The following is a 71,301-nucleotide window of genomic DNA, read 5'->3' as shown; positions in this document are numbered from 1 at the left end:
CTGCTATCAGGAATCATGATAAATCACCAAGTAATGAGGGGCCATCTGTGACATGGACTGAGATGAAAAAAATCAGAAAAAGGTCTAAATTTGAGGGTGAGAGCTTAGATAAAACTAAAGGAAAGACAAAAGTCCTGAAAAAATCTGTGGCTGTGGAGGTTTCCAACCCTAATGAGGGTGAGAGCAAGATCATCCCCTGGCCAGGTTGTTCATCTCTATGTGAACCAGACTGTGTTCAAGCCTCCGTGCCATCCACTTTGTCTGCAGGCATACCTTCCACCCTTTCAGACGGCATGCCTAAAGAGAGGTCATCTCATCTGTCATCTCCTACTCACCAACCTTTCCAGTGCTCTCTATGTGATCGTTCCTTTAGCCAGCGAGGCTCTCTGAACAGACACATGCGCAGCCACCTTGGCGTCCGGCCCTTCCCCTGCCCGTGCTGCCCTATGACCTTCTCACGCCAGTACCGTGTCACAGAGCACATGCGAGTTCATCAGCGCGGTGCTCTTGGGAATGACTTTCAAAAGCCTACTGACTCTTCTCTCAGAGACGAGAATTAGCCACATAGCTGAAATTTGTAACTGAAAAATGGCATTAATAATTAATTAATTAATTAATGTCTGGTTTGTGGATGCAGTCCTTTGTAATGATAAACACTGAGTATTATTCACGATTCCTACAGTTTTTAAAAGTTTGGAATGATCTTTTAACTTTTTTTTTCTTTGATTTAAACTTTTAAAGGTAGCATCACTAGACACAATGACACGGTTTGCAGTTTCTTGCGAACTTTCTGAAATCTGAAATTTCTTTTTTATAGTTGGTGTAAAATTTAGATCAGATAAATGCCTTGATTGTTGAAACGTTTACTACACCAATGACTATTGGCAGCTTTTATCAGTGATTAAAAAAAATGCTGTAATGTATTTGGAAATGCAACTCTTGCCCTGCACATACAACAGACAAAAGCAGTTAGTCGACAACATGGGAACTCATGAGCTGTTTAGCAGCTCCAGAAGCTTGTATTTCCTACCAGAAATATATTTAGATCAAGACCAACATGAAATATCTTTCATGAAAAGTTCTCAGTTTACAAGATCATGAATGATTTGACAATACGATCATTACAGCATATTTTTTTTGGCCAGTAGCTACCATAAAACCTGTATAAAAATGGTGCGGTCTCTCCTTATACATCTTTTTACCTGCTGATTGTAAACCCCAGCAGAAGTGGTATATTATAACAGTGATTGTGATAATAATGTCCATCATCTTTTATTGTTTTTGTTTTATTTTTTGTCATTAATCTGCATACAGATACATCTTCTCGTTTTACTTTAAAGATTATTTTTGCTTGTTAGCTTAAAGTTGTTAGCCTTTTTTTTTGTTGTATTTACATGCTGACTTCATTCCATTTAGCACAGTAGTGTACCTGTATTCAGTTGACGCTTCTACAGTACTTTGCGTATCAGTACTTGTGCTCTTAGCTGAAGTTCATGTTCGGCCTCGTCTATACCAAAGTACTTTTAGGAAGTTTATGGGACATTTTCATGTTTCATGAAGCTCCCGCTATGTTGCCTGAATTGCTGTCCTAAAATGAACATAGATCCATTTGTTGATGTTGCATTATATTTGTACATTTTGGTAAAGTACTAATAAATAATTGAACAAATGAGCTATCATTAATACAGTCATACATATGAACAGGGTTTATTACATATATCAAGCCTGCAGTGCTTTCAGTTTTTCATAATCTGTTATTATAAAGGTAAGTTGTCAGGCAGTAGCATCAGTATTATCAGTCTGCATTACCAGTATCTATATTTAGAATTTGTTTTGCTGTAGAGATGTTAGCTGTGATTTAGTGATCTGGAACCAAGCTGATCAAAACAATCCATCAGAGTTCTTGCAAATGAAATAGAGCTGGGAGATGTTAAACAAATTCAAGAAAGGTTTTAATTGATAAACCACTATGACTAGTAAATTATCTGTAGAGTATTAATGCAGAAGTAACTAGATGTAAACAGTCAACAAAGGTTGCCTTATATGATCCTGAATTCTATGTACTCTATGCAGAGAAATGTTCCCCTTATCTCAGTTTGACCCTTCCTCTGATAAATGTGCCTGGTGTAGATGTAGTGCAAACATCATGTGGAGATAGGACAGCCAACACTGCAGCTCACCAGTCAAGTTCCTGTGCTGTGGGGAAAGTTCAAAGTTCTGTTGAATCTGAAAAATGTCAAAGGAGGTAAGTATAGAGCTAACGTTACTGGGGGAAGGAAGTAATCACAGAATCACCACCAGACTGTGCACATTATCATATAGTGTACTGAATTATATACAAGAACCACAACATACTAGAAAGAGGTGGTTCATATTTTAAATCAAGTATATTCAGATCCCCACAATGAGAGATAAATGCATGTTTTTAAATGCTCCATTTTTCTTCTCTCTGCTCGATGCGGCACACATCAGATCTTCCTCTGGCACTTGCTATTCAGCTGGTGTTGTAGTTGACGTTGTGGTCATCACAACAACGGCCTAAAGACGGGAGAAAGAATGCATGAGTTAACTGGTCCCAATATTGCAGCTATGATCTCTTTTTAGTTGAACATGCTTTCTGTGACACTTTTTTTTTACCTGACTTTTCGTGGAACGGAGGGCAGCCCCAGCCAGCACTGACATTACAATGAAAATGATAGCACCAACAAAACTGTAGAACAGAAAGAGTGCCTCCACAGTCACTCCCATTGCCTGAATGAACACAACCAGTACAGACTCAAAAACTCATTCCAAGATGTTTGATATGAATTATTAATAAATGATAGATAATATTAATGACTCAATGCAAAATGTAAACAGGATATGCAACTGTTATGTAATGCAATACATTTTATAGACTCTTAATTCCAGGCTTTTTTTTTTATAAGTTAACCATAATTCTAGTTTTTAATCTAACATTTATTTAATTTAAACAGGACAGAAATAATAACATTTTATTTCAAGCGAAAAACCACAAACTGTATTTAGTTTGTGCTGAATTATTAGACAATTAAAAAATTAGCAATGGGTTTAGACTCAGATCAGTTTCATTACAGACTAGCCATGAAGCCATGAACATTTATTTACAGTTTCTTTTGTCAGACAAAGTAAGGTGGAAGATTTTTTTTTCCACCTTCCAACCTGGGACGCTCTCCTCCTCGAGTGGCGGGGGGCATGTCCAACCTGGTGGATCTGTCAGGTTGACCACACCTAGGAATAACAGCTGATAAACGCCACGCCACAGCAGTGCGATGACACTTTAAAAGAGGATTACAAACGCCAGTCGAAATATCTCGAGTTAAACAAACATCTCCCACCTTATTTTGAAAGAAGAAACTATAAATATCTTTGGAAAAAAAACAAAAACAAAATGAACCTTTCTGAAACAAACTGAACCAAGAAATTGAAAGATTGATAAAATAATAATTACTTCGCTATAATTAGCCCATGCTAACTCGGTGTCTGTGATATTTTCATCAAAATACGCTGAGCTTCTCAAGAAGTGGAGATCGGGCAGGATGTGCAGAACTGTCCAACATGCCCCCAGTATGGACACAATGCTCAAAGCTAACGATATGGTTACCTGTATGTAGACAGCAGCAGAGAGAGGAAAAACAAAGGAAAAACACAAATACTGGTCATTTTTCATGCAGCATACTGACAACATGGTCAACCTGTAAATCACTAACATTTTTAATAAACTAATGAAGTCATCGGAATGAATGGTGATTTTTCTATATTTCTAAATCTTAGGAGAAGCAATTTGATAAATTGTTATTGGGTAATTTAACATTTGGGATTCTAATTATTGTTTGAATCTGATTACATTTAAGCAAGTATGTTGATCTTTAACAGTCATCACTGTAGTCAGTCTACACAGTCTACAGATAAGTGTGCTGATTTGTTTCTCTAAATAAAGTTCTAGAAAAATATTGCCTTTAAAATATCACCATGGCACTTACTGTTTTCTTGGTGGGGTTTAACTCTGTCACAATAAACAGGATCCCACTTATGATGAACTATGAGAGAGAATGAAGAGAAACACTGTTTTAACTGTGAATCCATCTTTTTTTTTTGATAGAACTGCATTAGTGAAGCAGATGCATTTAACTGTTTAAATTACAATGGCTTGCACAAGTCATCACCACCTTTAGATGTTTTAGTGATTTCAGATTTGTGTGGTATGGACATTGTTTTCTTTTACAGATCTCAATTATCATGAAGTTGTATGCATGTGCCTGAGTATGTTTTTCATGCTTATCTCATCTAGAATGGAAGAAGACATCCCCAACAATGCAGTGTAATTTTTCATATATTATTGCAACCGTCATCTGTGTAGAAGGGAAAATTAAATGTGTTTTAACTGGTCATGTTATTTATGGATTGACCACATTAACTAGGGCTAGGGCGGATCCGTTTCCCCACACTGCTGAAGAACAGTCTTTGTAATCTTAAAGAAGCCAACTATCATCTTTTATCAGAAAAGCACAAGCTCTTTAAACTCTTACTCTTCTTGAAGTTTTACTGTCCAGGTGCTTAAAAATGGCCAGAACAGTCATCATTAAGCTGTTACACCCAGCAATAGTAATCTACAAGTTAATAAGAATATATTCTAAACACTAACAATAAGAAACATAAATCAGAAGAAATTCACAATCAAAATAATGGAGCACACAGTGAAATTGTAGTTTTATGTTGAGTTCTGTCACTTTTCTCTTGAAAACATGAAAACATGTATGCATGTTGGGTTGAAGACAGACTGAGGTGTGAGCATTCTCATCGCAAATTCATCTATGTAAATACCAGTCTGTGTGGAAAAGGAAGCATGGACAAGGGTCATTCATGCATCTGGTCATTAAGGGCTTCAGGCAAATGTGATGAATTCATATGCACACATTCTTTTTCTTTTTTTTCACAACATATTTAGAATAAATGTCTCTTTACCAATTTAGATAATTCTGCGCATGTCTATTACATAGAATATAAGAACACATAATTTCAATTTACAGGATGTAATGCAACAAAGTAAGAAAAACACCAAGGAGAAGTTAATACGTTTTTAAGACACTCAACTATAAACCCCAAACCAGTTCCTGAATTAATGTTGATTATTCTAATATCATGCATCATCTTGATGGACTACCAACCAGTGTTCCCAGTAAGAAGCCTGGTGGGATGGTTGTCCATATGTGGTGAGCGAAGTGGCCTGTCGAGATGGCGATGGAAAGAATGAAGAAGGATGCGCCTATGATCAGCACAACAGTCTAGGAGAAATTCACAAACAAATCTTTAACATGAGCCTTTCAGCTCTTTTTTAAGTATCTAATTTTTTGTACATGGGTGAGTGTCAGTATTTGTGTTCATCTTACACCCATAATCTTGGGTTGTCCCTTCAGGAAGCGGTGTAAAGGTTTGCTGCCTCCCACTGTGGTAGTTTGGAGACTTCCATTATTCTCAGCTGGTTGGCTTGCAGTGTAGAGCTCAGCAGACATCTAAAGAACAAACACATCCCAGATATAAATGGACTGACATTATGAATATGGCCATTTATCTACAATTATACACTATTCACATCCTTTTGAATAAACCACTAAACTCAAAAAATATCTTTAGTTTGTGTGAATTATAGATGCAGTAAAAAAATGTTCTGTTTGCCAGTATGCAACAACCCAATCATATCTTTGTTGGCACAGATTGAATTTTTACTTATTTTACACACACTGGGACATTATGACTGGGACTACAGGTTCAAAGCAATCTTTTGCAGGGCCCGCTCCTGTCCTTATGGGCAGCGGAACAGATAGACTTTTATACATGATGGTGGCCAATGGATGGGCAAGACTTTATCAGGGTGGCCATATAATATGAACATATATATATATTCCTCTCTCTAACACACACTCACGTACACTGGGATAACTGTGGTCAAATTACAAAGACATGGGAAATAAAACATCTTTACTAGAATAATCTGGATGACCAAGTGGAAATATTTGCAATATTTGGGGTGGGGAGTGTGATGCTTGATGTGGTAGTGGGGGGGATCAATCACCTCTCCCACTAGCAGTTGTGCTTCACTGTCTGGTGGTGGAGACTGGATCCTTGTGACTGTCAACAATGACTTGCATGGCTAGCTCCAATGTAAAAGTAACTATCAGGCTTTCCATCCATGTATAATACAACTCCAACTGGTATCATTAAAGGGGAGATATAATTGAACAAACACAAATTTACTTAATTTTTGTGCCAAGTTTAGATGTACTAGTTTAGATGAAGTTTAGATGCTTATTTTCCTGTAAAACATGACAGTAATTCGATAAGTAAGATGTAACAGGCCTATTTCTGAACATAGGCAGAGAATAAGTGCAGAAAATTAAAAACTGCTGTTGCAAAGTTTTGTTTTTACATTCACTGAACCAACAAACCATCTCCCAGTCTGTTACATATTTGTACTTAAAATTCATCATATCAAAAGCAAACTGCAGTCAAAAGCTCCTACAGCATCAGCGATTCATATTGTTTTTTTTTTTTTTTTTTTTTTCTGATTTGGTAAACCGTTAAATTCAAATTTGAAGTATTTATCTACCTTTCTATCTATCTGGTCACGCGCAGCAAAGACTCGTCGTTTAACCGAGCGCTTCAATGGAGTCACCGTACACTAACCACTGCCCCACAGGCCATTTACTTTGCCTTTCAGTCTTAAAATACCTCTGAAGTCCAACATTTTCAACAAGCCTAGGAGTTTACTTCTCTCAGTAATAATTCTGACCAGTCGTAGAAAAACAACCCCGAAGCTTTACTCTTAAAAAGGAACGTCTATTTTTAATCCGCTAACATTAAAAACTGTTCACGTGAAGCATATAATGTATCCCGAGTTATTTCATATAAGAAAGTTGTTATAGTGTCAATCTTAAGTTAAACAGCAACAGAAGTAAAGCAGTCGTAGGTACAAGGGAAAAGCCAGACCTTATGTGGTTGTGTAGTTGGAGCTGTAGCATTAGAGTTGGAGCTGTTGTTTCACATCAGACCCACATCTGGAGCAGCGTCATTGATGGGCGGACTGAGAGCTGCTGCTCCTCTCACACCCGCTGCAACTTCAATCAGGTCACTGAAATCCACACAAAGCATCACAGTAAACAAATTAGTTTAATAAATTTTACTGCAGTGGCTGTTCATAGAAAAAGAAGCGTGGACTGTTTGAACAGGAACGTCTGAGTATTACTGCTTTTGGTCTGATGTAAAAAGTAAAGCAAAAATTCGTAAAAGCAAACACTTATTTGATTCTGCATTTTACAGCTGCAGGGAGACCGGGATGGTTGTAACACTTTTTGCTGCAACACCTGTAACGCATTGAATTTTTGAGCTACAGTTCTCAAACTTTTATATGAAATACCCACATTTGTTCACTAAAAAAGGCACCAATTCAAAAATTTGCAAGAATATCACAGACATCGTGTTACAACCATACCCCACTACCGGGTATGGTTGTAACACATACTGGGGAGAGTTTAACAATTGAAGCATAAGCAGATGCCACACCATATAAGATGCTTCAGAAATGGATTTATTGGAAAAAAAGAAAAATCCCAAATCTTTCTCTTTTACTGACTACAGCTCTAACATTCCATTTTTAACTCAGGAAAGTGTGTATGTGTGTGTAAATAAGTCTACTTGAACAAACTTTCATAACAGTATGGCTGCCAAATGAACACTCTGCTCTTTTGTGAAAAAGATATAGGTGTGATATCTAGCTTATATACTTTTTAAAAAAACAAAGAACAAAACAAAAAACAAAAAACAAAACAAACAAAAACAAAACAAAAAAAAACAGGGCCAGTGTGTGCATGTTTTGTTTGACTATGTTCTTAATCTGAATCGCAATGTTGACAAATGAAATTTGGTAGCCCTGGAGTGCAAGCTTGGTGGGCCCAACGAGTACACAGGGTACATTTTACCCACACTTCCTTTGGCCTTGAGTTGCAAAATGGCTCCATGCAGATAACACAAATGTTCTCATCATCTGAGGTCTCAGAATCTTCAGCATTGCCTTTCAGCTTTTTAAAATTGTTTTTCTTTTTCTTTGGTCGGGGTTGTTGCTGCAGCTTCTTCTTCTGCTTTTCTTTATTATTTTCCAGGTTATTCAGTTTTGCAGTTCTGCCTTTTCTATTCTGTTCCTCTTCCATTAGTGCTCGTTTTACTGGTGTATCTGTCAGTATTTCTGACTGCCGCTTCTTCCTGATCCTGCCAATTGCTTTCCTTGGCCCTGCTTTGGGAAATGGCCGTATTGCCAAAGGACTGAATGTCTGAGCTGGAGGCAACCCTGAGGTGCTTGGTCCAGCTTGAGCATTTGACATAGTGACATCATAAATAGAATTCCCTGCTGGAGCTGGAGGAGAGGAGGTAGTGGCCAGGTGAGCTGGAGGAAAGGAGTCAGTGGCCAGGTGAGATGGAGGAGAGGAGGTAGTGGCCAGGTGAGCTGGAGGAGAGGAGTCAGTGGCCAGGTGAGATGGAGGAGAGGAGTCATTGGCCAGGTGAGCTGGAGGAGAGGAGTCATTGGCCAGAGGAGTCATTGGCCAGGTGAGCTGGAGGAGAGGAGTCAGTGGCCAGGTGAGCTGGAGGAGAGGAGTCATTGGCCAGAGGAGTCATTGGCCAGGTGAGCTGGGGGAGAGGAGTCATTGGCCAGAGGAGTCATTGGCCAGGTGAGCTGGAGGAGAGGAGTCATTGGCCAGAGGAGTCATTGGCCAGGTGAGCTGGAGGAGAGGAGTCAGTGGCCAGGTGAGCTGGAGGAGAGGAGTCATTGGCCAGAGGAGTCAGTGGCCAGGTGAGATGGAGGAGAGGACGGCTGGGAAGATGCAGATGTCAGTGATGTACTTGGGTCTGGGCGGTCAGTGATTTGTGAGGGTGCATAGTCACAGTCCTCAAAGATGTCAGGATTGAAGGGCCATATATCTGTGGACTGGAAACCAGCTTGACTGTTTTTGGGTGTTGTTGCAGCAGGCAGAGCAGTCTTCACTATACCTGGAATATCGTATATCATCATCGTCTTGGCAGGATTCATCTTCATCCAGGCATCACTTGCAGTATTCACCATTTTCTTAAATGGGCCATATACACTGCGATCCAGTGACTGAAGTTTATGGCTGCAGTCGGTGGGGGGGTCAATAGCTTTTACTGAGATATGTGAACAGTGGTTATCTAGCAATAGCAAAACCTTCTTCTCTGGGCTGACCTTTGTATGTTTTGCAAAGTGGTCAAGGAATAGGATGAAGTCTTCCTCTTGCATCCATCCTGAGGCGTTACCACTTCCAGCACTCCCTAAAGGTCCACTCTGAATAAAGTATTCCTTATAACGTTTTCGTGGGAACACAAAGAAGGGGGGGAATCACATTTCCCAGTGCTCGCACAGCGCATGCTTCTGAAACAAGCACACCTCTCTCACTTGATGTCATAGCACCCACCTGCTTGACACCACGACGTGCAACTATACGGTCTGGTGACTGGACAGTTGTTATGCCTGTTTTGTCTACATTCCATATGTCAATCCCATCAAAGTTGTATCGCTCAATAACCTGTCCAAGGCTATTGAAGAAACGCCCCACATTTGCGCGGTTAAAACTTGTGTCCCTTGCAAGGCTGGTTGCCTCTGCACTCCTCACTGACAAGTTGGGGTTCCGCTTCATAAAGTATGTAAACCAGTCAGGCTCTGCCATCTGCCTCTGATCCCATGTTTGTGGGTGTTTGATATTATATGTTATTGCCAGTTGATACGCAAATCTTCGGACCTAAGTAAGTGAAATAACAACTTAGTACATGCACACAAATTATTTTTCAATTTGTCAGCCACCTGTGCTAGTATTCTGCTCTGGCTAACCTTTTATATTCTTACCTCACGTGGAGTCAGTCCATAATACAAGTCAGACGCTTTAGTCAAATAGTCAGCCAACACTTTCTCCTGTGCATCAGAGAAAACTTGATTGCTGCTCCAGTAGCCTACTCTGGGAAGATCACTGGATCCCTGGTCTTTCAGCTTCTGCAGTGATTTGCAGTATCTGCTCAGTGTAACATGAGAGATTCCATGTTCCTTTGCCACTGATCTGACTGACTTTCCCTTCTTTGAGACCTCATCAGATGCTTTTTTTTAAAACATCAGCAGGCTCACCTCTCTCAGTCTTTCTTTTCCATTGCCTAGACAGGCTTTAAAAGGAATAAAATAAAACAGAAAACAACTTAATTTTATGTAAGGGGATGGTTGTAACACTGTTAACATAAATGTTACAACCCACCCCAACCCTGTCAGCCAGTGTTTAGCTAGCTGTACTAGCATAGTGGTTTGAAAATAGCAAGGGGGCAAAGCATTACATGTTACCTAAAAGACAACAATTTCATTTAATGCAAGTTATATGGTTCTATTTGCAGTTACATACATACTAAACAAAATTTAGTGCTGGTAAAAAAATTCACTTTCTTACTTCAAAATCAGTTTTTTTCTCAATAAAAATCAGCATACCTGTGTTTTCAGCCTTGTTCACTGCCATGTGAGATTGAGCAGGAAGTGGGCAAACACTGAAATGATCATCTGACTTCTGTCTAATTTCTGATTGGTGTAAATGGTGGCGTTCCAACTCTCCCCGTGTTACAACCATCTCCGGTCTCCCTAATTGTTTTCTATTAACACTTATACTATCATAACAAGAAAAACTTGCTTTGAGAACAAGTGTTTCTTCAGCATTCTTGTCTCATTCACTTTGCACAGTCGTCAGATGCAGTGGTGTTTTTGACTTTTTATGACTCTTCAAAAACGATTTGGACAGATAAACATTTTCAACCACTAGCAGTTGAGGAGATGAAGCTGTAAATGCTGCATTATGATGAATAACAAGAATGGGTTGATACAGAACAACATATAGAAGTAAATTATATGTTGTGTTTGCTTGCACTTGACCATCTAGGATCATCCAGGTCAAGGTCAGTACACACTAAACATTTGTTAGAATTTGATTGTTCTTACGGTGGATCACATTAGCATGTGCGCGCTCGCCGTGTGTGTGCGTGTGTGTGTGTATGTTGGGAGTGAGGTTGCAGGGTTAAGGGGGCTGAAATGGAGAAGTGCAAGGAATGTGATGAAATAGTTTGTATAAGTGCAAAGCAGAGGCAGGATTTCCTGTTTTTTAAAAAGTGATGCAGCTGCATGATGAAGTGGAAAAAAATAAAGAAGTGTCAGAAGAACAAACGAGGAGAAAGTGGCAAGCAAAACTGCAGAGTTGAAAGGAGGTTAGCCTTTGTATCAAAGAATGTAGTTTTTAAAATATGAAACAGATGTTTTTTCCCCCCTCTCCTCTCTAAGACCACAGAAGTAAAACATTTCCTCTTCGTGCTGGATGGACATCTGTTTTCCTACAGCAGAAACATGATCCTTGTCAGTTCACAAGACTTTCTCATGAAGGCTTTAGATAGTTAAATCGAACAACTCTGAGAAAAGTATTGAAGCCCCATTTTGGTGTTATTTCTGTTTATGGTTAGGTTGAGAAAATGAAAAACCTGTAAAAAAAAAAAAAAAAAAAAAAAAGAATTAACCAATGCATATTTATGATTAAAAGAAAGGAACACAAATTAGAAATTATGTTTGTGTTTACTAAAAAATGTTTATTTTGCAGATTCAACTACTTTGTTAACAGCTTGCACTGCACACTGCTTATTAGTGCAAAACCACAACTTCACTTGGAAGAAAGCAAACTTGATGTCTACACAGAGAGGGACTGAAAACTAGTCACACATTTAAATTTCTCTTTCACAGAAAGAATTAAATGATATTCATCAAAAGATAACAGACTAGTAAAACTTTTGACACATGGTAACTTTTCATGTGATTTCGCCTTTTTAAAGGCAATGCATCTTTCTTAAAGACCACCCATATAAACATACATCTTAAAGTTACAACAGCATGCTTCAAACAGCATTCAAATTCCTAAAGGCGTGAACATCAACAGTTTTAGATTCAATAAGACGTTCATTCCTGCTTAGTTTTGTTCTAGGCAAAAACAATCACAGTACAGAACCACAGACACAGCAGCCTGTACAGACACTATATAACAGTATAACAGAGACTCAGTCACCATTAATCAGAGGGCTTAATGAGTGTATTCTAGCTTTTCCTTAGAACAGGACACAGTGATATAAACTTTATTTGTTAAAGGAAATTAAGAATAATGAATTACTTTGAGTATTTTTTTTTTACAAAAGTACCAAAAAAAAGCTAAATTATAAAGACTTAATAGCTGGCATGAAATGAGGAAAGAAGTTATCAACATATTCCCTAAAATACTGCATATTAATGTATTGCCTTAGTGGTCACATGGCTAAAATGCCACAACACACAGCAAGTTTGTTTTTTCTTTTTCTTTTCTTTTTTTTTTTTAAACAGAAATTTACAGTAATGCATTTAAATGGATGTACATGCATTTCAATAAGCACCAGTAACAAAAATATTTTAGACATCAGATCACAAGAGCTTTGAAAAAAAGTCAGTTCATATGATCACTGATGTTAACAAATATTATTTACAGTGGTCTCCCCATGTTTAAGTTATATAAATATACAGACATGCTTCCATCTTGGATAAATATGGTACAGTAGTTGTGATTTAATCAAAGGGTAAAAGCATGATAACATAAAAAAAAAAAAAAGTAAAAGAAAAGTTATTGAACTTCCCACTGCATCTATTACAGGAATCTTCAAAAGAGTGGGTAAGTGCAGTAGATAGAAGTGTACTGATATGTGTAGTAACATTACAAAATCGCTTTAGTCCTACCTAGGCTTATTAAATAGTTGCATTGATGAGCATTAGTTCTTTGAATGATGAGTGATTTCCACATTACATTCTCACACACCACTAAACTTCCTTTATTTGCACATGTAAGATAACAAAAAATAATTAAAACATACTAAATTAGTTTGCATTGTTGTGCATTTATCTTGAAAATAATTATTTAACACTATAAAATGTACTATGGCCACAAGTTTCACAGTGGCACGGTCAAAAGACCACACACACACACACACACACACACACACATCGACACACAGACACTGAGCTGGACCTGCAGAAGAGTTTGGCACAGATGGTGTCTGGATACACTATCTGTGCTTTATTTTTCTATTTATATCACCTGGATTATTTGCTGCTCTTAAGTGTTGGGACTCTGCTGCAAAGTGCCCACTGTACCTGGTACAACTTATAACCTAGATTCGGTGTCTCTGCTTACTATTTGTTAGAAATTTTACATGCGATGAGTAAAAAAGTTTCTATTCTTACATAGAAAACATTTAAAAATATATATTGCACCAAGATTTTCACAGATTTATCACTGATTACATGTCAAATTAATTTCTAAGTGATAAGTGTGGGATTGTGGAGAGAATAATACAAACATAAGCATCTCTTACAGAGGATACTATCTTACAGTGCATTTTCTCTATAACGTGTTATTAAGTGTATTTGTTAGTGAGCCAGTGATATATGGGGATCTGTGACCCTGTGTCAGAAGGAACTGTATCAGTTCAATTCAAATTATAATTATCTTTTGTCTTCTTTTCCCTTTTCTTAAGCTTTTTTCCCTACAGCAGCCATTTTATTCCCATTAATACTTATGTTATCTTAGCTTCCAGGACTGCTTGTGTCTCATTACTGAATCAGAAATTAATGATTTGTTAATAAGGGAATTTGGAGAGACATTCATTTACAAAGAATCAGTAGTTGCTTTTACTTCTTTAAAGTGTCATCTTTTTGCCTAAATGCTACCTTCATTTTCCATGTCAGGAAAAGCTTACTGGCTGTTTCCAACATAATTCTTCACTCTAAAACAGTCACTCCTGGGCCAGGCTGCCGGCTTCCAGATGAAGTAGAAAACCACTGGCCTCAGTTTCCTGCCGGTAGTGCAGACAAAAGCAGGAGTTTAGCAGCCTCTGTAATAGATCAATGGGGTTTCTTCAGCTTGTCACAGGAGGTTGCTCATCTTCTTCTTCCTGGCTGGTGCCATCAGGAAGCTCTTTTCTCCAGTAGCTGACCTGATCAAAAGTATCAGATCGGGGGAAGTCTGCTTCCTCATCTTGAACCAGGACTGGGAAGACATGGTCAACCATCTCACAAAGGCGCCCAAAGCTTAGAAAGAGACACACACACACAGACCTTTGGAGCTTACCATGAAAAGATAAAAGTCAAGATGTTCAAACATCAATGTGCACATGTGTTTTCACTCGGGTTATACTGAAGGTTACTTACGAGGAGATATTGGTTTTGGCATGCTCCTGTATCAGCTCTCCCTTGGGATTGACAGTGAAAATCCTGTTCAGAGGAATGCCCACCTCCTTATAGGAATACACATCCTAAAATTACACACACACAGACAATCATAAAACCAAAACACCATTAAAAATCTTTTTTTTTAATTATTCAGCTAATAAGTACTTGAAGTAAATGACACAGAGAAGCAAAAAGTTTCTTGATGTGGTTGTAGCTGAGTGTGTAAGAGTGTGTGTTAGTGGCCAGTAATCTCACCGTAGCTCTGTTACCAAAGGCTGCGTAGAAGGGTTCAGTGTTAGGGTAGAAAAGATGTTTGATGTCTGAGAGACACTCGATCTTGAATTTCTCTGGTTTCTTCTCAATCACCTCCCTACACAACATATAACAAAGCACACATATATGTTCTTCTCTGTCATTGTTTTCTCTATAACTAACCCACATTGCATATATTTGCAAATTTAAAAGCATTTTGCAGCAGTGGAGCTTTTTTTAAAAGAAAGTTAAATCTTATAGTTTTATACACATTGTGTGCATCTGACCTGTGAAAGGCAGAAAAAAGACTGCTGGGGCTGAGCAGCACTGGGCCCATTGGCAACATGGTCCCCCTCTCGTTGACCCAGTGCAGGTATCCTCGTGTCATATCAGCCATGCCGATGGCCCTCGCTGAGCAGTACATGAATTTATATCCATTTCTGTGACAGAGAGAAGGATTTGCTATAGCATATTTAAGCTGAAGAAACCCCCAAAATGCAAAACTTTGCCAATATGCACGTTTAAAGACCTATCACCAATGAAAAAAGCAGTCACTTCAGAGTATTTACACTTTGGAAATGATGCATATCAAAGCAAAATAAGCCTAGAACTAGAGCGAAGACTGCACTCACAGGCTGACTCTGTGGTAGAGCCGTGCAATACCCTGGTGAGTCCAGTCTTTACCCAGCGTGGGGAGGATGTGGCCAAGGGTGTCAGACCTAAAGTGTAACATAAGACAAATTGCATCCCACAATTATTACAGATGTTCCTGAGAGCTACCTTTTGCACAAATGCATGGCTTTTAACATATGCTTAGCACATGTATTAAAGAAAAACCTGTACACAGTCTGACATCTGCTGGTGATAAGCTGGAACTGAAGAGGCCAAGCTCTGTCGCTTACCTGGTAATGGTTCCATCAATATCTGAGATGACTATCTTGTCATCCCAACTCCAAAGATAGATTGTACCATGGCAGCGACAGGTGCCTTGATACTGGGTGGTCACACTGAAAACTACCTCATTAGGACCTTCTTTCAACTGCAGGCTAGCCTGTAAACACACACAAAGAATATATATACAAACGTGAGCACAGACACAAACACACAGGAAAAACAAGGTTAAAATGTTTTCTTAAAGTTCTGTATTCAGTGTTACTGACTCCACATGGGGAAAGCATTCTGTAACACAGTTCACTTACACAGTGTATGATGTACAATACTCATTTTAATGTTGCTAAAAGTCCTTCACAGTTTCAGGGAGGAAGACAAAAAACACTGTCTTGAATTATTGCAGCATTTGTTTTTGCAGTAGGTGAGAATTTTATCTGTAAAGACATGTTTTTGTTTCTGGAAACTGTCTATGAAAATATAGGCCTACAACGTACCTCTGTGTTAGCCATAAAGAATGTGTAACCACAACAGAATTGCTATTAGATAATGCTAGAAGATAATGTTTGGCTGTTGTTCTTCACTAAGAAGTTTCAGAGCTGACAGAAATTAATTTGATGGCATAATTATCTGATTAAAACCACCATACCAGTTGGTCTGAAGAGAGCCGAAGAGTCTTCTTATAACAGACACTTCCGGGACTCAAGAGGGACTCTGACGGACAGGATCCTGTCACCAGATTGGATGACCTGTCCTCCTCATCACTTGATGAGTCATCATTCATCCTGAAAATTCCAAGGTATCCAGTTTGAGAAATATAATTATGTAAAGATGATGCAAGCAAATAGTACATTTGTGTGTCTGAAGTCACCTGTTAACAGAGGTCACACTGAGAGAGCTTTCTTCTCCGTCACCCCCTGCTTCTGTCACTGCTTCCTAAAGAGCACGAAGGACACAACTGGTTCAGTCAACCAAAAGATTACAGAAGGGACACTAACCCTTTGCCTCTAGGCCTTTTTGTTTTCTGATGCTGCAAATGATTCAGTATACACAATCAAGGAAAAGGACAACTTAATTCTTCAAACTTAATGTCTGTAAACTGACCGCCTTGGAGTCACTGTTCCTGCTTCTCCATGAGAACCACCAGCGCCCTCCTTTCTTTGGCATCTTCTCCTTCATGATGTTCTCCACTGATGCCTGAAGATAATGATGCACATACAACTGAAAACTGACTAGAAATGTAACTCAAAACTGACAACAGAAAAAAAGATCAACAACTCAAATGGAAAATAAATAAATGCAAACATCAAATTTCACTGAATTCCAACCTCTCCATAAAAAGGCAGCTGGAAGTGAAAACACAGTGACATGCATGCAAGAGCAAAAGGTGCAAAGAAAAGCTCTGAAAGTCAAAACATCTGGAGATCATGGTTAGACACTAGTGGGAAACAGAAAAAAACTCCAGTGGGACTCACTACAAGGAGAATAAGAAAAACACATGTTACAAGACAGAGAAAGACCACCAGACGGAGCAACGAGGACGACAAAGAAGCAGACACACAAGCAAAAGCATGCTGTGACTAACACTCAAGCAAAGCCTAAAAACATCATACAGGCTGGGAAGTGCTGGAGCCAAACAGACCAGGAAGGCAGTAAGAGAAGAAGCCAAAAGCCGAAAAGACATAACTCAAACACCAGCACTTAACAAACAGAAATGTCAGACAGATGGTGAGTGAAAGAACATGGGTAAATAAAAGAGGAAAATAAAAAGGGAGTAAAGACATGGCATTATTTAAGTGTAGGACAATAGATTAAATGCAATATTTTACTGTGTTTTAAAATGGGCAACTTTGATATGAATGAATGATTTTAGTCTTTTTTACTTGGGACAATGTTAAAATATTCAGTCATGTAAATCCATTCAACAGCCACCTCTTCTGTTTGGTAGAGCAATTTTTTCAGTGACTACAGTGAACTTTCTGAAAAATCTGAGTCATCTCTTTAGCTTGGTTTAGGAAAGTAATACCAAAATTAAGTGTTTGTTATCTCATTACTTTTCCAATTTTAACCATTTCATTATTGTTACCATATTATGGTCAAAAACAAACAAAACACTGATTTAAACTTTAAAGGGTTAAGCTTCATATGAAAAGCCATCACCATTGCCACTTTAGCTACTAGCCTTGAGTTGAATCTTCATGAAACAATAAGGAACTAATGGGGGATTGTCTTTAAATGATTAATGTTCAACCAAAGTAGGTGCTAGGAGTGCACAGGAGAACAGTGATACAGGGGTGTGTGAATACTATAACACATCAAATACCATCTAACAAATAATAATAATAATTGTGGGTGCAAAATAAGTGATTATAGATAGACAGACATAATAGTTTATACATCGCGTGATACATTTAACAAAAACAGAAGATCAAAAATCGGGAAATACTAGTGAATTGAATGAAAACTGCTTGTACGGTAATTTATTGGTAATATTTGTCCTTCAAAATTAAACTGAGATGATTCACTCTTTTGGATAAGGTACACTTTTACTTACTTAGCATGTTATGAAGGCATCTTGCAGATTATACTACATATTTTAAGGCATGCTATACATAAGAAAAGTGGGACTTTTTTATTGATATGCAATGTGGTGGTCTTACCTGTGGCAGGGGTTTCTTGTAGACCTGCATGGCCAACATGACGGGAGCTGCTGTGTTCCAGTTGTAGTACCTGCAACAGGGAGACAGAGAAAGCTACAGCCACCTCTGAGGTCTTTTTCTGCAACTCACATGTTTGACTCTAAAAATGGAAATATGAAGTTTGCAGATATTTAATATTAATAAATGGTCTGTACTTATATAGCACTTTTATCCAAAGTGCTTTACATGTATGTCACATTCACCCATTCACACACTGATGGCGGAAGCTGCCATGCAAGGCGCTCAACCACAACCCATCAGGAGCAATTAGGGGTTCGGTGTCTTGCTCAGGGACACCTCGACATGAGTTCTCCGGGCCGGGATCAAACTGGCAACCCTTGGGCTACAGGACTACCACTCTACCCACTGAGCCATGCCGCCCCAATTTGTTGTGAGTTGTAAATTTAGGAAACAGCACGTACTTGTTTCCTATTTTGACCACCAGGTTAGGGTCATCGATGATTGAGGGATTTTCAGAGAACTGCTGGTAAGAAATTGCTCGCTCCAAAAATTGTTCTGTGGCATGAAACACACATAGTACAGGAAGAACACACACAGATCAACAGACATGTCATTTAAAGACATTTAGTTTTTAAGTAAATTATACACATGTAACTGCTCCCATCACTTTTTACAGCAATAACAATAAGATTGACCTACAACGTCATGATACCGAATATCATAAAGTAGCTAGGATAGGCTCCAGGAAGCTCGAGACCCTATACTGGAGTAAGCCGGTATAGCCAGTTGATGGATGGAAAGATCATAAAGTATTGCTTCCTTGGTCCGGATCCTACCTCTTGTGATCTCCTTGTTGTCAGTGAGTCCTCCACACAAAGAGATAGCCACGTGAGGCAGGTCGCTCATTTGGTCCAACAAACTGTCCACACCACTGTCCATCCCACTGCTGCCTACTGACTGTGGGGACTGGTTAGTACTCCTCACACCCATCATCATCATTTCTGAGTCCCCCCTAATTGAGCTGCAGCCTAGATCACTGAGAACAAAGACAGACAGACACACACACACACAATCTCAGAGATGAGTCTCTAAAAATTACTTTCAGGAAGCTTTTAGTCACGGGTCTAAACTGTCTCTTATATGACAAACCACTATTGCATTCACTAAAAAAAGTGATTTATTGTTCTGATTTTATACAAAGGGGTAGTGACAATTAGATACAGCAATAAAACTTAGACACAAATGATCAGTATTTTGAAAAAAGATGACACAACAGTCTATTTATCTATACTGAACACTTCTTAGAAAATAATAATGGTCACCAGAGTGTAAGAATTACTCTCTGTACACTTGGTGTGTGTATGTAGGATGTATTGAGAGGGCAGGCAAAATTCTGTGTTTGTTAGTGTACCTTTTAGGGAAGTAGAGAGCAGCAACTTCAGGCTCCAGCTCTGTAATGTCATCCAGATATATGCCATCAGCACCAAGGTGCTGGCTTCTCTTTTCTACAGAATACAGCAGCAGAAATGAAAGATGACACTGAGAAACAATGTGAGTCTGAGCAAGAATTCCTTTAAACTGTTTACAGACAAAGAATATGCAGTACCCTTCTTCTTGGTCGGTGAATCAGTCCTTCTGATTGGACTTCCTCTGTTCCTGCTTTCATCCAGATGATCAGGGAGGATCCTCTGCGATACTGAACAGGCTGTTAAACCCTCCATCTCTGCACATAATGGCCCAACATTCTCCACTTCTTTTCCTGAAGGATCAAAACAAACTCATGGTTCATCAGGGATGTAATGATGAATAAGTTCTACAGTTAGTGGATTTACAAGTTGAATCAGACTGTTGACTTATGGTTAAACTACAGCAAAACATGGTATTATCTCAGATTCAAAGACAAGCCTGTGTCTGGGGAATTCAAAATGTGAATATGCATAAAACTACCACTGGAGGTCAGAAAAGTTTTAAATTGAGTGGTGAAAAAATATCTGGGCAGTTCACAACTTGAAAATTGCTTTCGCAGCAGCTCAGGGGGCTTTATCTTTAAATTACCCCAATAATCTCTTATCTTTGAGATATCCAGTCCAAACAAATGACTTTCAGGATTGCCAGAAAGTCACAACACTTTCAATAATGAAAAAGAAAACTTCTCCCATGCATTAGTCACTCTGTAGAAATTTAATTTTAGCCCATTTTTCTTGGAGACCACTGTGGATGTTAACTACACACTTACCATGCTCTTCTCCAGGTGTGTCCCCAGACTTAATATCCAGTCTCACCCTGCCAGCACTTCTATTTTCCTCAGTGTCCTTGTCTGCTTCAACAGTGGTGGTCTCCTCTTGCTGGGGGGTGCATACAGTGATGGAGGGATTCCTGGTGTCACTGATGGCTCTGAAGTGAGTGTTAGCAGTCACTGGGATGGAGAGAGCTGCAGCAGAGTCCTGTTTCTGGTGGGAAGTCAAGAAGGAAGGCTGCAGAGGACAAAGAGACATTTTAACTTTTTGTTTTGTTTTGTTTTAGTACTCTTGTGTGTTATTGTCAGGATTCCCCTCCTTCATGTCTTTATGTTACCTTAAATTTTAAGTATTTAATAGGTTATAATTGTTTGTTTAAGCTGTACAAAAGTGTTAATAAAACATTTTGCTGATGAGGTGCTATAACATCCTGAAGAGACTGCTGGTTGCCTGGCAACTAATAATTACATTAGACATTTTGAATAGTGAGCTAAAGAGGAGATGGTGAAGCTTAAATCTGAAGAAAATATGTAAATAAGCACCCTTTGATTATACCCTGTGTGTATAATCTTGCTTCATAGTCTGTGGAAATCACCTCCCACGCTGTACTGTATTGTGACCTGATCCATAACACTTAATATGAATGCTTGTAGAACCTCTAAAGTCATGACTCTGTTGTGCATATATCAGCTGCTATCATAAGAGAAACCAAACCAACAGATATAGTAACACATTCCCATGTGATGGTGTGTGTTTGTGGTTAGGTACCTGGGCAGCCTGTGGCAGCTCCCCCCAGGTCCACAGCATCTCTGGGTTAGTCTGATTGTTCAGCTCTGAGTCACTCTTTGGTGTTGATGACCGCGAATCATCTTGACTGCTGGCAGAGTGATAATGAGATACCTAATTATGATTGGTCTGCACTTTATAACTATATTTAAAGAATGCCTTCAGACACAATACACAACAGAAGAAAGCAATTGTCTTAATCTTTACTGTTTGTGCACTTTAGTTTTATTCTGTCTCAGAAAGAAAATGCTTTTGTAACACAGTGCATTATATCAGTATTTAGTGAGTTTGGAAATGAAAGTGATACCTAACATGAAAAGAGAATTGGGAAGTCCTCTGAGGACAAGAGATGGACAAACCACAGGGTGGAGGGATGGAGAGAGTCTCTTTAATCACATTACTGCCGTCATACAAAGAAAAACAGACAAAAACAGAAAAAGAGACACAAAGAAGGAAGAAGAAAGTGATTTCCAGATTATTGTCAACTCATTGTGAGGGCAGGAATAATTCAGTCATTGACTTGTGTGAAACAGCTAGAGGCTTCTGTCTAAATTATACCTCTGTAAGCGAGTCCAGTCGTTGATGGGGTGTGTGTTGATGTTGGCTTTAGACTCCTGATGGCTGTACACTGATCTGATCACAAACACACATGCAGAAAATGTAATTAACACACAGTGCACAAACTCATCACAACTGTTTCATAGCACAAAAGCCATAAGAAGCTTTTGTTTCATCCTCAGTTTGAAAGATAAATCATTTTTATTCAACTGAAACCATAGATCTGAAGTCTGAAGTCGGCTTTGAAAAGCACATTCATCAAGGACAGTATGGAGCCTGACATGAAGCAGACACACATTCTTCAGTGTCCTCAAGGGATTTAGGAATTTTCCCGGCCCACTGTGTGGTAAGCTTCCTAATAAAGGCTCTGAACCCCTGCAGTAAGGGTGGCTCTGTGAGCCATTATTTTAAACAGACAGAAGCACTGTGGGAACAGAACAAATCTCTGGAGCACGCCCAACCAGCAGAGATGCTTTTCAAAAGGTTGAAGACGTAAACACTAACATGCACAAACTAGCAGTCTCCCACATCAAATCCCTTAATAGTTTACAAGTGTTTGCTCCACTGAAATTATGTCACCAAACGTGGACTCAAGGTAAATCTGTCCTTCTCAACTGGCTGAACAAATGTTTCTAAAAGACACAAAGACAAAGTCTAGTGATTTTCCTGATTGTTGTTTTTATGTCATAGATACTTTAGTAGAGCACTTGACAAAGGTATAATGGTAGACTACATTTAATTGCTTTCAAATCATAATCTAATTTCTTCATAATCATAATCAAAAACAAAATCCTAACAAGCCAAAGAGGAGATCTGTTATGCATCACAAAGCTCCTAGAATGGTGTGGCTTTTGGCCAAATGCATTCTAATATGCTCTTAAGATGCTGATGTGCAATCATCTGAAAGAGATACCATCCATGAGGCACAGTAGAGGAGGGGTGATGGACTTGTTGTACAGCCACGTGACCTGTAAGTTGACCATGAACTCCACCATATATCAAATATTTCTGTGTAACACGTAAAGCTTGGCCAAAAGTGAGCTCATGAAACCGGATAATGAGTTCAGTCACTGCAACAAATTTTAGACCTCAACCTCTCTGAAATACTGTGGTTGGACCTTTAGAGAGTTGTGCATAATGAATGCCAGCAGATGTAGTAAAGATGAGTGGTTCAATTGTCCTCTGTAACAATAGATTGATGACTTCATTACAGAAAATAAATACTACTAGTTTTAATGCTGATGCTGGTTCCACAAGCTATTAAATCACGGGTGTGCATAATTTATATATACTTACTAACAGATACCTATGTGTGAGTATGTGTTTGTCAATCTGACGTTGTATTCATCTGATTTTAAGACCTGATGAAAACCATATTTACAGTATCTATTCATTTGTTCTATTCTGATATATACAACTTTAAAAGTGAAAAGACTAATCTATGTATGTAACAGAATGCAGTTGTAGCTGGTGTCATAATATTACAGACACTGTCTATCTGGCTGTACACTATCATTTCTGTCTGGATCAAATATTTGACACAGAGCTGTAATTTCATCATATTTCAGTCAGAATGAACAGAATTTCTTTTGTATTGGCTTGTTTTTGTATTTTTTTCCCTCTGATTCATGTGGTGCAGATATGCGTCATTCTTTTAGGCATCCAGAACAACACATATGCATGAAAAACACATACACAGTTTCTCCACTTAACACAATGTGAGAGCTTATTGACAGCAGCCCCACTGCTTTACAAACAACATTGTGACTGCTGACAAAAGTTGTTTTCCTCAGAAACAGAAAAAGCTAACTGCCATTTAAGCTCAAACACACACAATTGCACACACTTTCTCGTGAACACACACCTGCTGCTGTCCCCTTCCCTCTCCTCATCTGAACTTAAGTCGATAGTGAACATGTTCTCATCCTCTGAGAACTCATCTGCGCTCTCTTCTCTCCTCCCTCCTGCTCCTCCACCTCCCTCTGGCCTTGCCTTCTTCCTCCTCTTTCTCCTCTTTTTGTTTGTCCCTCCATCCCCATGCTGCGTACCCAGGCTTTGGACAGGAAGTGAGCTGGAAGGGATGGTGTCTATGTGATAAGAGAGTGTAGCATTAATACAGTTTCAGTAGCACTAATTCCAGTATTTCCTTTTGTTTCAGCTGATGTTACCATGGTGATGAGAAATGCCCCTGCCCAGCTTGGACTGCATCAACTCTTCCCCTGTCGACATGATTGGTGATGTTGCAAGGTAGGATGGAACCACTTCCTGTTGACAGGGGACATGACATTATTGCGGCGACATGCGAGGCTGTTAATATGATAAGAAACTATGATTAATTCCTTTATCAGTTGGCATTAAAAGTACTTTATTTCTCTGAAGTGACCCCACAGGTGCACATCTGTTTTTATATATTTACACTTAATGCCATGCTCATTCAAGTATCTAACCCATTATGATTTTTAGAAATTTACTGGTTGTGAAGTAATGATCTCACTTTCAGGCTACAAATAGTAAATAAATTGTTTTTTTTAAAAGTAAAATGTTCCAATTCCCAAAAAACAAAAAAACTCACATGCAGGCAACTCTAAAAAGGAATATAAAAGGTAACATAGGAAGTTAAGGTCACTGGACACCACTCACGTGTGTGTGCCTACTAATAAACACCAAATTCTATGAGTCAGAGAAGCAGAGTTATTGGTAACTGAGGAAAACGTAAATTAAAAAGCCTTATGAAATATCATTTCTAACACTAGCTGAACAATCAGAGTAGGCTGGGTTTTTCTAAATGTGGACCTTTACATGGACGGGAGCTAGATCCAGATGTTTTAAAAACAAGATGTGAAACAGGATTGCACAAAATGAGAAAACATTTTTAACATAAATATAGATCCACAAAAAAAAAAAAAAAAAAAAAGAAAAAATGATTGCAGCATGCAGGTTTTATTATTAAACAATGGAATCCAGCTCCTTTGAGACCTTTCACTGGAATAAGCAGGTAATCAGGTATAGACAGATAGATGGATCTAAATATCAAGTTTAAAAAAGTGCAAAACAGCTGCAGCAGGCAGAGTTCACATAAAACATTGAGAGCGCAGTCATTTTAGACAACGAGAGAAAGGATTAAATGGGGCACCAACTTGACACTATGGCCATACATGTAAGTACTAACATGCAAGCATTTGTTGAGTTTGAGCATTTTAGTTTAGTGCCTTTGCATTCTAACAATTGTTTAACAGTGCCTTAACTCTTATACAGCTGGGGTGATACCTCCCATTTAGGCTAGTCCTCTTGTGATATCTGTATAAAATGTCAGGTATGCAAAGCAAAGTTGTTGAGATTTTGCTGTTTGAGACAGAACGGTGGCCCAAAAGATCAGCAGAAACTCAGTGACGGATTAGACTGAAATGCTTTGGGGTTTTTTTACACGTTTCTACATAATCTGAAGAGAATTTGGGTTTAGGCCCAGATTAGATAAATCACACAGATTTACTCATCAGAGTTGCACTGCTGTGACGATGGCTGTGGAATAAAAAGAGAGACAGAGAGGGGGAGACAGAAAGAGGGAGTAAAAAGACAAAAAGATGATCCGAACAGCACAGGCTGGCACACAGTGCACGTGTTATAAGGCAGTCCAATTCAAAGATAGGAGAGGATAAGGGACACTGGTCAAAATTTTGACTATGCAAGGTCACAGCACCTCTGCTCTGAGCTCTTCCCATCCTGAGAAAATCCATTAAAACAGATTAAAAATCCTTTCTAATTTTCAAACTTTGTGCAAAAGACACAAACTATGTGTGTGTGTGTGTGTGTGTGTGTGTGTGTGTGTGTGTGTGTGTGTGTGTGTGTGTGTGTGTGTTTTTCTTTATAATTTTTTTATCCAAGCAGAAGACTAGCAGCACAGATAGTTATTTTACCTTTATTAGAGTGTGGTGAATGTTTAAAATGTTGTATGAGCCGTTCGCCCTCATATTTACCACAATGCGATGAAGGTAGTTAAAAGGTAAACTGATGAGAAAAACATTTAGGATAATTACACTTTTTATGGCCTTCATCTAGAAGATGCATCAATCACATGTGTTTTTTTTTTTCTTTTACTTTCTTTTTTTAAAACCACAGGTTTGTAAAGACTCCTGTAAAGACTGAAGATGTGATTGTTTCATGTGCAGCAGGATCTACAGTATTTACTAACGCACAAGTTCTAACAAATCCTCTGGCTTAACATTTTGCCCTGAGGTGGTAACTGAGAAAACATAAGTGTGTTAGGGTAGGAGTGCACAGAGCTACTGGGCTTGATGCCAAATAGTTCTTTAAAAATGTTGAGCTTTCCACATTCAGATTAGTGAGATAATCACTGAGACCATTATTTTGGGATGGAAGAAAGCGACTCATGAAATGACAAATGCTCCAGCTTTCACCTCAGACAGCCTGTGCTTTAGTGATGGATGACTACTGGCCGGATGTTTTATGCCTTTGTCCTGATCCTTGTTTAAAATATGTTCAGTATGTCGGTCTGATCTTCTGCCTTCCAGTCTGTCTGGACTGTGCACACATGAGTGACCACTAAACTTCTGAGTGCAGTCTGTACCCAACACACATGACAGAGGGGGAAATGGGCAGACCTATAAATAGGTCTCTGGTGGTTTTCCACTCTCTGGAGTTAAGGAGAGGATTTGACACTAGATCCAAACAGCATAACAGACATGGGCAAATTTAATTTGCAAATATATTTCCCTTGCCAGGACTTAAAATGTAAAAGATGTTTCTCGTCACCCTCTGTTAAAGGGACATTGTGTAATATTTTCTGTTGTTTACTGACCAAAAGCTATGTCTGCATGTATATATGTGTTATTATTGGTGTATTATGACCTCCGCTAATGATCTGACACATTCTCGTAAGCAAAGAATTTTTGATTTGTGTACACATATGATGGGTAATCCAGCAGGAAAGCGCCATGACAGTCTGCCACCTTGAAACTACAGCCGCCGGCAAGGGACAAATAGTACCAACATGGAGTCCCTGTGAGCCAGCACACAGTGATTGAGACGCTGGAGAAGATAAATGAGTGAGGCTTACTACTGGAAAATCTGTTAAATTTTTATTGACAAAAATGCAGCAGCAGCACGGGAGCTGTTTTCACCATCGGCATCACCAAGAAGGATAAAGATTTTAAAAGGGTTGCTATAGTTACCAGTTTTATCCTTGACAAATAAATCAATGGTATGCTGCCTAAATGAGCCTAAAGCATAAGCTTGTTACATACTCCACAAGAAGCGAGAAGTTTGTTCTTGTTCTGGAGGCTGCAAGAATAACAACAACAAAAAAAATTGTATTGGTCCAGTCAACTCATATTTCAGATTACTACAGGAGGGGTGTCTGTGATATTATGTGCAATGAACAGCTGACCTGGTTATTTCATGTTTAATGAGAAATTTCGTCTGTGGCCGGGCGGGGTTGTGCATGCGGCGGTATCGGTATGCAAATCCCACGTGCTGTTTACATTTATGTACTTCATTTACGTACATCAATCAGCTGTTTATTAAAACTATCTGTTCGCATCAAGGGAAATGTGGAAGCCACAACTTTCCCCTTTATTCTTTTCTGTGTTAACCACGCCCACCTCAAATGTCCGACCAATCACACAATATTTCTCAGAGCCCCACGAGAAGAAAGTTCTGCTCAGCTGGTGTGTCGAGAACTGTCACCATTCACATCCGCGAGAGCAAAATGATGTAATTTTGTTCTTGTGGCCTCAAGAACAAGAAAAAAGTTTGAACACAGACGATGGAAAAATGTCAGTCTTAGTCTTACTGGACCTCAGTGCTGCATTTGATGCAGTTGCCCACAATATATTGCTTAAACGACTGGAGAACTGGGTGGGCCTCTCTGGTACGGTACTACATTGGTTTAAATCCTATTTAGAAAATGGAAAGTACTTTGTGTCAATAGATAATTTTACATCTGAGCAGACAAGAATTACATGTGGAGTTCCCCAAGGTTCGATCCTGGGGCCTCTTCTGTTTAACATCTACATGCTCCCACTGGCACAGGTCGTAAAGAAAAACAAAATTAGTTACCATAGCTACGCAGATGATACACAGATATGTATTACAATGTAACCAGGAGACGAGGCCCCGTACAGGTTCTTGGTAAATGCATTGAGGAGATTAATGACTGATAAATGGATGTATAAACTTTCTTCAGTTAAACAAAAACAAAACTGAGGTGATTCTATTTGGAGCCAAAGAGAAACGATTAAAGGTCACCACAGAGCTTGAGTCTATATGCCTAAAAACCACCAACCAGGCCTGAAATCTGGGTGTATTGATGGACTCAGATCTTAACTTTGAGAAACACATTAAGGGAATTACAAAATCAGCCTACTATCACCTTAAGAACATATCAAGGGTAAATCTGATGTCTCAGCAGGACCTGGAAAAACTAGTCCATGCTTTCATCTTTAGTCGGCTTGATTATTGTAACAGTGTTTTTACAGGTCTACCTAAAAATTCAATTAGACACCTGCAACTTATTCAGAACTCTGCTGCTCGAGTCCTCACTAAGACCAAGTGGATCACATCTGTCCAGCTCTGAGGTCTTTACACTGGCTGCCTGCTCGTCAGAAGATAAACTTTAAAGTTCTGCTGCTGGTCTATAAAGCTCTGAATGGTTTAGGACCAAAATACATCAGTGACCTCTTGACCCATTATGAACCTGCCAGAACCCTCAGGTCATCTGGTTCCAGTTTCTTATCAGTTCCCAGAGTCAGAACCAGACATGGAGAAGCTGCATTTAGCTTCTATGCTCCACATGTCTGGAACAAACTCCCAGAAAGTCTCAGATCAGCTGAAACCCTCAGTTTATTTAAATCCAGATTAAAGACCCACCTGTTCTCTGCTGCATTTCAGTAGTTTTTATTTTGAAGTCAAAATCTACATCTGGTTCTTTTAAGCTGGAATCATGTTTTAATATTGTCTTTCCCCACACTGGAATTTTATTTCTTGCATTTTATCTATTTTATTTTAGCATCTTCCTTCTGTTTTTATTTCATTAATTGCATGTCTTTTAATCTTTGTTTTTTTAATGCACTTGTATTGCTTTCTGCACCCTGCTGTAATGTTTTATGTAAAGCACTTTGAATTGTCTTGTACATGAAATGTGCTATACAAATAAATTTGCCTTGCCTAAAGCCTGACTAAAATCCTGTGGGACGGCTTTACAAGCTGGTTTTTACTGTGACAAAAAGCCGGTGCTGTGTCGAGGCCAGTTTTCCTGTCAAGAACCGTTACCCCTGTGAGAACCATTCTTCCTTCTAAACAGAGGGATGATATCTGAGTTTGATGGGATGGGGTTTGCAATATTTATGAAATCATGAACCTCTTCACCTGAGTGAACACTCCATGAACTATCGGGTGATGTGCTTTCATCTGTGTCGTCGAGGCTTTTTAAGGTTCGTTGTTGTAATACGTGTTTGAGAAAGTGAGGCGCTAGAATGCAATACACTATTCCAACGTCAGATGGAAGTAATTCTTACACAATGTCCCTTTAAAGATTAAAACATGCTGATTGCACGTACTGATTGACTTTAGAAAATTTGCTTCCACTCTTAGAGTCAGAAAGAAGGAAGGAAGAATTAGACCAATGTATTCCATCAGATAAGGAATTACAACAAATCTTCTCAGATGGTGAAATGTTCCCCTTAATTCATCATTAAGGAACACAGCCACTTTTTCTCATTACTTCCTGCTTTGTATCCCATGTCTCCCTGCCTATCATTTCACAATCAAAACAAACAAAGAAATGTCCGTTTAATCTATTTCCTGTTGCGATTGTATTTGTGCTGCAAAAACTTCCATGTAACTTCATGCTTAACATGAAATATGATTAAGTCAGGATTTTCCTATTGTGTTACTCAGATTCCACATAAATCCAGTTGGACAGACACCTTCTGCTTCATGAGACTGAAGCTAAACAGCAGCCAAAAGATATTATATGAACTGGAAGTTTGCCAACAACTATCTCCTAATCTGATCTGTCACTGCACAACCAGCCCTCTGCCCACATTGTCTTTGTTTTCAGCTCTAAAATTATCACAGAACTACAAAACAAAGCCCATTCCCATTCATGTCTCTGTTAATACTTCCATATGTTATGTATTTTAAGTACATATCCTTCTGGTTGAACTCCGGTGCTGTTTTTGACATACTAGGGTTATGGCCAGTCTCTGAATTAATGCATGCATAAGATCCCAGCATATGTAAACATGTAAACATGCAGCTCATTTAGAGACATTTAAATTCATTTGTGCACAGTAATATATTAAAACATTACAAACTGTCCACTGCTTGTGTAATATTGTGCGTAGACTAGTCTGACTGACCAGCATCTGTTTCTGTCTGTCCTGTAGTTTTATTTCCTGGGAACTTAATCATGCTAGCCAATGGGACACCACAGGATAACAGTGTTTTGTCTTATTGCTTTATTTATATTCCACCTGGTATGTTAAAATCCTTTGTAATCTATTTGTACTTTGGTACAAATAGAGCATAATGACTTTGTCTATGCCTAAATCAACAGATAAGGTACTTCTCTGGATTTCTTCCTCCTCCTCAAGTGATTTTATCTGTATTTACATATATACTTACCATAGCATACACATATACAAGCAGACCTAATCAAACCTGCGGCAATTATAGCTTACATTTCATAACATGCATGTCTACAATTTACTGCCTGTTCTCTTCTATATATATGTGTGTTTATTGACTTGGCGTAACGTCCTTGTAAATTATTACTCACCAGTTTGTTCTCTGTCTCTTTGACGAAGAAAGCCTCTCCATTCTCTCCCAGCTTCATGTGCAAACTCACCGGCTCTCCATTAATCTCTATGTCCACCTGTAAGACAGAATAAAGAGTCCTTAAGCATTTATTATAAACCTCGTTAACATCTTTTAAAGAAGTTCTTGTTTAGGTTTAAGTTTATTTTTACGTAAGTCATCCATCATCCAGGTAAAAGACCAGAAGACTTAGCTCTCAAATGACTTTTTATCTTTGCAAAGAACATTTTAAGATCTAAAGTGGGGGATAGTGTTGGGGTAGAAACAATACTATGATCTCACCACTTTCTCACGAGATCGCAGCACACCCATCTTTCCGAACCGAACGTGGAAAGGGGAGCACTGCAGGGAGCCATCAGGTTGCCGGACCACAATGACATCTATACATCCAGACAGCGTTGCAGGGTTGAGTCCTCTGTACAGCTCCTTGACCTGCACAAACACCTGGCCCGCCAGCTGACCCACATAGTTCATGGTCTGTAACTGGTGACAGAAAAAGAAATGCATTTTCAACTTTTTCTGTTAAATGAGATTATATTATATTTTCAATATTTATATTATTGTAAAATAAAGCCAAACTATCATCCTGCCACATTAAAAGACATTATTGATCTTCTGTAAGTTGCTGCCCACACACGACAGGAAGCTTTGCAAAGTCAGATGTCTTTTCTCTGCTCTTGTGATGCTGTTGAGTGTGGTGGATGTTTGTGAGTATGATGATGTGAGTGTGCAGAAACAATCTGATGAAAAAAAAACCCAAGAATTTTTCAGGTTTATCTTCTATTTGCTGAAAACAAAACCATAAGAAAATCTCAAAGAGTGGCTTTTCATCTCTGTGGTGCTAACACAGTCCTTCAACAATAAGATTGATCTTTTAGGGGTATGCATGTCTTTCTGATACACAACCTCTAATGTTTTATGTCTACCATGCCAAAACACCCAGAGAGATGCAGACAGCAAGATGCATTTGCTGGGCTGAGAGATGGGGGTGTTTGTATCAGAGAGCGAAAGAAAGGAACAAAAACAGAACATCTAACATCCAGACAAACTTAGTAGTATTAAGAATTCTTTATTTGTTGATACACTGATGTTTTATGCAGTCATTTATAAATGTAAGGAAACTCTGTAAACATTTGGAAGGTCTGTTTCTGCCCTTTGAGCGTCACTGTTAGGGTAATACCAGTTAATGGCCCTACAGACATGATAACTTATTCATAGGAGCAACTGTGGGTATGACATCATTGGGAGTGCATGGTAAACATATATTTTTAGTCAGACCTATACCTTTCACAATTATTACATAACTGTCTCTTTGCAGTTATTGGACCTGATTATCATTTTGCATAAAAGTCTCCATGAACCTGCATAAAAAGCTGCTGGACCAAACTCACAAGTCATACTTCATCAGCTCATTTAAATTTCACACATTTGTTGATCAATCAGCTGTTGCCCTTGGTGCATTCTATTCCCAGGGAAGAAGCTTGTTAGATATGAGAGCATGAAGGGCAGACATCAGAGCACATAGGACTGAGAGTAAGCTGCTATCTGCCTTGCATACAAGTAAATTGACCAATCTCATGTCTTTTTGTCCATGACTTGTTGTTGCTGTCAGAGCCTCCATGTGAAACAGATGGGTCGTGAATGTGTTTCTGTTTAGGAAAAGTGGACTGTTCCCACTCTTGCGGCCCCAAGCACAACACCTTCATTGAAACTTAGCATGTTCACCCAGGCATTGAGCCTCCATCAATGTCAGCAGGAACCAGAGCCAATAATTAAACAGATTGCGGAGTAGTTTAAAGTGGGACTTAATGAAAATCAAACACAATCCCACTGCACTCACAAGCCAGATGTCAATGAGTCTTTTTCAACCAAAGGGGGTTTAATTAAATCTTATGTTTTTGCTGCTTACAAAGGAGGATTACTAGCCTGAGAAATTATCATCAGGAGACTAAAAGAATTCATGAAAAGAATCTGAGAGTGGCATTACAGAGGGAGGGAAAGACTTGCATTAAAATGAAAACTCAATAAAGACACAAACACAAAATATGTGATCAGGGGTTTGTTTACATTGCAGAATGACCTTTAAAATATCCACCTGCCACTGCTTGTGCTGACTCAGACTGTTGAATCCTCTCACTCTCTCTCTCTCTCACACACACACACGCACCTACACAAACACACACACACACATTACATCATGTGTAGGGGACAGATGGTCTCATATTTTAACAAATAATAAAAGTATTGCAGTTAGGGGTTCTTCTTGAGCGCTAATGGTTTAGCTCTGTCATGCTGTACATCAGCCCCACTGCACACCATAGTTAAATGTGGTGTGCAGCGTGGAAAAAAATATATATCTGTTTAATTTATTTTTTTTAAACAGAGATAATTTGAATTTTTCTTGGTCCTGATGAGTTAGAGAAACAATTAGTGATGTTACAAAACTACCTGTATGGCTAGATACTGTTACATACAGATACATAACTTGCTCAATAAAGGAGAGTCGGATAATTTCACCTGTTAGCCTCAATTCATTATAGATTCATTTTCTTTGTATCAGCGATAACAACATGAACATGTGCTCATTAATGTACATACCAATGCCCTGAGTTAACTGTAAACATTGGCCCTGTGCAAACAGATGCCTCCATTTACACACACACACACACACACACACACTCACATGCTTAAGTTTGGACAGCTGTCTTTAATTGAGCATTTAATAATTACTATTCAGATTTTAAAAGTCTGATACTGTCATTAGGAAACCAGTTCATACCTAACCTCGACTTTAACCTAGCCTAAAATCAACTCGACCTCAAATCAGAATCCGGGATTGGACTAAAACCTCAAGGTCAGGTTTCGGTTTACATAAAGTCTACTGGGTGATGTAAGGTTGATATTCAGTGTAGAAAAAGAAGCTGTTGAGAAGATCCATTTCATTTCAATCGAGTGTGTAAGAGTAAGGAAGCATATCAAATGTGCAGGGCAAGAACTCTTAGGGACTGGGTTTGGAAAACCCTGATTGAGACAGAGTGAAGCCATTCATTCTGCACATGCTCAATGAGGCTTTTTCTCTGCCTGTGAAAAGGAGCAGGACATCTACACCGTTATAAAAACTTTCCAAAAAACATATTTTGATGTATAAAAGTAACTTTCTTTAGTGACAGAGAATCTGGTTTAAATTAAACAACCTTTATGCTGCAAGATAAAATAACACGATATGAAACTATTACTACAGACTGGTTTACCATATGTACTTTGACACAAAGCATTGGGTTAACCAAAAATATGAAGATTCACAAACAAAACTTTCAGTAAATGAAGCCAAAGCAACGGTATTACCACAAACCCATAACCTAAAGTCTCTTTTCCTCAACATTTACACACGCACGCGCAGCACGCATACAAAGAGAGAGAGAGAGAGAGAGAGATCCTTGCCCACTCTTCCAGGACATCGCTGTTTAACAGCCAGTCACACTGCTTCCCTATTATGTAATAGCCAATCACGAGACAGCTACTAGGGTCACTGTGTGTCATTCAACGGTATGCTGTAAAAGAAAGAACCAAACATTAAAATAAACAGTTATAAATGTCCGCTGTTATCACTAAAACAGCGGGACTTGCTCTGCTTTCTACTGTGCATGAAAAGTGAGTTAAGAGAAAACATGACTTTCAGCATTTCTACAGACCACTACAAGCAAGGAGGTGACAGGGAGGTCAGAGGGGCTAAGAGATTTACAGATGATGAAGCCAAGGATTAGCCTATTATTAAATCTAGTTAAAGTGGCTGGAGCAGCGATGTGATGCTCCAGGATTGTTGGTTGTTACACCTGAATAAAAACAAGCGTAGATATGAATGAAAATCACCTAAGCGTGGCATCGTTTTCTTTCAGAGTATTTATTACCCTTTTTTTGCGAGGTACTAGACAATACAAAGAGAAGTCATTATATTGTTTTGCTTGACATTCAAAATTATGTTGAACCTAAAAAGCGCGCAGAAAATAAAACGCAATGCATGAACGCGGGGTACATATGAAGCTCGTAGTATGTGGCCTGTATGTCGACATGTAAACATCTGCACGCAGGGTGAGGCTCTGCAGTCTACAGTCATTCAGTCAGATATTAATATACGCAGAAACAACTCAGCCCTACGGGTTACAGTAAACCGGGTAAACTGGCTTTATTAATGCTTAGAGCTCACGATTTGAATATACGACAGCATGTTAAAATAATAATTCTGTCATTGCTTACATTATTTATGGACGTCGCTCTTCACTCCGGGATATATCATTCAGTTTTTCCACCAGGGTCCTCGGTCGTTTTTACTACGCGTCAGTCCCCAAATCAAACATGGTCGGTTACCTTCAACATCCTTCAACCCCACTGACATCTGATCTTGAATCCTCTACTGAAGACTGCTTCTTAAACCCCACTTGTAATATTCCCCCCTCCGCCACACGCCAACGAGCAGGGACTGATTTGATTGGTTGAATCGCAACTGACGTCACACATTGTTTACGGAATATTTTATTAAAATCCACCACCTCACAAAAATAAATAAAAAAAAACATAAATAAATAAAAAGGCATTCACTGTATTTTTTGTTTTATTTTCTGGTCTATTTTTGTTTTTAGTCTTGTGATATTGGCTTGTCAACAGCATATGTCACTGATGGCATAATCCTTATTTATAATATATATATATATATATATATATTGTAAAATAAATTTATTGATAAACATTTACATTTGATGATTAGAAAATGATATATTCACATCATATTAATGTCATAGTTGATCTTTTCGATCATCAGCAAATAAACTTGTTTAAGACCATTTTTTTATCCAGAGATGGGGCAAGCATAAATCAATACATTAGAAAAATCTATTAATTGCTATTTTCTTTTATCTAGAAAGAAATATGTAGCTGCCATCAAATAGCAAAACTGTAGAATTCACATACTTTATCATATGTACATTGGTGAACAAAAGAATAAGACTCATTAAAAAGGAAAATAAAAAAAAAACATTTTATACTATCACAGTGTTGCCTACAGAGTAGCTGCTCTTACACATAAGTATATTTGCACATTGTCAAACACAGAGGGTATATTGTCATACCATTAACCTAAAGGGCAGAGAGAGCACTTTTTGTTGGCTTGTTTGTTTTGATTAAAGCATCACATTAATATTTTTATAAGCATGCAATGAAAGTCTTCATAATGTAACATTTTAGGAAATCTCAAATTTCACAGTGCTAGCTACATTTTGAACTTGCACATGCTGCACATGGTGTACATTTCTGCTTAGTATATCTGAGAGAGGAACAAGAGGATCATGTTTCTATTCTGAAGAAATGTAAATCTAGAATGTTCGGCTGAAGAGACAAGAATAGCTGTGACATTGACACAGCTTGAAGACTAATTGTGTCTTTTCATAAACGTCTGTTCACTCTCACAAATTGGAGGCAGACTAAGAAAATGTTTAAATGTAAGTTTTCTTAGCATTGTTTAATCATTTAACAGCAAACTAACATCTCAAATGAAACTGTAAAGTTTTAAAATTTAAAGTTTACAATACGTAAAACTTCAATATAGGACCGTTAATAAGTCTGCTGTTTGGCTCACTGTGACCCCAAGGAAATTAGGGCCAGTAAATACATTTTCTGTCTTACATTTTGGAAAATGCACTTTTTTGTGGTCTCATCTGGACTTTGGGAAATGGACTAAAGTTACTCTTATGTGTGTTTTGCGTATATGAAGCCAGAGCGAGCATTAGATATTAGCAGCTCTGTTTTACATGAATCCTAGCGACATGAGGAAACTTTCTGTTTTGCTTTGTTTGGTGATGCTAGTCTTCCTCACAGAATCTTTATCTCTCAATAATTCAAACAAAACAATTAAAATATTATAAAAATGAAAAAAAAGGATTTGTTGTTGGATTGTATGTTGGACTTTGGTCATCTCTTTTTTGTAGTAAAGTTTAAAAGATAAAATCCAGTCTATAAAAAGAGACAGTGGTCTCATAAAAAATAAATAAATAAAAATCTTTGGATCAGAGATACATGAAACATGCAGCATGGTACATAAAACAATTACCATAACCTATGTGTTAAGATACCACATGTATAAAATCTAGAAATGTAAAGTACTCTTTCTGTGGCATGACAAGTAAACATGCATGTCTCTGGACTGTGCATACACTCTACATCATCCAATATGAAACATTTGTCTCTTTTAAAATATTCTTATCATGTCAAATTAATTTACTTGCATGTGGTTATGATAGAAAGTACTCATGCTGCTGCTCTACTAGCAAACTAGCAGAAACAACCTCTTTTTTTCAGATGTTGCTCTTTGTTCCTGACTTTTGAAATCAGATTATGTGTTTATGTAAGGTGCTATTTGCTGGCCCCAGAATCAAATCTGAACTCAGCGTTCCCATTTTAGAGGAACAAACACAAAGGTTTTCCTCCTCTTAGAATTTCACTTGGCCGGGTATCATGGCGTTTTGTGTTGCTCAACGTTTCTAAGAACCAGCTCACCCGAGTTAGACTAACATCAGACTGTCCGAACTTCTGTTTGTTATTCTGGGCCTCCATAAAGAGTGACAGAAGATTTTATGTGCATGTGTGTAAATGAAACTTCAGTACCAGCATGTGATACAGTTAAGGACTCCATGGATCAAACTTTGCTGTCATTACACACATGCTCTGCATAACTGTGGACCATGTGACTATTCACTTTGGCCTTGCAACTGGACACACACACACACACACACACACACAGACAAATGCACACACACACAGCCTATTAACGCTGAGCAGGGGGAACACAAAAACATGTGCTGGGTTTTCTAAGAACTGACTTATTCAACAGGGAGCGACTAGTAGCCAAATGAAGAAGGAGAGGGAGGGAAGACAGGGAGACAGAGAGGATATGGTGCCAGACAGAGAATTCACTGAATGTTAATGTTTGTGGGCTTGAATGTGTGATAGAGTGTGGCAGGTGTGAACCGAAGTATTCACAGCACTGTTGGAGAGAGCTTGGGTAAGATTCTTAGAAAGGCTTACAACAAAATACAGATAACTTGCAAAAGTAAATTAAGTAATACTAAGCTGACCAAAATAATTTAAAAGGTACTGGCACATAAACAACATTAACTATGTAGTAAAGTAATCAACAACCAAATTACACTAAATATAATTACTTGGTGATTTATTTATTAAGGAAAAATAAGCAAATATAGCACAACTGTGAGTCTCAAAAGGTAAATCCTTTGAAACAGTGCTTAATGTGATTAAACAATTATAATCAAGGGTTTCCAGTTAATGGAGTGAAGATCAGGTGTGAATGGACACCCAGTTTTAATTAAGGACAGATGTTTATCAAAGCGTCTGAGAGTCATAACACACCAGTAAATGCATCACGTCACAAGAAAAAAAGATTTCAGAGTTTCTGATGCTTATCTTTTTGGAAAATATAACAAAACCATGTCTATAGAGTTTAGACTCTGAAGGAAATGCAAGACTATTTGCTTTTTTCAGGAGTGGTTGGCCCATAAAATGTCACTACATGAGCAAAAATAGTCTGTGAGGTCTCAAAGAAACCCAACATAACCAAGCAGATATCCATTGACCAATATCATCATTCATGTGTCCACTATGAGGAAACTAAGCTAAACGATAGTGTGCAAAATATTTAGATTTTAGAGCCTTGTTCTATCTGTTAAACATGGCGGTGGGAGACTCACTGTTTGTTCATGTTTTGCTGCATCTGTGACAGAACAGTTTGCTAACACTGGGTGAACACTAAGTCTGAAATATAGCAAAGGAGAGAATGCCAGACTGAATATCAGCAAAAAGTGGGTCATGCATCAAGACAACAGGAGTATCCAAGTCATTTTACCATTCAATGGATACCATTACCATCCCAAAGTCATTCTGTTAACCCAGCTGAAACGTGGAAGGATTTAAAGCAGGATGTATGTGAGAAAACCAACACCTCAGAACTGAAGTTGTTCAGGGCTTAAATGTTTCATATGTACAGATGTTTGTGCTATTGTTACATTAGCTGATTTTCCTTAAAATATCAGTTTTTTATCTGTTTTGGTCTGACCTGTATGACATTGAAAATTATTTAGGTTATACTTAGAGAGAAATATATTAATATCTAAAGGCTTCCCAAGCTTATGAGAATTGTACTGATCTACAGTTAGCAACAAATAAATAAGGAAGAGTACAATCGTCTGCATGCCAAGGGTATAGTCAATAATAGATAGATAGATAGATAGATAGATAGATAGATAGATAGATAGATAGATAGATAGATAGATAGATAGATAGATAGATAGATAGATAGATAGATAGATAGATAGATAGATAGATAGATAGATAGATAGATAGATAGATAGATAGATAGATAGATAGATACTTTTACTGATCCCAAAGCTGGGAATTAGGGATCATGTCATCATTTGTAAAGTTCTTACTGTGTTGAACCTCATATAATGGTAGAGGTTGCAAACAGATCTAAATGCATTTCATCAGTTATTTTGTTTATGTAAGCATCTTTAGGTGTGGAGGACAATAAACCTGCTAACACAAACACAAATATCTGTATTACCCAAAGATATTTCTGAAGTGTTTCATTACTTCATGCATGGGCCAGTATTTATATGCACTTGACTTGACTGTATTGCATGTGCTGGTGTTAGCATTTACACTATATTTGCTGCTCTTTCTGCATATTTACTTGCTATTTGTGTATGTTTGTGTGCAACCAGATATGTTTTCAGCTACATTGCTCTGCAATGGGATCTAGTGCCAGACATGTGAGAGAGCAGGGAGCAGGGTAGTTTGCTGAGAGAGGGGTTGCCAGATCTCTCACAGGCACTCCCTCTGAGGTCAACAATGCATTCATTTCATCACCACAGAGATGGTGGGTGTCTCCTTTGGGGGGGGGATGGGTTGCATCAGCCAATCACAAAGCTGCTTGAGCCACACACCATAGCTCAACTACTGAGTCCTACCAGACACAGTACAAGGTTTCATAAAAAGCAGATTATGCTAAAAGAAAAAAAATCCAATATGTATGTATGGAGCAATGATGGATGTAAATAATCTACTTTTATGAAATAACTAAAGTTTGCATTCCAGTTTATATTAAATACACGAAAAACCTCAGGCTAAACACTGCATCCGTCCATCCATCCATCCATCCATCCATCCATCCATCCATCCATCCATCCATCCATCTTCTATACTGCTTAGTCCAGTTCAGGGTCGAGGGGAAGCTGGAGCCTATCCTAGCAATTAACCGAGAGGCAGGGTAATAGCTGGACAGGTCACCAGTCCATCACATGTAGACAAACAATGTTTGGTATTTAGGAATGTACATTAGGGTACCATTAAATATCTTGCAAAATGGTTTTACATTTTGTAAGCAACGATATGCTTGTGCCTACATGTCATTACTTTGCTTAGATGAGCACTAAAGCCAAGTCACAATTTATGATAGACAGTTTGCTTATATGTGTGTTTGCGTCTAATGATTACACAGATTTATAAGCTGAATCTCATGTTGGAAAGATGAAGCATCATGAAATGAGGCATTGGCAGTAACGCAGGACGCTACCTTCAAGGTAGAACTTGAAAAGTTGACTTGCTTGAGTGCTCAGAAATAACACCAATTTGAATAATTTCTTTTTTTTGATAAGTCTTGTCTCCAATAAACAGCTATAATTAAATTTTAACTTCAGGATGATTTGATTTTAAAAAAAGATAAAACATTCAGAGATGTTGCCTGCGTCCACGAAGCCACTCGCATGGTACCAGCATTGTGTCGTTATGTAACACCTTCTCTGGCTGTGGTGTAATAGACCCTTATATGTGCTGTACCTGCGTGGGCTTGAGGTCATGCGTGGAAATATGGGCCAGAGATATCAGGCATATAATTCTACTGCAAGCACAGACAAAAAAATCCCTACTCTGCAGAAACAGAACACACTGTGAAGTGTGTGTAATCTCTTTGGTTGTACCAAAGAAAGACAGCTTCTGACTAGCAAATGGGAACACACAAACACAGAATCAGCCTATACTTTAATTTCTTTGAAAAGTAACTGAAAAAATTTTCTGACCAATTAAATGAGCCAAATCACAACCCTTCCATGCTGCTTTCAATCCTCACAAATGTCAAAGTTTTATTGCTAGAGAGCATCTTTTCCCTTGTAAATCACCCCACTCATATACGTAGCTGCTATGTAGGTAGAACTCAGCAGGTTTCACAAACTTTCTTACATTGTCAGTCTTGGCTTGGCTCTAGGTATATATGAGGTATTTTATATAAGGTATTAGGTAATATTAGGAATTTTAAAAGATCATGGAAATACAAATTTATAGCGCCTGGTTTGATCCGGTACAGTGACGTTACATTTCTGCTCTATTCATGTGCTACATATATTATTGTTTTAGTTCTGTTACCCAGGACCAGCTGTCGGGGGGGCTGTCATCCTCACTGTCACTGCTGAAGTCTTGCTCCTCCATGTGGGTCAGGGCTCCATTTTGCATGGCGTACAGTCACAAACTGCTGTTTTAACAGCTCAGTGGAATGTGGTTATAATATCTCAGAGCATGGGAGAGTCTGAAGGAATCCTTGGGAATATGACAAGAAACAAAATGCCGGAAAAGGAAATTGTTCAGTTCTCTAAGATGTTTGATGTCTCAGAAAATATTTTGATTGCTTTCTGGCCAGTTTCCTCAAAACGATTAGCTGTCTCTTTAATTAGATCTTTTCAAGATGGTGCAAAAGCTCTTCTAGAAGATACACAAAAAGTTCTTACTCTCAAATCTGTGGGATCTGTTTTGAGTGAGCAGCTAGTGCGACATGAGTGTTATAGACTAAATTTATCAAGTGTCTTCTGGGAATGAAGTTCTTGGGAGGAAATCTGAGAGGTTACTGGACGCTCCTGCTTCAGGTGGTGCTCTGATGCTACATGGTAATGTTAACGTGATTTACTAAAACTTTTCATACTAAGTCAGCAAAATTTTTGGAAAGCAGTTCAAAAGTTTTTCTTGTTAAGAGCTCATTGCTAAAAATACCAATAATATTCAGTTAAAATTACACAATCCTGTTCTTAGCCTGCATCACACATTAACACCTTAGAGCTTCCATGTGAGGACAGATGGAGTAACTGAGAGGAGCAGCATGGCTTGCTGTTGAAGGGTCAAGGCTTGTGACATTTAGCTAAGAGCTGAACTTTCAGATAGACTTACTGCTAATACTTCACATTCAAGCACAAACACAAATGAGATTTAAAATGTCTGTACATTTATACAGTTAGTGGATATAAAACTGTACATAGTGAAAGGCTGTAAGGAAACAGTGAGTTTATGTTTCTACCACTACTACAAACATCATTGTACAGCCAATGAAGCACAGCTTACAAAAAATATATTGTACCAACACAGCTCCTCAAATAATTTTTAACACACTGAATATAAGAACCTCTTTACATGATGTTAACTTTACAAAATACAATTAAAAATAGCTTCCTGTGAAAACATAACATGAAAAACAAGCTTAGACAAAAATTGCCCTGTAAAAATGTTGCCAAACATCGGCTTACATTGCACACAAATGATTGTGTCTTCCCTGTTTTTAAGCTCCTTGCATTGTGTGCACCTGCAAATAAGCTTTCTGGCTTTGAACATTTAAAGCTACAAACATCCAAAATAAGTACATGAAATTTCTGAGTTTAGCACATTTCTTTTAAAGTTTACTCTCTGTTTTCTTGCTGCTGTATTAAAATTATTCCTTGTAACTTTTTTTCCTACATACCTATGCTATCAGATATTAAATGTTTCCAATTTAGGAATTTCATTCTACCATGTCAGTGATATGGGGGTCCATGGAGCAGTACACAAAGTAAAAAAAAAAAAAAAAAAATCTTCATTTTTTTCACCTTCACATACGAGTGTGTGTGCAGCTAGCTAATCAGTGGTCTATAATATATTCAGTCAACATAAACTGTACTGCTACAATAAACACTAGTGCATTTCTTCTCTTTGGTGAGCAAAGTGGCTTCAGTCCTCACTGTAGCTCTTTGCTGCCTGATTACTCAGATATGTTTTCCGGTCAGGAAGAAAAGAGGTCTGTCCTCCTTGGCGTTGGCAGTCTGGAATTCGTCGCTGAGCCTGAACCTCCACTCTTCTTCCAGCTCCAGCCTGCCCACCGTCTGCCTCAAAGAGCTGCGATCTGCACTGATGACACACAGGGTTGCACCTACAGCGGGACAGGAAGGAGGGAGATGGACTTTTACAATGACATGGAATTTCAAATGACAGTGAGATAATTAATTATCACATAAAACTTCACGACTCATGGTTCAAAAAGTCATTATGTGATCTCAAAATTTAAGTGGCACTAAAACTTTTAATCTGTCTGACTATTTTAAACATATTTTGACAAAAAAGAATTGCAACTGCGATGGACATACCCGATAGGAAATTAGGGAAAACTCTTTTTGAGGAATTTCTTTTCCAGATTAAGTCTGGGAATATTTTGGATATTATACCCTCTCTGGGAAAACCCAGCTCAGTGACATATTTACTCAGACCAGAAACAGCTGCTGAGTCACATTTAATTAAATCTTTGCCAGGATACATAATTTTCCAAGTTGTCCTAACACACATCAAGTTTTCAAAATAAGCAAAAAAAAACAAAAAAAAAAAAAACACCTTATGCAAGCTTATAAATGTTTGACACAATATTCATTTTTTTTTTTTTATTTAAACAGTTTTTAATTAACCATCCGGGCTTTTTATTCCTTAAACTTGCTGATAAAACATTAGAAATTAAAACATATATAAATTATAAACATATTACTTTCTCTTGGCCACTCATTTGCACCATGAGCACATAATAGTTACTTCAATGCAACATATATGTCTTTTAGACAAAGAATGATACCTGAGATCTCATGTAAAGCCTGGTCTGTACAGTGCTTTAACTTTTTAAATAGCTTTGTTCTTATGATTCACCTGAATCACAGCAATATTTTTCTGTGCTGTTTCTGGTTTCCTGCTGTACCTTTAAGGAAGGTGAACTTCTTGAGGAACCCGGAAGTCACAAATGCATCGGCGAAACACAGAAGAAGGCCGCTGAACAGCAGCCCTGTGGTGCTGATGTTGAAAGAATGAGGTCTGGAACTCACAAAACACACCGTCACCTACAGGAGGCAAGCAGCACATTCACATTTATGCATTTATCATCTCATACTTATGCTCAATAGATTGATGAAAGAAGCATTCTGTAATGGTGCAGATGAATGAGCGTGTATGAGTACCTCAGGTCCGAGGTTGAGGTAACAGTCCACCGAGAGCACGGGGTGTGTGTAGTTCTTAGTGCTGAGTGGAAACAGTTTCTGGCTGGTGTGTTGGAGGTATTTTTCGAGGAGGAGCTGAGCAGGTGTAGCCAAGAAAAGGTGCTTGCTGTCTGGGGCACAGATGTACTGTGAGGGCCCCACCGAGGTGGGAACATCTGTCATCTGAAGAAATTGAAATGTTTATGGTAATTATTGGGTGCTCATGCCAATCATAATTTTTTTTCTCAAGTTATTATTTTGTATCATATTTTATATACAAGCCAAGATAAAACAAAGAAATATAGCAAAAAGGTTGTCACTTTCTGGCTCGGCTTTGAAATAAAGCACTCAATAAGATGTTTTGACCAGAGATCTTTTAAATGTCAGTGAAACTACATGTACTATTCCACAGACAGAACAGATATTGGCTATAAAGATATTACAAAAACGTATTTGGGAGTAAATAAAAAATAAAAGTAATTTATTTATCAATTATTTGTTTTCATAATATAAAAATATTTACATTACTGCCTTGTACCGTTACATAAAATTCATACAATCCAGTTGGGTTTCTCCTCACAATGTGACTTATGTGTACCGTTTGAAGTTTTTTCAGCTTCTACCTTGGTCTTGATAATAAATGTTCTGTATCCTCCTATGGCAATCTGCTTCTTCATGACACTGAAGCTGTTGAACCTGCAGACAAGGAGACCGGCACTGTGCAGCCTCAAGGTGAAGTCTATATCATGACAGGTGAAGCGGTTCTGGTCGTACTGGACGTTTTGACTTCGGTCGACATTGAGGAGGAGGAAGTCATGAAGGTGACCTCTAGAGAAGGGTTCCCACTGTTTATTAACTGGTTTAACAGATAGAAATGAACAATTGAAATGTTACATTATTTATAAGCCAGGGAAGTTTCTTTGTATTACCCGTTATTGAGCAAAATTCTTAATTTGAGAAAAAGTCAATCTGATTAATGATGAATTATTATGCAAACAATTTTCAGCAGAGGCATAGTTTTTCCAGTCCTTTCTCATTCAGATCAGTTGGAAGTGAAGAGATCTGAAATACACTGTAGCCTAAAACCACACATAAACTGTGTTTAGAAAATAGTAAAATCTTCAAGGTTAAAAGTAAGGGCTATGAGGACACATTAGTTAAAATTAAAGCAAGTACAAAAAAGTTAAGAACAGTCCTTAAGGAAATGTTACTTTGCTCTTTGATATTGTGGCTCCTAACCTGTGAATCCTCGGCTGCTCCACTTCCTGATGCCACAAAGACCATAGTGGGCTAGGTCTGGACAGGCTTCCATGTGCTGTAAGACCTGTTTCAGTGACACAGCGTGCTCCACTGGACCACTAAAAACAACAAAAATTAACAATGGATTACGTTAAACTTAACTCATAAATGGATTAGATTACATAGTTATACTAGTCTCATGTAAGGAGCAGTTATTTTATCCTTTACCTTCGTCCATCAAGGTCCACCGCGTTCCACATGACGCACGAGTCATCAGCAAGGATGATGAAGGGCCAGACATCACCCACTGGACCTCCTCCCTCCAAACGCCGACTGCGTTCCAGCTCCAAGTTGTGATAAGAAAGCTCCTTAATCAGAAAGTGAGCTGCACCTGCACATTGGAAGTGGGATATTAAGGTGGTAGACAATATAAAAAACTGTGAGATATGTCAGAACTACATGGTTTAAACTGCTAATCAATCATCCCTAAATACTTCCAGCAGTTGTAACATGCCTATTCCAGCTCCATTGAAGATTGTGGGCAGCACCAACATGATGTGGTTGGGCCAGTACTTCTTGTAGACAGCCATCTCATACTCCTTGACCACCAGGATGTGTAGATGTGAGGCTCCATCCATCGCATGGTACAGGTTAAACAGACCGTGCTCATGACGACCTGTGGTCGGGGTGAAGATCGGACTCTTGATGCAGTCTGGGCTCTGTGAAAATGGGAAAAACAGAAATAGATTAAAAAAAAATTGACTGATTTGAAAAAAACTTAAAGTGAAATATAATTTCCTGCATTGAGGTATTTTAAAACAGTTTGAAAATACACAAAAACAGACAACTGAGATGATATCTGACTACAGTAATTCTTTTATGAGCATGACCCGCTGTCCTACAAGAACAATTAGGTATTGTCTACCACCTAGTGGTAAAACAACAGAATTGCATCATGACTAACACTGGAAATAACTTCTTTAACAGTGGGATGATATGGCTGTTTGTGGCTGCAAATTGTCGACTACACTGATGAAAGACATACCCATTCAGACGTGAGAGGCAGCCGCATGCTTTCCAGTTGGCCTCCTGGTTGACTGAAGCTGAAGTAATGCTCTTTAGACTTTGGGATGATGAAGTAAAGCTGGATGTCTTCTCCAAGCAGGAGATGAGTGAATGTGAAGGCATGGAGTGTCGACTCATATATCTGAATTAGGATTAGAGATTTTAGGAGTCTGACTGCTATTTGTTACATTGTAATGCAAACATTATGTGTATATACTGCGCTGACCTGGTATCTGGGGTTAAAACCCAAGTACTGATGACACTGTTCACAGTGATGGTACGTGTTGTAGGCTGCGTACTTAGTCAGCTTAATCCTAGATGTCCGTCTGCGTAGGTACACATCCTCCTGTCGCACAGGATTTCCTTGAAAACAAAATAGGAAAGAGACTAAATTACAGGAAAATAACCTTTAAGGAAAGATCCTAATTTTCTAATTTATGACTGTGTGAAGACAATGTGTGTATTTTCTCACTGTGCTTACCGTCAGCACTTGGTTTAAACCCAGGGCAATAAACAGTGCTGATGTCATCATATTTGGCATCATGGATGGTGTAGTCAAATGGGATTGCCTTCATAACTTCTGTGTTTGGCCAGGGAGCATTGGGTGGATGGAACTGAACTTCTTCTGCCTGGGCACCTAAAAACAGATTTACATGTGCATACCTTTAATTTGAGTTTACAGCACTAAGAATAATGAAGATTATGAAGACATCAAATTAGAGCACATCCTGATAAATTCTACTGATCACATGATGTGAAAGGCAGAAATTGAAAATGAACTTTCTGCTGCAATATACTGACTGCAGTTGATGTCTTCTTCATCGTAGATATCCACTTCCATAAGCCGGATCAGCATGCGAGACAGGATACCAAGGAAGTGCAGGTATGCGCCCGTCTTACCCACCTGACCACAGAAGGAAAATAAAGGGGGACCCACCACCCCCGGAAGGTCAAGTTAATTTATTTATTTTGATCTTGTTTTAAAGTCACAACAAAAGTCATTTAAAGCCACCAGTTTTCTAGAACAGGCTCATACTTTGTCCTTTTTTAAAGATGTTATTATTTATGACATTATTTATCTAATTTACATGACGGCACGTCATAAATGCTGCCTTCATGGCACACGCATAGACACTTCCATGCACACACAGGTGAGCACACTTCTGTCAGCGTACAGAGAGTGCACATTAGAAAACACATCAACCACTTAATGGTCAGACAAAAAAATCCACTCTCCCAGGGAGATGTAGATGGAAACACTCATGCTCCAGCGAAGTGCAGCCCGAGTATTTCTCCTGCTCCATTAAGACTGAGAGTGTCACGTCCATCACGGAAACGCACACAACTAAGCACATGCAATCTACATCATTGTAGTAATTTCTGAGCTGCATTACGGCTTAAAATGGATTCAGTATCCTTTGTAGGTTTAATTAACAATAACTCGTTATCTAAGATCTGAATTTTACAAATCTACATTTACAAATTTGAACTTTTTTTTGTTTTGCGTCACAGCATTTCAGTCATTTATGGAAAACTGGCGACGTGACCTCATAGCTGAGTGTAGCTGTCACATGATAGTAATTCAGTCATTTTCAGATGTGTCATTTTCATTCAATTATGCTGTAATGGGTACATTAAGCTTCAGTCTGATTAAAGCAAAGAGTGATAATACCTGTGGGGGTCCACTGAGCAGAAGTCTGCGAGGGTGAAAGTTGTCACTTCGTCCTTCAGTACGATTGCTGCTATCCATGTGGTAGGATCGAGGAACCGTCCACTGACGGTAATAGAGTGACTGCTCTGTACACGTCATCATTTTACTCAGCAAAGGCCTGCATGCATAAGACATAGTTTGTATTAACTTCTACATTGATCTAAGCTTTTCTTCTGCTGTACACCTCAGAGTCTGGATGTCTTACCTGAAGCTGCTTGCCCATGCAACAGACATGTGTGGCAAAAACGAAGAAAATCGTGGAAGCCCGCTGCTATCGCTAGCTGTGATAATGTCGTTGAGTGCACGAGGAAGGAGCACAGAAGGCGGACGACTCACCCCACGTGCCCAAGAGCAGCTCAGATGAGGGGAGGAAGCTCGGGGGGATGAGGAGTCGGAGGATGTGGATTTGGAGGGAATTTGCATCTGGGAAAGAGGCTGCTGCTGAGTGAGCGTTTGAGTGTAAGTTTGAGAATTTGCTTGGGAGAATGACTGGATTTGATTTTGGGGATGTGACTGCAGCTGGGAGGTCGATTGGGCCTGGGGATAGCTTTGAAGTTGAGGTTGGTTTCGGTGTAGAGGTGCAATTCGAGGATATGAAAAAGACTCAGATGAGGGCTGGGGCTGAGGTTGGGTTTGTGATTTTGATGGAGACTGTATGGTGTCCGAGGTCCCTTTCTGGATGTTTGGAGAGGTGGTGCTTTGAGTTGGGGGGGGATCTACAGCTCCACTGTCTGGGCATGATGGGACTGGCTGGCTACATGGTGGAGGAGAGTCTCCTGGAATTTAAAAAAAAAAATTAATTAATGTCAAAACTATACATAAAAAATAATAAATAAACTTATGGTAAGTCTCTTTTGACCATTGTCTTGTCCTTCCTCCTCTTCATTGTCAGTGCTACTGAGTTTTTCAGCATCACTTTCGATCAGGTCACTTCCTGGTCCAGGGTTGTGTGGTGGTCTTGACTCTGCCTTCACTAGATAGGCAGCCAGTCCCAGCTCTTGTTCAAGAGTAGTGCGGTGCAGGTAGGAGCAGCTTATCACCCGAAGGTCACAATACTTCAATGACCTGTGACCAAAGTAATTTTAGTGTTTAAACTTTAAATTGTTTCCTTGGCTTTTCTATACAAAAATATGGGGCTACACTTTATACACTTTAATTGGCAGAAAATCCAGAAATTACAGTTAAAAGTCAGTGTGTGCACCTAGGCAGTGATTCTCCCAGTGGCTCAGCCCCTGACAGGATTAGGATGCAGGGAAGGGCTTCCAACTCTAAGTAGGTATGAGGAACCCAGTCAGGATCCTGAATCTTCAACCACGTCTGCAAAACATAAGTAAACACTTCTTAAAGGAAGTCAAGGCTTTTTAATTCTATACTTGTAAATAATATATTTCACAAAAGGATAAAGAATGCCGGTTTAATTAACACCTTTATCTGATCCGTGAAAATCCGTCCAATAATCAGAGCTTGGCTGGGATTCCCCAGTATGATTTCAAAACTCTCCTCCAGACCCAGCTGTTTCCTCACTCTGGAAAGTCGTCGGTGGGCCCAGACTGCCAGAGCCAAAGAGGGGATTCGCAGCAGAACCATGTGCCCGTGATGGGCAGGACACTGATGAGCAGCGGTGAGCAGGGATTGTACAATTTCCATGGTCTCCACAGAGGTGTGTTTGTGGAGATTGTGGGAGCTGCTGATTCTGCCAGATGCAGTCATCAGAGCTACACAGTAGTGCTGGATCAAGACTATAGTCCGGATCACGGCGCTGTGCAGCTTTGGAAATCTGGAAAGTAGAATATATGGGATTCCTGGTTTATTTTTGGTGTAATTAAACTTCTTCTTAAGCAGTGGCTGTTAATCTGATTACGAGTACTGTATATGGGCATGGTACCTTTCTTCCAGAGTAGAAGCCATGCTTTCAAAAGAGGAATCATAACGCATCAGAGGCAGGCTGCTTCCTGAGCGAGTTGACTCTAAAAGCTCTGACACACCAAAGTACCGTGTCTTCTCATGATACAAGTCCACATCCTGCACACACAAGCACCCACAATGAGATATCTGTGTCTCCAGACAGTGATCACTATCCATCACTATCACAGACTACTGCAGAGCTTAGACTTACATTACTGAATGCAGACGGCCAGTGTATCTCGTTGTAGGGGCTGATACGGGTACACTGTGTCTGAAGAGCGAATGGGAATGAGGTGACGTGGAGAATCAGGATGTTTGTAGCATCTTTCAGCTGCCGTGAATTTAACAGCTGATCCACCAGACCCAAACCACTGTCTGAGCTGCTACAGGATGAGCTGAGTGAGTTTAGAAGAGATGCAGAGATTGAGTAAATAACAGATTCTTAAAAAAAGAAAAGTAAATACTTTATTTTTTAAGTTTTTCCGTCTTGTACGAACTTGCTAATATCCCAGTGGGCGTGATCATGAACCAGGATGTAGAGAGTGTAAGAGTTGCTGTGTGCTTCCTGGATGAGGCTGTCAATTCGTGCCTGAGCTCTCTGGTCCATCTTGACCACATAACGCTCAGCCTCTCGTTGAGACACACACTCCTGTTCTACACTCCCAAGCTCTCGAAGAACACCTGAGATACACAATGCAGAAAGAGTGGTGGTATGTTTGTCTGTTGAAAATGTGATTTCACACATACACTTGCTGGCAAATGATTCAAGTCACTAACCAGAGCTCCAGAGGTGGAGAACAGTCTGTTGAAAAGCAACCTCTGAGGGCGGGACTAGGATGAGGAAGCTGATCCTGTCAAAGGAGCCAAGATCCAGGTTCTGTGTGCTGGAATCAGCTATAGCACAAACATGGGACAGCAGCTTTCTAGCCACTGCCAGCTGGATGGGACGGACTTCACGCCATTCAACACAATATTCTACACACAAACACAAACTCCTTTAAAAATCTTCTCCATACAAATCTTACATGAGGCAGAATAAAAGAAAGTGGAATTTAACTGAGTTTAAAACAGGCAGTGGATTAGTAAATACACTACTCTTACCTGAACAACTGTCTTTGGGACTTGAAGCTGCCTCCTTAGGACTCAGTGCCTCTTTTGCACACTGTGTTGAAGAATCCTTTGGACTCTGGCTGTTTTTGGGGCTTTGTGTGTTTTTAAGACTCTTCTCTTCGGCTAAATCCTGTGTGCTGGATAAGGGAGATGCCTCATTTCTGTCCACACTGGAACTGTCCAGCAGGGAGTCCATATCACCATCTGAGCAACATAAAGTCATCAACGTGTTAGTGAATTATGGCTAAAACGCACATTTGTGTGCCAAATAAACATGTCAAAGAGAGTCAGACTTGCCTTGTCCAAGGTAGTGGATGAGTTCCTGGGCAACACCTGTGGAGAGCTGGTGGCTGATCTCTTTCAATCCTTCAGTGGGAGAAAACATGCTCTCTGCAAGGGCTCGACACTGATGTTTACCTGCAACACAAACACAGATGCACGAATGTAAACTAAGTTTTATGATCTTCACAACAGTCTCACTGTGCATATGAAAATAAAGCTGTTACCTGTAACTACCACACAAGACTGTGTTTCCTGCCCTGGAGAAACAACTATGATGACCACATAGTTGGTGTTTTCAAGCAGTCCTTCCATCAACCTGCAAAATGTTTTCTGGAGACCTTGAGCCAAAGATCTAACTTCTTCCCCCAACACCACAACACCTTCTCCACAGGACGATGCAGCCAACTGAGCGAGCCAGGGAAGCTGGCTCGGGGTCAAGGGTTGCTGGCTCTGCGGAGGTAAAGACAGATGCTGGGGAAGCCCAGGCAAGGCAGGCAAGGCAGAGGGGGTCTGGAGACAATGAAATGAGAACTGGTCATTAATTCCGTTATGTTCTTATCAACAGTGTTACTTATATTTAAAGATGTAATAAGGGGATAACAGTTAGTGCCTCACTGTGTTAATTATCCTAATGCCAAAAACAACAAGAGAAAAAAATTTAATCTCGTGGTAAAAGGTTTATTCATTTTTTTCTTGCTATGTCTAACCTCTCTGCCAAAGTGCCTCCCTTGGGTTCCTGGTGTTTGAGCCTGCTGGAACTGCCTGATTTCACTCAGGTGAGACTCCCTCCATGACCTCATCAATATCTGTTCCAGATCCTCGATAAGGGGAACTTGCTCAGGGCCTGGTGAAAAAAGATAATGAATAAAGATGCAATAAAGGTCATGTGGTTATTTTTTTTTCTTATTCAAAACACCATATTATAGTTTAATATAACATATTTTTAAATTTAGCTATATTTTCTTTGATACCCTACAGGTCACTGCTAGGTCACTATAAAGCCACAGTATTAACTAAGTTAAACACAAGTCACCACACTGGTACTATTGCAATGTAGGGTGGGATATTTCTGAATGAAGGGTTAATGCTGACCTAGCTGAACAAGGTAGTAAACCGTGAGCAGGATCTGCATCTCAGTAGAGAGTGGCTGAATGGGTGATGGGCCATAGTGCTGGTACACTCTGGGGAGTGTTTGTGAGCTCAGGTAACAACTCTGGAGCAGAGAGCTGACAAGCACTTCGCTCACATTGCCAGTCAGCTGAGGAAGAGGGCCGTGACCTGTGTAAAGGAGAGTCACACAAACAAAATGGATGAACACAGACACAATGAGGATGCATTCAAATCTGACTGCACAGGTCGCATTTTGAAGTGATCCAGAACACTAATCTACATTTTCTTTGCAGTGTGAACAGACACTGTCCTGTGGGCGTACTCTGGGATCACCTACTGACCTGACATGACTCCGAGCAAGCAGCGAGTTACCAGTACAAAGTTTTCTTGCTCTACTGGTTTTTAAAAATACATAGCTTCTCTATAAAGCAACACCAGTCTCAGACACAGCTGACGGATAATTTGAAATTATACAACAGGAATCTGTGGGAATAAAATTAAGAAAATAAAAAATAAATTGGCCAAATGTTTTACAGAACTAGATGGTCTGGATCCTGATAAAAAAAAATAAGGATACTCAGATCCTTTCTGAGGGAAAATTTAGACCATGTGGGTTTTTTTGGGTGATAAAACTCAATAGTATGCTTTGCAATACTCTAATCACAAGTATACTGCGTACACAACACTTGTGTACACAGAAAAGCAGTGCATAAAACAGCTGGTGGTTGGCTGCTGAGCAGCTGGAATTCTAAGGTTAAAAGCTGCAGTGTGTGTTTTATCAACAGAGGTCTGCTGAGACCACTGAAGAACATCCAAAATCATTCATCCTGTGCTTCTTAACTTCTCGCATATTGTGTCTGTAACAACTAAGCTTATTGAAATGACTAAAAGGGAATCAGAGCCTAAAGTGTTAATCTGCTCTCCAAACTCCCCACATGCTGATCTTATGGGGTCTGATGACAAAGATCCCCACCCACAGGGCTCATAAGATTTAGTAAGTCCCAGTACCAAATATTCCAGGAAACCATGTTATTTGACCACACTTTGACTGACCAAAGCTACCTGGCTGTAAAAGGGGAAACATCATCAATATCATAACAATATGCTGGCTGACTGGTGTAGCGATGAAAAAAAGAAAAAAAAATTCTGGAGATGGGGACAATGTAATTAAAGCCATAAAGCATCCAGAAATTATGAAAATACAGGAAATAATATGTAAGATGTTTGTTTGGATAGGAGAACGGCAGATAGATGAAAGGTTGAGGTGAGGGATCTGAAAGATAGAGAAACACCCATGGGCGTTAGCTGACCTCTAAACTGTGCAGAAAATCTGGCTGAAGTTGTCATCTGTTGAGCTTTGACTGAGAAACTCACTTGTCACATGCTTTTGAAGTTTCAGCACTGACAGGTGGGAGCAAAATGATTACCAAACACCAGTCAGTCACACTGATCAGATATTAGACCGTCACAAATACAGTCTTGTGAAATTTAAGTGTGGTTTCTAGAGAGTTTTTGATTACGATTCACAATAATCGATCTTCTAACCTTTAAATATCACAGGCTGCAGTTTGCAGGTGTGAAGCAGCTGATCAGGCACTATTACAGACAGCTCTGGAGGAGATAGTGGGGTTGAGGACCGTTGCGATGAACTTTGCAGGGTTACAGTCTCTGGACACAGAAAGTAAACAAGAACAGAAAGAGATTCAACACTGAGACGTGTAAAAATATCTTGTTGATGCAACATGTATTAAAAACAAAATCATTTTAGAATACCTCAAAGTGATATTTCTATGTTCATGTTTTTACCTGATCTGGCTCCATTTGTGATAACAGACGACACTGACAACGTGGATAAAGCTAAAGATGATGGTGGTGACTTTACTGTGCTTTCTGGTAGACTGTTGCTAGATGAATCAGGCGACCACCCCTTGTGCCTCTTCTTTGGGGGACCTGCATTTGCATTTGGCCCTGCAGGATACAGAAGATGATCATAATGTTATATTTGATTATATTTAAAAAAAACATTACAAAAACTTTTGTTGATTTGATGCTTTCTACTTATTTCTAGATATTTAGAAGTTGCTGTTCCTGTTTTATTATATGTCACTTTTTAACCAACTTGCTTTGGGAATGATTTCCTGTCACTTTTCTTATTCTAATATCACACAAGTTAGCACATACACTAAATAATGTTCTAGGAAGGACTTCTTTGGATAAAGTAATGCAAAAGGGTTGTATTTTAGTCATGCAGCTATTTGTCTTTTCCTTTCAACTACCTGTTGAAATGAAGCAATAATGGAGACACATAAAAGGTTTACTTGTTAAAAGGGCAATGAAAAAACAACGCCAACAGGAAGGAAGCTTTTCATTCAGACAGAAAGCAGGAAAACAAGGGATGAGACGAAGAGGGAATTTTATAGCCCTGGTTTATAGAGGAGACAGACTGAGGGAGAGGGAGGGAGAAGGACAGAGAGACAGACGGAAAAGAAAAGAGAAGAAGAAGTTTAGTGGCCCACGTGTTGGCAAATGAAAGGCGGGGAAAAGAAAGGGCAACCCCCGAACGTATTATGTTGCTGATTGACTCCTGGATGGCAGGAGTGTTATAACACCTCCAGAAACACACACACACACACACACACACACACACACACACACACACAGATCAGGCCGCTGGTGGTAGGAGCCTACCAAACAGAGGTGAGAAGACATCAAGGGGAGGGGCTTTATGACAAGAGACAAAAACTCATCATGTCTACCTGCACACAAGGAGCCTGTTGCAACACATTACGTAAGTTAGAATAATCTAAACACTTTAAGCTTTTACACAGCTGTTTTGTAAGAGGTTGGATTTCCCTCAAAAGTCAAAACCACACTTTTGAACGGTTGTGAAATGCTCTTAGTGAGTGAGTGTCAACCTAAAAAAATATGTTCTTGCAAGAGAATAAACAGAGAACAATAATGTTAGGCTTTGCTCCTATCATTTATACAAATTAAGAGTACAAAGGTATCTGTGGAAATGTGCATTTTTTGGGAGGGGATGCATTTCTAATCTAAATTCTAATCTATTCTAAATAATGGCACTGGAATCACAATGCTCCACAGAGTCTGGAGTCATGTTACTGATCAGGCATCAACATTCAGCAGATTGTGCCTTGTAAGATTTTTGCAAATTCAGTAAAGCAGGGGTGGGAAACCCTGTGTCTTATTTACTTTTAAATAGTAAAAATGTGTGGATATCTTCTTTATCAATACAACTTAGCTCAGAAAACCCTCCTGCTGCCTTGTAAGCATTTTATTTTTAGTGGAAATCACACTCATATTGATGAAAAATGAATTGAGTTAACAAAAAAAAACAAAACATACATGAGACGTATGTATGTATGAAAGTCTTCTAAGTAATATTATATTTGCACATCCTAATGATGAGGAGGAATAAAGGGCTGATTACACCAGTAGCTGTACAATCAGTACCTGTAACTGAGGGTCTCCCAGACCCTGACTGTTGTAAAGGTGGATGAGCAGTGGAGGGAACAGCGTGGTTTCCATTTATCAGCGTGCGGGCAACATCAACCACGCGTGGCTCTGCATGTGATCCTGCCATTTACACACACAGAAGACTTCGTGAGAGGTACTTCTGTTTTCATTAATAGTCTCCTCAAAACGTTATCTTCTTTAAATGAACTGCATACAAAGCATTGCATTTTTGCAAAAATCACTGAGATAACAGAACAATGTAGTGCAAGAACTCTGACAATTTCTGTGTAGTAAAATGTGTGTGCATTATTAAAAAACCTGTGTGGCTGCCAGGTGCATGTGGTGGGTGAGTTAATGGCAAGTTTGGCGGCTGCTCATCTGACGTTGGGTGGCCTTCAACAAGACTGGACCTCATCTGTCTCAGCCTGAAATCTGAAACACACAATGAACAGTTATTCATACAGACAGAAACCAACTGACTTTGTTACAGTTATCACTTTAATAAGTGTGTATCTGTACGTCTGCATCAATGTGTCAAAGAAACTTCTTCCATGAAATGCTAAATACCAAGAGTTTGATTTTGAAATTTACGGCTAAGAACAAGATCAGACCTAAAATCAGAGTCTGATAGTGGAGTTGTCTACATAGCACATTAGGAGACGAAAAAAAGGAATCAACAAACCAAATTCTTAAAACTGGACCCAGGGTAATACTAATGCACATGCAGTAAGTGTAACAATTAAATTAGAAACCCCTGAAGCAGTGGAGGAGACACAAGAGAAAGTGAATGATTGGTATGGAAAGAACTCAAGACTGATTCTACGTGTTTAATGGACAATAATTTAACATCAATTTTATAAAAAAAAATAATACAATAAAAAGTCTGGGAAAAGTTAATGTTTTCTTTTTGAAAGCTATGAGTCAACCAACTTGCATGATCTTTATGTGCTGAATTTACCTTAGGTATGATTATTAGTTTGCGTTTTGAGCCCAGGGTTGGACATTACTACAAAATAAACTATCAGAAAAAAAGCACATTTATATATATATATATATATATACAGACATATTACTGTATATACTCTAGCTGCTCAACATCAACACTTCTTTTAGAAATGTTTTAGAAAGTGGATTAACAGACTATATGATACGTTTTGATTGTTTTTCTACTTAACTCCAAAGCCTGAGTCTTTTCCTCTCAAACTACAGTATTAACAGATTAAGAGGTAGCAGAGATAACAAGAGGAAAATACATCACATGACAAAGATGCAGTATCTAGAGAGTTACTGTTCATTAGGTATTTTCACCAGGTGATAACCTTTTGTGCCATCACAGCTCAATGTGTTATGTCTAGCCTGTGGCCTCTGTGTACACTCGTTAAGTCTCACCTTTCACCCCTTTGTGAGGCTGTTCAATCGGTTCATCTCTTCACTCCCACACACTCAGAGCTTTGCAATCAACACAAGTCAGACTATTGGACTTTCTTCTGGGACAATGAAGGACCTAAAATGTTGCTTTTGTCCAGATCAAGATATAGAAATACAGTAATGCAGGGAGAGTGAAGTATGACTAAAACTTGACTTCCTCTAAAATGTATGAGGACCTTTTCTTACTCTTAATTTAATTCTTAATAGTATTAATAGAAGACCATTTCCTTGGCGAAACCAGATAGTAAAGAACAATCATATAGCACATGGCCACATTTTTTCTTTTCTAATACCAGAATATTATTCTTCATCCAGTTACTGATTGCTAAGTATTCAAGAAGATTCAAGAAGCTTTATTGTCATTGTTCAAAAATACAATGAAATTCCGTTTGGCCTCCTCTCTATTATAGCAGCTACAGTGTTAAAAATTAATAAAACTATGAGCAATAAATACTAAATACAGTTCAAATGTTACACATAAAAGAATATTTGCTGCAGGTTATTACTGGCTGGAAGGTAGTAGCAGATGTACGCATGTGGGGTAGGGGGATCATGGTACCTGCAGCAGTCTCTTTACAGCCATAGGAAAGAAGCTGTGTTTGAGTCTGTTGGTGCAGGCTTGCATGACTCTGAGTCTTCTAGAGGGAAGGCTGCTGAACAAGATGCGATCATTCCATATATTCGTGGCCCGTCTGAGGAGTCGGTTCGAGTAAATCTCCTCTAGACATGGGAGTAGGGAGCCGATGATCCATTAAAGAATGTCACTGAGGGGACCTCCCAGCTTTTAAAGTGGCACTTTATTTGGATGGTATGGTGCACACAAATGTTTTGTATATTTTGTTTATATTGTTTATACTGTATATTTTAGTTCAGTATTGTTTTGTACAGTAAATTGTATTATATTGGTTAAACTTTTGAATATACATACTGATGTATATTGGATTTCTTTTTAATATATTTCTTTATATTTTTATTCTTATATTATTCCACTGCAAAGGAAAGAGAGAAAGTGGCATTTTGATTCTACTGTGCATCCTGCACATACAGTAGAATTGACAAAGTTCTTTTGAATCTCTTGATCTTACCATTTCCTCTCCAGCAGATAGGAGCTCCTTTGACCAGGATGCCCTGGTTATTCCTGTACAGATGGTACTTCAAGTGCTTCTGTTTCTTGGGCTGGGTGCTGAGCTTCAGGTTAATGTGGTTGGAGAACTCTGTGAAATAACGAAAACCTTTCTCTCCACAGCCCATACAGTTTCCTAAGAAGCCTAGAAAAACATTGAGAAAATGGAAAGCTGATGGCAACAGTAAGAGTAAGAGTGCAACAACCAGAGTACTTTTGAATTTTGAAGTTTTTTATATTTTTAACTAAAAGTAATGTTATTTTTCTGTGTAAGTCTCTTGCTTCACCTAGCAAGGCATTCCGACCCCGTTCGTCTGGCAGGAAACGGCGGTCCACAGCACAAACCAGCAGATTATCAGGAATGGAAGGGGACTTTATCCCAACTAACATAAACCCTGTGGGAACATCCAAGGGATCTGATGCAAGCGAGGACAAACGCAGGTCTTTTCCAGCTTGACAAAAGCCTGTTAGGAAAACAAGAAATGGACAGAATTTTACTAAATTACTTGGTAAAAACATTTTTAATAATTCTTCCTTACATGCAGCTGTAGTAATCTGAAAGGAGTCTATTCATGTTATTTACTAAGCTCATATGCAGATGTACATGCCATCTGTGGTGCAACACCCTTCAGGTGGTGGCTTCATCTGGTAGGGTATTGGTGGACTGTTGGATTCTGAGCCATCTTCATCATCTTCATCATCATTCTCTGTACGGCCTGTTGAGGACACAAACAAAATATCACATTTTAAGGAAAAACAAAAATGTTGAAAGAAGGAATCATTAAAAGGCTGATGTGTATGCAAAATGATGTAGAAGACATTGAGAGGAATCTGGATTCAAAAGCATTGTGTTTATAATGAGACTAATTCAAACCATACAGAGTTTCACTAATTAATAATCCTGTTTGCTGGGCTTCACCTAAACAGTAATAAAACCCACCATCTGGTGCCAATGACTGCTCCGTCTCAAGGTATAGCTGCGAGAATACAGGTCGGGGCACAATGGTGTTTGACCTCAGTGATGCTTCAATGGAGTTATGGAGGACCTCCTCGAAGCGCGTGGTCCGCAGTTGGCCTGCGTAAGAGTTCCCCATTGGTGTCCTGCAAAAAGCAAGCAAGTACTGGATACTCACAACATGCCTTTTTTTTTAGTTGTCATATATATTTTTTTTTATCTTTGTGCATGTTTCTTAACTATTAAAAAAAAAACTAAAGTTGTGCTTTTGGTGTTTTCTGTTTTCTTTAGTAAATCCATTTGCAGCAGTCTTCTCATTATCCAGGATGATTTTGCATTTTAAGTTGCAAATTTCAGTTGACTTTATTTTTCTTTTTTATATAAGGAAGAGACAAAAAATAAAGTGGCCCTTGGGAGCTGGAGCTGCTGTGCTGCATCCACATCTGCTACAAATTTTTATACTACATATTAAACATACCCATCCAATCTGGGTGGTATATTTAATCTGCACACTTCCTCCCTTGCTGTTTGCTTCATGCTGGCTGCCACTACTGCTGCTGCCATGATCCCTGCATATCGCCTGCCTTTGTTTTGAGCCCCTCCGCCACCCCAGTGTCCACCTGTAGGCTCTAGTTAAAGAAAAATATTGTTCAGTATTCACTCCAATATTTAACAGTTTAAAAAAATATGCATACGAAAGAGTGATGGAAATGGAGCCAAGCCTCCAAACTAAATTCCTAGATTAAGCTTTCATCCATTAACTTGTGTGTTGTCTGACTCAGCTGCTAATGTGGTGATTTCTGGAAAACTGAACCAAAAGGAAAAAAGAAAAGCAAGACAGAAAGAAAAAAAACTATAAAATGCATAGTGTGCCTCAAAAAGAAAAAAAAAACTATTCTGTTTTCTGTTAACATACTTTATGTTGAAGCCCTCTGACATCAAAAATAAATGTCTTGCTTAAGTTATAATCACAGACATGTCCAATACACACATAAATAAAAATAAAAAAAAAGTCAAACTCAAAAGCACATATTTTCAAATGGACACACACACATATACAGATCCAATCCACGCAGGCCTAAACTGTGGTTACTGCTGGATGGCATCTGTCCAAACAATGTAATTTAAAATCTGCTGCACTGACAGTGTCAGGGCACCCTGACCTAGACACAACTCCCTCTCTCTGTTTTTCTACTTCCTCTCAAAGTGCTTCTCTCTGAAATTGGTTCTCTCCCTCGCCCACGTGTCAGCTGCTGTACAACAGGTTGGATTTTCTTCATGTTTTTAAAGAGAATGTTAACACTTCCTAGCTAAAGAAAGTTGGTCACCTGGATTTAACTAAGCAAATAAGTTCAAGCCTCCTATTAGATAATCACTGCGTGGACAATTATCATTCAACTGGCAACAAGTTATTTAACCCCAGCTGATGCAATGAGTAGCTTCAAATAATAATTAAAAAAAACATGTGGAAAGACACATCCCGTGGTCATGGTAAAGATATTAATTTGTTTAAGAAGGGTCAAATCATTGGCATGCAACACACAGAGAAAACATCTAAGGAGATTGCAGAAACTACTGAAAATATGGTTAAGAACTGTCAAACACATTACTAAAACCAGCGTCTTCCAGGAAGAAATGTCATCGGAAAAATCCTGAATGATGGTGAATGTGATCACTGAAATGTTTGGTGAAATCAAATCAAAGAAAAACAACAGTAGAACTCGGGGATATGTTTAATAGTGAAAGTAAGAGCATTTCTATGCACACAGTGTAAAGGAAACCCAAGGGATTGGGACACCTGAGATAAAGACTTTAATTTGCTAGGGAGCATAAAGATTGACTCTGGAGGTCTAATGAGTTCAGATTTTACCATGTTCCAGAGAGATGGGTACACCAGGGTAAGAAGAGAGGCAGATGAATAAATGCAACCAACATACCTAGCACCTACTGTACATGCCTGTGAGGGCAGTACTATGATCTGGGGTTGCTCAGGTCTAGGTTCAGCAACATTATGTGCCCAAAGGCTGAGGTCAGCTGAATACCTGAATATACTGAATGAGCAGATTATTCCATCAATGGATTTTTTTCTTCCTTGATGGCACCGTCCTATTTCAAGATGACAATGCCAGGATTCATGGGGGTTAGATTATGAAAGAGTGGTTCAGGGATCACAAGACATAATTTTCACACATGGATTGGCCACCACAGAGTTCAACACTGGATGGAAATAAATCTTGTGACATTGGAGACGCTGATCAAAACAATGCTACAGACAATGCTGCCATAGCTAAAGGTGGTCCAACAAAATATTAGTGTGTAACCTATTTTGTAATATATATATATATTTGGCCTGGCATTGTATAATACAAAATCTAACAAAACCTGGTCTGATTGTCTTTTCCTTCAAAGAAGTAGACAACTAAATGTGTTATACAGTGCACATAATGGCTCAGAGGAGGGAATCCAACAATAAGGTTTGACTGTAAACACCAACTTAATCCCCCTTCTTTAAACCTCAGACTGTCCATATGCTGGCTGCCAGATATAAAAGAGGCCACACATGACTAAAAAACCTGATAACTTCACACTAATTATCCAGTCAGCAACCTGAGGACCAGCTTAATGACCTAACCTAAGACCTAACCACCAGATTACAGACTTAAAGGATTTTGTGTTATTTACTCCACACAGCTGAAAACCATTTAATTATATTTAAACTATGAAGCTACATCTATTACTGCTTTACAAACTAAGTTCTGTATCTTGTGGCATTAAAATGACATTGCATGAGTTATTTAAGTCTGAAGATGAAAGAAGAAAAGCCTAACTCACCATCTTTCAAAAAGCAACATCAGAGCAGAAACCAGAAGAACGATGGAAACCCTTACCCTAAATCTTTTCAGCGAAAAGATGGCAGCTGTGAAAACTTATCAGTTCCTCTACAACTAGGTTATGTTCCACACTGAACGGTAACATGGATGATTATGACTTTTTACTTTTTTTGTAAATAGGCTCTTATTAAATCAGATTAAATCTGACATTACACATTAGAAGAACATTATAATATAACAAAATATAATATTTTATGGAATACAACAGGCTACAGCTGTCTGTAGTTGGACTGATGCAGGTATTTATCACTCTGTGGCTGATTATAAGTCAACATGATGATGTCAAAGAGCCAAGTTTTGTGAGATTGCTCACAGCTTTACTTTTTTCTCACACTGGAGATGAAAACACAGCTTACCAGCCACATTCTGCCTCCTCACTTTCATATGCAAAAAAGCGGAGCAGACTTTTAGGGCTTTGCACCTTGTGGAGAAACACAGGGTGGAAGACAAAAAGCCCTGTCATGACACAGTCGGCACTGAGAGGAAGCAATCACACCTTCTACCAAAAAGCACTCTGAGCATTTTATAACCAGGGACAGTAGAGACAAGAAGGGAAATGAAAAGAGTAGGATTTCAGAAGACAAGTGGATTCCACTTTTTCCTGTATTTGACCCAAAATCTTAAACTGCTGATTTAATAATTAATCCAAGTTTGAAAAACAAAAACAAACAAACAAACAAAAAAAAACAGGCTTTATTTTGGTAAGAATTTCCATCAAATATTCAAATTTCGAAATTAGTTTTTCCTGTAAAACATCAAAGGGAAGATTTTCTGCAACTACTGTCATGCATTACATAAGATGCAGATATGCCAACCACTGTGGTTTCAAATCTGAGGACTCAAACCACAACAAGGAATCTTGTGCAGAGCTTCATACTGTTCAGCCCAAACCCCTCTTTAATTTCTGCCAGCAAATGTATTCTTGCAGTGATATCGTACATTTATTTCTAAGGAATGTGTTCGTGACTAAACCTCAGAGACCTGCAACACACAAAAGGAGGACATGCAGCAGAGATGACAGAAATAAGTGCTATGTAAAACTTTTAAAGGAGCTTTGTTGATCTTTTCTCCTCCCACCTCCCCCTCCTTCCTCTCTCCTTGACGTGGAAGTGGGAGATCCTTTCATCTCCCCCACCTCCTGCTCTTCTCTTTCTGCCTCTCTTTCACCCTAGGGAGAGAGACACTATTGTGGTGTTTTATGACCCCTTGAACCCCATTCCCACCACCACCCTCAAATATACACAACCTCACACATACAAACCCCTAAAAGCCTGAACACCGTGCAAAGCACACACTACAACACTATCAAACTAATAACTTTCTATCAAGTTTTTAAAAAGTTTTAAGGATTTAGAAAAATATTCTTCTTGTATTTTACTTATCAAATATGTTAAATTGGCTTCAGATAACAAATAGGAAAATTTTTTGTAATTTTTTTAAACCAGTATATATGTACACATAAGAACAAATAACTGCATTAATTAAACAGAAATCACATCTGGTAGGTTGTGGCTACTGCAAGCCCTCTCTGTCCAATATGCCTATTATGTCCTGCTCAGCTGTTCTGCTCCCTAGCAAACACATACATAATCTCTGTTTTGATGGAATGGATGAATTAGTTTGAGGGATATCTCATGACCGCAGGGTCAAAGGTGAGTCAGATAACAATGTTTAAGTAAGACTTTGATGTGGCCTATACTTCCCATAGACATGCACACAAACATGCACAGTCACACACATAGGCACCCACACAAGCTCTCCCAGGGTCTCTAGCTCAGTGGACACAAAAAGCTTGTCTTGGGGGGGGTGAAAGGTCAGCCTGGGAGAGGTCAGATAAGAACCCCTGGCTTTTTCTCTATTAGCCAGGCCCACATACCAGTCACTCACTAACACATGCATGCACTATCCCTGCTTTTCTTTCTTTGTATTCAGTCCAACACATGTGGCCTCCACATACACATATTCTCACACGTGCAAATGCAAATTAAGAAGTAAAAGTATGCACACAAATATGTGCAAGAAGATGTGTGCAATAAATCTATCTGCAGAAACTGTAGAGTGTGAGTGTGTATGTGTGTGTGTGTGGTCTAGACATTATTCTTGCTGCAGAGACCTTGCAGAGACCATAGAGAAATACAGCATGGTTAATGTTAAGGTAAACTAATGTAATGCTTTCTTAAGTCATTGCCTTCATGACTGTGTGTGCAAATCTGTGTGTGTGTGTGTGTGTGTGTGTGTCTGTCAGAAAGAGATAAGATAGTGAGGCAAAGGAATGTCGAACAGCGTCAGCTGCCACAGCAGCATCTCTTTCAGCCCTCAATAGCAGAATTTCAACAAAAAAACCTTCTAGCTTTGCAGATGCTCTGTGATAGCTGAACCACAGCCAAATACATGCTAAGTGTTACTTTTACACACACAGATACACATAGTGGACCCTCAGATGGGAGCATCACTGACCAGTGCCCCACAGCAAATGCTTTCATTCACAGTTTGCTCATCAAACTGGATCAATGGCCTGCCAGCCAACTGGTCAGGCAACACTTCAGCTAGCCATTCAACTACACATTTACTCTATTTCTACTTTTTGCCATAACAGTATCTCCAATCCCCGAAAGCCTACAGTTAACTATTTTCAAAGAATAATTTTCCTGTATTTGCTAATAAAAACATACTACTAATGCCATTTTGCCATGAATATTACATTAAAGGCTCTTATATGGTCCGTTTATATCACATAGAAAACAAAGCGAGACAGCACCAGCAAACACACTATGTGCAATGTGCAGGTCACAGTACCAGTCTACTGTACACAATATATCTACTTCCCTGAGTTGTTTTACTATCTCAGAGAATGTCCTTGAACAGCTTTTTTTTTCTTCTGTTCTCTTTAGCTTGCATAGCTTCAGGGGGACTTGTATTGTCTACATGCATGCATTTCTAACTTACGTAAAACTTGGTGGGGTTTTAAACATTTCAGCAAAAGGATATTTGGCTAAATTAAACTGGATTGTGAGTTAAAGCATGATCCTAATCACAATGACTTACATGAAACCGTGTTTGAGTGATTTAAGGTAAGTTCAGGTGTGAAACCTGCTGCACATGACTCAGCATCAAATTTGATGAGCAGCAGCATCAACACACTTCATGTGCACAAAATTCCAATTTCCCTCCTTCTCTGTGTTTTGAAGAAGATAGAAAAATAACAAATAATAAATTAATTCAAATTAAGAGGCTCACTTAGTAGCATTGAACACCAGAACCATTATTACTATGAGTTTAGACATTGCTAAAATATTTATAGTAAACCATAGCTGTACAAAGCTTATTATCTGTTTACATATTAAGAGTGTTTTTAATATGCTGCTTAAAAAAAGAGTTTGAAGTCAACTCACCAAACTCCACATTACACTCAGTTGTCATTCTAGAGTAATGGCAGTGAAAGCAAGTCGAAAATGAACAAATACCTCAAGTTTTACAGCAAAACAGTTATCTGAGTTGAAATACATACCTTTTCATGTCATACCCACTATAAAACACTGCTCGCAATTATTATTTCCTGTATCCATACAGCATCAGCAACAACTGAGCTGACAATGTGAGGGTCAGTTTTCCATCAATAAGAGGTCAGAGCAGGTAATGTGCCCTACCTGCACTAATGCTGCTGTCAAAACAAGCAGGCAAAAACAAAAACAAACAAAAAAAAAGAAGTCGGACCGACTTACCTGTGCGATGTGGCGGGAGATACAGAACAACTACTTTTCACGAAAGTGTAGCAAACGTGCTGTCACCATCTCCCCTGCGCAAGATCTACGGCGGGACTAACTGGAGTGTCGCGCGTGTCATCACCTCTGATCCGCCGCGAAGTCCCTCCCCCCTTCGAAAACAACAATGGTACGGTCCAAATGGTTGACTCCTTTTTTTAACCACTTTACACTCGTTTCTGTTTTTAAGACATGACTGCATTTTTGTGATGAATTATTACAATGGTTAACAGTCCAGCTGTGAATAAAACACGTCAGTAATGTCATTTACTTCTCTACAAACCTGAACCTCTAAAAGAAAGAAGGAAAGAAAGAAAGAAAGAAACTTTTACGGTCTAATCTGGAAGGGGATGGAAAAAGGCCTGCAGAAAAACGATTTTAGAATGAAGGATTTAACCAATGAATTGGTTATAATTTAACTTATTAATTCTAATCTTATTTCCTATAATTGAAAGTGAGTTTATGACAACTTTCTTGACTATTTATCTCCTTAAGTTGAATATTTGGAATTTAGATATTTCGGTTGGAGAGGTAGCGTATTTTTACATTAATCACCTTTCTGTAGTAAACGGGCAGATCACTGCATCGAGAAAATGATCAACGGATGAGCTGATAAAGAAATTATCATCTGGTTGCAATCTTTCTGGCCCAAATAAGCATTCTTTTCCCTATTTTCAAAATTTCTCTAAGTCAACTCTGTAAAATTAATTTTACCTTGGAAAATAACTAAATCAAAGATATACATACAAACCTCTAGAAGTAGCTTGCAGCACATCTATTCAATATAGGTCATTTGTAAGACTCTCAAAACCTTTTTCAAGAATTGTGAGCTCAAAATCACATTTCCTGCAAACATCTGGACAATAAATAAATAAATTCTGTTTTAATAGTATTATTATTAAAGCTACTGAGATTTATGTTTTATCAGTTAAAAGACGATTACAACAAATCAACCTCATCTAACTTACATTATCTAAAATTCCAAATTTGTTTTACTCAAGAATATTGGACACCTTTGATTTGGCACAAATAAACAATCTCTATTAAGAAAATAAGCTATTAGAAATATAAAACAATTATGTTCCAAGATAAGAGGCACCATTGAATGCAAGTGCACGATCTATTTAATACAATCAAATCCATTTAAACTATTGGTAAATCAGCTGCATTACTGTTTACCACAGAGGTCAGTCATAGATTTATTTCGCCCTCTGCTGGACAGAAAGCGGACCAACAATGCTGAAGTAGAGCAGAAGAAGTTTCTTATCTTATAAATTGTATAACAGTTTGAGAAGGCTTTTATCTCCATCTTATTCATTTTGTGATGCACCAGATCCTTTCATCAAATGATGGATCTGACCCAGAATTACTGGCAACAACGACATGCTGTCATAGTCCTGAACTGAGCAAGAGGAACCTCAACAAGATGCTATGTTTGTCCAAGTCCTCTTAAAATTATTTAATGTTAAATGTTCTTTCACAGATGTGCAAACTACCTACATTATGTGCACTTACAAATTCCCATACGGTCCAGAATGCTGGCTTTAAAACTGTAAGCACAGAACAAGCAGGATGGCCTCTCTTCTCTTGAGGATGCTCAGTCCATGATGTCCCATGCAGTCCTTTTCTACAGTGGACTGATATCTGGTTTTAAGGAGGAGCTGCCTGAAAACCCAAAGATCTGTCATTCTAAAATGGTTTATAACTTTGTTATTACTGACATTTCTCTAGCTTCTTTAAAACGTCTTTTATGATTGCATGTGCTATAAACAGACAAATTAAGATCCATTAAGCATAGAGTAAATTTGGATTTGTTTTTGGGGGACTGACCATGGCTGGCAAATAATTAGAAATCACAATGACAAAACAGTATGAGTAAAAGTACTGCCACGCAAAATCTTGCTTTGTTCTTTCTTTGTTCCCATCAAAATGTTCAGAAATATAAATATGTGAACAAAGTACCTCACACCCAGATGAGAGCACCTTCACAGCAGTGCACATTTCTCATTCAACACCTCCCTCCTCTTCCAGGCAATCTGTCATGCTGATGGGACAAAGGGACTCCCCTCTGTCCTCCCTGTGTTAAATGTCCCTGTGGCCACCACAGAACAACAGATAGACAAGTGGGGGGGGGGGGGGTAGATGCATATGGATGATATTTAGTTTCATTTTCCCTTTACATAACTGCAGAGCACTGTGCAAATAGTGGATATAAATATTATGGAAGACATGGTTGAAATTTTTTTACTGTCATGATCATTTACTGTCATCATTCTGGGTTGCAGACAAAAAGTACCAAGAATTTAAGTTAAGCTATGAAGCTTAAACTGACATGACTTTTCTTATTTATATGACTTATTGACTAGTATGATCAGACTATAACAAAGGCTTATTAACTAGGTTTATGGAATAAAACTGATGTCCTACCTTCTAGCTGCAGCCTTTATTTTGTCACTAGGAATCTCATACTTCATCCTTTCTGCTGCCCCAACTGGGCAGTGCCAATCTGTACAGTGGCACAGCCATGCCACGCCAACACAACATCCCCTGATGGGAGAACAGGTGTTGGACAGGGTCCAGTGGAGCAGAGCAGAGTGGGCTGCCATGAAATATCAGATGAACCGGCCAGCTCCAACTCCTCTGGCCCGGGGGAGGGGGCCCCAGCCATTTATTAAGTGAGTGTGTTTGTGTGTGTGTGTGTGTGTGTGGGAGGGGGGCTGTTTGTGAGAGCAGTGGCAGTGCAATAACGGACCCCAACAAAACTGATTGTAACCCAAACATTCAACAGGGAGGCAGACTAATCTGGGAAATCCCTGAATAAAAACTACACATGCTTGCTTGAAGCAACTGAAGACACAACATAAACAGAGAATCCTGCTTCACAATCTTTGTTTATTTAAGACTGTAGACTTTTTTCTGGAGTGTTGTACACAGTGTGCTTTTTTATTTTATTTTTATTTTATTAAATTTTAATAAGCCTTCCCTTCAGATGAAAGACAAATTAAAATAATGGTTAACATATGCCACACTTCAGGCTTTATTTTTATCCATGTTTAGAGTAGCTTTATATCAGTCCCCCATCACCAATTTGTTTCATGACTCCAAAAAATATATAGAAATAAAATAGTTTCTTGGTATTTTTGAGCTTAGTTTCTCAAGCCTTTTTACTGCTAATTTTACAGCTGCAATGACACTGGGTATGATGATTTGCTAAGTCGCCATGGAACCATATTGGCCTAGGCAAGGCTTGTAGTTCCTGTTAATGGGCTGAATATAACATTTTATGTCCCGTTGCTATAGCCACGGTGCTTAACTTGTGATGTAAAAATAGTCCAGCCCATTCATTTTAGTAGAAATACTTCACTTCGCTTCAAGACACAGACAGAGCTGTATGTAAAACATGTCTATTTGAATGTGCCCTGGCAGAGGGAAAAGGTATTGCTACTTTACACGTAATGACGGCCCAGGTCATTTGGCTGAGAATAATGGTGGTTTCTCTGTAAAGCATATCACTCTCATTAGGCTTTTACACACTGGTCGTGCTTAACTGGAGATGCACTTGCCTGGATACACACGCACACACACACACATACTTGCATGCTTGCACACACAGAGTGCACCCCACACACAAACACACACACACATACTCATATCATCTCCAAAGTCGTTAAAGGCCTTTGAAAAGAGGCCTCATTTGAGAGAAGCAATAAAATTTTTAATCATTTTATTACCAAAAGAGTATTTAACAAGTGGGTAATGAAATGCCAAAGGCAGGTTAGCTGAGTTTAACCTTCATAGAGGAAGCCATGTATCACATGCTGCCCCCAGGCATGGTGGGACAGAAATGTCATCCTCCATTATCCACCATACCTGAAGTGTGGCGTTGTGCGGCTGGCAGGCAGGCGTCTCGCTCTGCAAGGCGAGGCTGACAGGAAATTAGGGGAATTCAATTAATGGACGTTTTTTACGCACCAGGGAGAGGGCACCCTTGCACACACATACACACCTTAATATGTGATGCACACACTTTGTAAAAAAATGTAATACACCCCAACGTACCCCTACAACCTCACACTGTGAGGGGCTTCTGATGGGACAGGAGATCATGAGGAACACATGTTCTTTCTTCAGTTAACAGTCGTTCTCCTGCCTTTAACTTTTCCCTCTTGACTTTGTTCTTCTTCACCCTGCTAGCAGAGTCTACTCTGTTAAACTCACTGTTCGCTAAATCTTTCTCCCTGATGCGATGGTATAGCTGCCCGCTCCGCTGCTTTTCCTCAGTGGGTCAATTAAGGAGAAAATGAGGCAGAGGGGGACACTCTCAGTCTGCCACCATAAAAGAACCATACCTAACTACCTGCTTGCCAATTGCTCATATAATATACCTTTAAATTGCCTTGCAGTGTAAGTGCGAGTGTGGCTGTGTGTGCATGTGACAGTGAGTTAGAATAAGAAAGGCAGGCTAAAAAGGAGATGAATCATTCTGTTTAGCACGTACCTGTAAGAGGTTTTTAAAAAGGAATTTTTTTTTCTTTCAGAAAAGCAATCCCCAACTTTTCAAAGGAAGGGAAATACATCCGCCACTTCTGGTAGCACCAAATATAAGTCCGTTCATTACATGTTCCCATTTCTTTGACACACTAGAATAATTTATAGCTGATAACAAAAAATACTCTATTTTTCAATAACAAGCTTCTGTGGTACTTAGAGGGACTGGCCCCCCAAAGTTAATTGAAAAGTGTCCGAGCTCTCATTTGCATAAGAAACACATTTAAAGGTGAAAAATTATAAATAAATATTCAGCCACCTGTGAAATATGGCTTTTGGCTTGCTGGTCATTTATAACTTTGCCTTTAATTACGTGACAGGCTGGGCTTTGGCAGCTGTAATGAGAGGCTGGAGTGATGAAGAGGAGTGTGTGAGAGACAGAGGGCTATAGGTCATTTAGTGTAAGAACAGATAAACATTCATGCAGAGCCTCACAGGATGGACTGTTTGAACACATACACACACCTGCACATGTGAAAAGATATCCACGTGGTCATACACACACAGACTCAAATTATTATCGCATTTTTAAATTCTAAAGGTTGCATAATGAATTATAATTTGACCACTTTGAATTAAATTATTACATTTGAAGAAGCAGTCAGCTGTTACTGTATACATTCAGTTCATACCTACAGCATGTACTGTGGATCACTTTGACTACACACCTGAAAAAACAAGGTTCTTACAGCTGTAATTATTAGAGGATTGGCACTGTTCTGCTGGTTGATTTTACCACAAACGTTTATTTAAAAAAAATCCAAAGTTCAACTTCAACATC

The 71,301-nt window shown here is 38.9% G+C and overlaps 4 protein-coding genes across 10 annotated transcripts in view; 1 reads left to right on the top strand and 3 right to left on the bottom strand.

Annotated features, from left to right (window-relative positions):
- The window catches only part of LOC121643355 (RB-associated KRAB zinc finger protein-like), a 2,464-nt gene extending 794 nt beyond the window's left edge, over positions 1 to 1,670 (top strand). Inside the window, exon 2 of the mRNA XM_041990727.1 lies at positions 1 to 1,670. This exon is cut by the window's left edge and continues 332 nt beyond it. Within this exon, the coding sequence (XP_041846661.1) occupies positions 1 to 560 (560 nt within the window). The 3' untranslated portion in view covers positions 561 to 1,670.
- A 21-nt stretch (positions 1,671 to 1,691) lies between these two features.
- Positions 1,692 to 7,112, bottom strand: LOC121643363. 2 transcript variants are annotated; one of them, XM_041990739.1, is made up of 7 exons: positions 7,006 to 7,112; positions 5,409 to 5,531; positions 5,187 to 5,303; positions 4,002 to 4,058; positions 3,470 to 3,622; positions 2,638 to 2,751; positions 1,692 to 2,538 (listed from the first exon to the last, which is right to left on the bottom strand). In XM_041990739.1, exons 2-7 carry the CDS (start codon positions 5,529 to 5,531, stop codon positions 2,491 to 2,493), a joined length of 612 nt encoding a protein of 203 aa, XP_041846673.1. In that variant the 5' UTR covers positions 7,006 to 7,112; the 3' UTR covers positions 1,692 to 2,490. The 2 variants fall into 2 exon arrangements, with proteins under 2 accessions (XP_041846673.1, XP_041846681.1); XM_041990747.1 differs by lacking the exon at positions 7,006 to 7,112 and adding an exon at positions 6,092 to 6,193.
- Positions 7,113 to 11,667: 4,555 nt separating this feature from the next.
- lpin1a (lipin 1a) lies at positions 11,668 to 34,961 on the bottom strand. Of its 4 annotated transcripts, none has more exons than XM_041984505.1 (24): positions 34,809 to 34,961; positions 30,837 to 31,037; positions 30,517 to 30,612; positions 23,888 to 23,984; positions 23,584 to 23,806; positions 21,720 to 21,794; positions 21,469 to 21,561; positions 21,144 to 21,252; positions 20,375 to 20,612; positions 19,745 to 19,897; positions 19,550 to 19,643; positions 18,975 to 19,174; positions 18,600 to 18,693; positions 18,139 to 18,208; positions 17,092 to 17,178; positions 16,583 to 16,675; positions 16,350 to 16,414; positions 16,128 to 16,263; positions 15,493 to 15,641; positions 15,223 to 15,309; positions 14,878 to 15,030; positions 14,594 to 14,708; positions 14,318 to 14,421; positions 11,668 to 14,197 (listed from the first exon to the last, which is right to left on the bottom strand). In XM_041984505.1, the coding sequence occupies exons 2-24, from the start codon at positions 31,026 to 31,028 to the stop codon at positions 14,026 to 14,028; spliced, it is 2,895 nt and encodes a 964-aa protein (XP_041840439.1). In that variant the 5' UTR covers positions 31,029 to 31,037; positions 34,809 to 34,961; the 3' UTR covers positions 11,668 to 14,025. The 4 variants fall into 4 exon arrangements, with proteins under 4 accessions (XP_041840439.1, XP_041840444.1, XP_041840453.1 ...); XM_041984510.1 differs by having other exon boundaries at positions 21,144 to 21,249; XM_041984519.1 differs by lacking the exon at positions 17,092 to 17,178.
- Positions 34,962 to 41,861: 6,900 nt separating this feature from the next.
- On the bottom strand, positions 41,862 to 66,014 carry greb1 (growth regulating estrogen receptor binding 1). Of its 3 annotated transcripts, none has more exons than XM_041993500.1 (34): positions 65,934 to 66,014; positions 59,306 to 59,466; positions 58,974 to 59,081; positions 58,653 to 58,829; positions 58,328 to 58,510; positions 56,133 to 56,246; positions 55,812 to 55,934; positions 54,147 to 54,308; positions 53,886 to 54,008; positions 52,323 to 52,508; positions 51,938 to 52,074; positions 51,455 to 51,740; positions 51,246 to 51,365; positions 50,940 to 51,152; positions 50,616 to 50,813; positions 50,336 to 50,519; positions 50,050 to 50,233; positions 49,819 to 49,955; positions 49,359 to 49,710; positions 49,135 to 49,250; positions 48,793 to 48,998; positions 48,139 to 48,709; positions 47,895 to 48,051; positions 47,024 to 47,126; positions 46,695 to 46,859; positions 46,449 to 46,585; positions 46,203 to 46,364; positions 45,672 to 45,876; positions 45,386 to 45,548; positions 45,158 to 45,276; positions 44,542 to 44,774; positions 43,901 to 44,101; positions 43,645 to 43,783; positions 41,862 to 42,837 (listed from the first exon to the last, which is right to left on the bottom strand). In XM_041993500.1, exons 2-34 carry the CDS (start codon positions 59,457 to 59,459, stop codon positions 42,674 to 42,676), a joined length of 5,982 nt encoding a protein of 1,993 aa, XP_041849434.1. In that variant the 5' UTR covers positions 59,460 to 59,466; positions 65,934 to 66,014; the 3' UTR covers positions 41,862 to 42,673. The 3 variants fall into 3 exon arrangements, with proteins under 3 accessions (XP_041849434.1, XP_041857099.1, XP_041864998.1); XM_042001165.1 differs by having other exon boundaries at positions 46,704 to 46,859; XM_042009064.1 differs by lacking the exons at positions 59,306 to 59,466; positions 65,934 to 66,014 and having other exon boundaries at positions 58,949 to 58,985.
- Between the last annotated feature and the right edge of the window lie 5,287 nt (positions 66,015 to 71,301).

This window comes from Melanotaenia boesemani, chromosome 1 (assembly GCF_017639745.1).
Source record: "Melanotaenia boesemani isolate fMelBoe1 chromosome 1, fMelBoe1.pri, whole genome shotgun sequence".
Classification (NCBI taxonomy): domain Eukaryota; kingdom Metazoa; phylum Chordata; class Actinopteri; order Atheriniformes; family Melanotaeniidae; genus Melanotaenia; species Melanotaenia boesemani.
Note: the sequence above shows the minus strand (reverse complement) of the source record. Positions and strands in the feature narration are given on the sequence as shown.

Excerpts from the sequence above, each read along its gene's own strand:
- greb1 (XM_041993500.1), bottom strand. The coding sequence starts at position 59,459 with ATGGGGAACTCTTACGCAGGCCAACTGCGGACCACGCGCTTCGAGGAG. Across the intron at positions 52,509-53,885 it reads GCAGCCTGTGATATTTAAAG|GTCACGGCCCTCTTCCTCAG; the intron begins GTTAGAAGATCG and ends TCCTTTACACAG. Across the intron at positions 46,860-47,023 it reads TGAAGAAGACATCAACTGCA|GTGCCCAGGCAGAAGAAGTT; the intron begins GTCAGTATATTG and ends ATCTGTTTTTAG.
- lpin1a (XM_041984505.1), bottom strand. The coding sequence starts at position 31,028 with ATGAACTATGTGGGTCAGCTGGCGGGCCAGGTGTTTGTGCAGGTCAAG. Across the intron at positions 20,613-21,143 it reads AGCTGCCACAGGCTGCCCAG|CCTTCCTTCTTGACTTCCCA; the intron begins GTACCTAACCAC and ends TGTCCTCTGCAG. Across the intron at positions 19,644-19,744 it reads TTCACCGACCAAGAAGAAGG|AAAAGAGAAGCCAGCACCTT; the intron begins GTACTGCATATT and ends TGTATTCTGTAG.
- LOC121643363 (XM_041990739.1), bottom strand. The coding sequence starts at position 5,531 with ATGTCTGCTGAGCTCTACACTGCAAGCCAACCAGCTGAGAATAATGGA. Across the intron at positions 3,623-4,001 it reads TAAACCCCACCAAGAAAACA|GTAACCATATCGTTAGCTTT; the intron begins GTAAGTGCCATG and ends GTCTACATACAG. Across the intron at positions 2,539-2,637 it reads TCCGTTCCACGAAAAGTCAG|GCCGTTGTTGTGATGACCAC; the intron begins GTAAAAAAAAAG and ends TCCCGTCTTTAG.